This window comes from Saccopteryx leptura, chromosome 7 (assembly GCF_036850995.1).
Source record: "Saccopteryx leptura isolate mSacLep1 chromosome 7, mSacLep1_pri_phased_curated, whole genome shotgun sequence".
NCBI lineage: Eukaryota > Metazoa > Chordata > Mammalia > Chiroptera > Emballonuridae > Saccopteryx > Saccopteryx leptura.
The window spans coordinates 63,192,630-63,264,718 of NC_089509.1; the positions used below are offsets into that span (position 1 = coordinate 63,192,630).

Below are 72,089 nucleotides of genomic sequence, written 5' to 3' on the forward strand. Positions count from 1 at the left end.
CATGTCACTATGGTAATGCATGCAAGAACATTTCAACATTTCAATTACTAGCGCAAAAAAATATTTGAAAAAAGGTAAAATTACACAATATTGTTATGACATTTTTGAAGGACACTGAGTTCAGACCCATCATTTTCTTACACAGATTCACAAATCATCATTCTATGTATCTTAGCACTGTAGCTACTTCAAAATGCTAATAGAACTATAAAGTTACTATAATAATTTATAATAATGAAGATGGAGTCTCCTAAATTAGCAGTCCATTCTCCATTTTCTGTCAAAATTAGTCAATAGGTAAATTCCATTTTGTCATAAAATTTCTATTTTATTATTTCAGTCATTAAACCAAAAGGTAATAAAATGAAAATTTACAGTGCCTGATGTGGCCAGAGTTATTAAACCAATCCTGCCAAAGGTCTCCATGTGGAATTGCTGTGGCCTTCCTCCCTGCCCCCAACTTCCCTCAGGAGAAATGGACAGCTTTGGACCACACAGAGCTTCCTGTCAACACTAACAAGACTTTCCCTGAATAATTATGTAAAGTTCAAACAAATTCAAATGAAATTAAATATAAATCTGATATGCTCTAATTTCTCTAATTAAAAGTAACAAGTAAGAAAAGATTATATCTAGAGTATTTCTGTAATAGCAAAGGATGTATATAACACATGAAAAGATATTTTAAAAATTCACATTGTACGATTTTGCAGTCTTTCACATGTTCATGATTTTTTCTGCTCACACTAGAAAGCTCTTCCTAATTTGTTTTAAACCTCTGCATTGTTAAGTAACATGAAACTGGTAAATTACAATTTCTGAGGTCCCCTTAAGTTATAAGAAAAATTTATTTAACAAATATTTACTAACCAGTTACTCTTTGAAATGCACCTGTAAGTAGATGGTAGAAAATATCTATTTATTTTACAGGTGGAAATTTTAAAACCACTAATTTGTTTTCTGACTGTTGCTAATTAGCCATTCTTCCTCAAAAGCCTTCTTTACCCAATCAAAAATGAAAAGTATAATATAATAAAACCTAAATATTAAAAAATTATTGCCCTGGCTGGTTGGCTCAGTGGTAGAGTGTCAACCTGGCATGTGGATATCCTGGGTTCAATTACCAGTCAGGACACACAGAGGAAATGACCATCTGCTTCTCCACCCCCTCCCCTTCCCACTTCTCTTTCTCCTTCTCTCTTTCTCTCTCTCTCTCTCTCTTCCCCTCCCACATCCATGGCTCGATTGATTCAAGCACATCAGCCCTGGCACTGAGGATGGTTCCATGGAGCCTCCACTTCAGGTGCTAAAAATAGCTGGGTTGCTAGCATGGCTCCAGATGAAGGTTGCTGGGTAGATCCCAGGCAGGGCACATGCATGCAGGAGTCTGTCTCTCTGTCTCCCCTCCTCTCAACTTGGAAAAGAAGAAAAAAAATGATTAATGTAGCCTCACCTGTGGTGGCGCAGTGGATAAAGCATTGACCTGGAATGCTGAGGTCACCCATATAAAACTCTACGCTTGCCCAGTCATAGTACACGTGAGAAGTAACTACTATGAGTTTATGTTTCCCACTCCTCCCACCCCTTCTCTTTCTCTCTGTCTCTCTCTATCTACTATCTCTAAAATAAATAATTTTTAAAACTCACTAGTTTTTAATTTACTCATATTTTCTGATTCTATTTTCAAGTACAAAGCCTAAGAATACAAATAACAATGCTAAATTTCAAAACAGTGATGTGTCAGTTAATGCATCTTAGCTTTTTTACCAATTTTATTGATATATAATTGATTTATCACATTGTATTAGTTTTATATATACAACATGATTTGATATATGTCTACACTGTGAAATGATTACCACAATAAATTTAGTTAACATCCGTCATCTCACATTGTTACAAACTGTTTTTCTTTTTCTTGTAATGAGAATTTTTAAGATCTACTCTTGGCAACTTTCAAATATACACAACAGTAGTGTTAACTATAGTCACCATGCTGTAAGTTACATCTCCAGAACTTATGTATCTTTTAACTGGAAATTTGTACCTTTTGACCACCTTCATCCATTCTAGAAAGCTCTATATATGCTCAGCAACAGGATTGTATATATTTGGCTGTTCTGAAAATCTTCTATATACACAAATATGACTGCAACCTGAGTTTACCCAGCCCTCCCCAAACAGAATCACACTAATAGTTAGAACTCAAATTCTCTGTGGGCCCTTGCCTCCTCCTGGCAGAACCTCAACACCCAAAAAATGTTTCTCAAGTGCTCTCTGAAGTCAGGTGCTTCTGAAATTCCAGTGTTCTCATAAATAATCCCACAGCATGTGCTATTGCTCTCACTGGTAGCCACTGGGCACGTTCATGTCACCAGTCACTGCTGCCATGTCACTAGAAGAACCAGAGATGTATGGCGAGACAGGGACAATGCCCAATGTCTGCCTAACGTTGACCTTAAAACCTGCTTGAAGTTCCCAAAGTAGTGATGTTTGTATGACTATCATACAGAATTTTAGGTTTTGTTTGTGGTTTCACTTTTATTGGCCACTGCTCACCACAGTAACCAGACTTCTATTACTGAGTCAAGCATGGCTGGCTCCTCCTTTTTTTAAGATGAATCTTTCCTTGGAAACTCCCCCAGACCCCCTTGCAAATATCCATTGTGCCATCCCATGCGTCTACCAGATGTACCCACACAGAGTCAAAGCCTATCCGAGGCTCAAGCTGAGATCCCCACACATATTAATCACACCTACTGGAAGGCTAAATGAAAGTGCTAACTTTGGAAGAAAAAATACCTTTTAATTTCCTCAAGAGAAGGGCTCTGTGGGTTTATTATCTTGAGAGAAATAATATTTTTAGTTAAAGTAAGTTGTTATATTTCTTCCTTTGGTATAAAATTTCACCAAAATAATTTATGACCCCCCAATTCCCATTTGCTCACTCTCACAGAGTAAATGAGTACTTTAAACCAGGCAAACAGAACAACTTATATTTAACGGTGTCATAAATGGTTTGCAAAATATTTTAACTCATTGGTAATCCTTTGGGCCCTTACAAAGAATGAGAGAGCAGTTTAGGAATGCTTTTTCTAACATTAGTAACATACATACACAAGAGTTCTAGTAATTCGTCAGTTCACCTGAGAGTTTTCATCTGGCAGAACTGACAGTGAGTCTCAGGAGAACTGTTCTCTCTGCTGCTCTCTTCAGTTTGTACATTTGTTCACTTCCTCACAACCCATGCCACAGGCTTCTCGCTAATTATCAATGTGGTCAATAGCAGATAGCCTTTCCTTTCCATAATTCACCTAAAGATCAAGAGTTCTGAAACATAATACCAATCCTTTATTTCCTCACCTGTTTAAACCTCATCCCCTTGATTCTGGTGAATATGTTTGGGCTACCTGTTAGCAAGAAACCCTGACAGCATCCCAAAGCAGAACTCCTTCTATTCTGTCCTCAGAGTCTTTTTTTTTTTCCTGAAGTTGGAAACAGGGAGGCAGTCAGAGAGACTCCCGCATGCGCCCAACCGGGATCCACCCGGCATGCCCACCAGGGGGCGATGCTCTGCCCATCTGGAGCATTGCTCTGTTGCAACCAGAGCCATTCTAGCACCTGAGGCAGAGGCCATAGAGCCATCCTCAGTGCCCGGGCCAACTTTGCTCCAATGGAGCCTTGGCTGTGGGAGGGGAAGAGAGACACAGAGAAAGGGGGGGGGGGGGTGGAGAAGCAGATGGGCGCTTCTCCTGTGTGCCCTGGCCGGGAACTGAACCCAGGACTCCTGCACGCCAGGCAGACGCTCTACCACTGAGCCAACCGGCCAGAGCCCAGTCCTCAAAGTCTTGATTCACAATTTGAGAGGTGGTATAGTGTGGTAGTCAAGAGCAGAGGCAATAAACACAGATCACTTGGGCTCAACTTCCCACTTATTAGTAACCTAGGGCAAGTTACTCTCTAAATTCCAGTTTCTTCGCAATCAATGAACAACTAAGGTGTTGCAACAAAAAACTAATGATTGATGCTTCTCATCTCTCTCTGTTCCTGTCTATCTGTCCCTATCTGTCCCTCTCTCTGACTCTGTCTCTGTAAAAATTAATTAATTAATTAATTAATTAATTAAATTCCAGTTTCTTCAATGTTTAGAATTGGGATGATAACAATGGGACCTACCTTATAGGGTTGTTTTAGGATTCAATGAGTAATACGTATAAAACAGTAAGAGGACTCTCTGGTATACAACAAACATTAGTTGTTGTTATTAATAATTTAGAACTATTCTTTTCAGGACATGAGGAGGTACAGTAGGTGTGATTTTAAATCAGACACCAAGTTCCATTATCTTAGCCTAAATCTACAAGCACACTCTGGATATTTGGTCAATAGCTACTGAGGAACATTAAGCAAGTGATTCTCTACACCTATGTCCTCATCTATAAAATGGTGCTAATTAAAAAAATACATGTAAATTATGTGGCAATAACCTGGCATGCAGTAAACATTAATATTAACTGTTATATCATCTGTAATTATGTCTGATTTATAGGAGTACTGTAATGAGATAACATAGGTGAAGTACTCAATGATTTAATATTTATTAAGCAGAGGGTCAATACATGGTTTCTTTCTCCACCTTCCTTTTAAACCCCATGTAATTATGTATCATCTTTTTCCCAATTACCTTTGCCCTTCTCTTGCCAGCTATACCAGGAAGTAGTGGTGGGATTCAGCCAGTTCACCCAAGTTTGGCAGAACAAATACCTAATTTTTTGTTGAGTTTGGAACACTAGTTGTTAAAATAGCACTTTTCTCTAAGGTGGGTGCCTGGGCAGCCACACAATGTGGAAATCACAAATTGATATTCCTTATTCTTTTTTTAACATTTATCTGCATAGCAGCGTATTCTAAGGGCCCATAGTAATATTCATTCTGTCCGTAGGTGAAAAAAAAATTGCAAGTGAAGATGTCAATCGAGAAGTAATATGGAAATATCTTAAATAACATTTTTATTGTTTTTTTTGTCAGGTATTATTTAATATTTTTTCATTTATATTTTAAAACTCTTTCTTATAACATAATCTAGCTTAGTGTACCTCTTTTATTGTTCTTATTTAAGTATTAAATGCATGAAATAATAAACTACCTTTTGGTATATTGTTTTTTTATACTTAAAACAATCATTAGGGCAGAGAACTGGTTGTTAAATTATTTGAATCCCACCACTGCCTGGAAGCTCAAGGAATGGAGAGAGCCAATGATTATGTACACTCTACCTACCACCAAGACCCTCCACAAACTTATAATTGATAAGCAAGCCTTTATTAAAAGGATTTATATAGATAATTCTAGTACAAAAAAGGTAGAGGTTTTGGCAACACAGCAGATTAAGTGTCAGTACCAACCCTTCCTGGTAATGACTAAAAATATTGAATAAAATTTTAAAATAACTTGAATGCATCCATATGAGAACAAAAGAGTAAGGAATAACTAGGAAGGCATTACTGAGTCAGATTTACCCTCAAGACGTTTGCTGAACCAGTAAACATGAGCATAGATTTTTGTGCCCTGGAGACAAAGACATTGCCCAGGGACCACCCAAGTTGGAGTGTCTTATATTAGAACCCTCATAAAACTGGGGCTCAAAAGCATACACTCAGTGAAAGAGGGGACCAAAATAAACTACCCATTTCCAACCTCCCCCCAAAAGATTGCATGGGAAACTAACAGTTTCAAAACTTGGCAGTGAACAGAGTGGGGAGAAATTATACCCTGAGAATCAGTAACCACAAGCTAACCCTCACGCAGCTTTGCACCACCAATCTGCACTTTTGAAGCGGCCTAAAAAAACCTGAAGTCAACATGACTTACAGTGTTGCTGCACTGGTAATGACCCAGGTGCCTAACAAACGTAAACGCAAATCCTTTGTAGGAAACCGTCTCTTTCATTCCAAGTCACAGAGAAACTCAAAGGAAAAATTTCCAAGGAAAATTAAACAACTCAAGGGTCAAAATTTACTAAATACACAAGAAATCAAGAACAGGAAAAAAAGGCAGCAGAAACAAAAAGTAGTACAGTCAGACTCAAAACACTTCAGATACCTGAATTATCATATAAGAATATTAAAAAACATATTTCATCCCAGAAATTGTAAAAAGTACACTTGAAATTAAACAATTGATGGACAACACGTAATACAGAGCATAATATAATTAGTGAACAAGAAGATAGACAACAGAAATTATCAAGAATGAAGACTGGCCCTGGCTGGGTGGCTCAGTGAATGGAGAGCACCAGGGATGGTGTGCACCAAAGTCACGATCCAATCCCTGGTGAGGGTACAGAGAAGAAGCAACCAATGAGTACACAGCTAAATAGAACTAAGCAGAACAGCAAGTTGATGCTTCTCTCTCTCTCTCTCTCTCTCCCCTCACCCCCTCAAATCAATAGGAAAAAATTTTTAATGAAGATCAAAGAGACAAAAGAATTTAAAAATTAAGAGGACATTAATGTGTATACTTTAAATGGGTGAATTGTATGGCATATGAATTCTCTCTCAATAAATGTTTTATAAAACACTGAAAGTTCACATTAGTTAAGGTAAATTAGGTTTCAGAACAAACAGACCCAAAATACAAAATGACTCAAACAAAACAGAAGTTCATTTCTCTCCCACATGAAGCCCAAGTTCAGTGACCTCAGTCTGTGAGTACTTCTCCGCCTGCAGTAATTCAGGGACACCGCTCCCTTCTTCATCTCAGGGCTCTGCCACCCCCTGAAGTGGGCTTCCTCGTCATCTGTATTCTCTGACAGAAGGGAAAGAGCATGAAGTGCATACATCTACTTCCTAAGTGGCCACACTAAGTAATAAGGAAGTCCAGGAAGTGCAGGCTTTTAAAAAGAAGTTATAAGACAATATTAGAGTGAGAGAGTTTAAAATAGGTCTAACAAGAGTTCCAAAAAGAAGAAAAAAAGAAAGAGAAGGGAAAGGAAAGGAAGGGAAGGAAAGGGGAGGGGAAAAAAGACAAGAAAAGAAAGAAAGGAAGAAAGAAAAGAAAAAGAGAATGGGGCAAAGGCAGCATTTGAAGAGTAATGGCTAAAATTTTTCAGGACTCATGAAATAACAACTCATAGATTCAAGTAGCCTACAAACCCCAAACAGAAAAAATAAAAAGAAATTCACACCTAGGTACATCATTGTGAAATTTCAAGATAATTACACTGATAGCTGACTTCAACAATAACAACAGAATCAAGAAGAATATAGAATGAAATATGCTGAGAGAAAATAATATTAAAATAATTATTAACCTAGATATCTAATAAAGCAAATCATGTTTTAATAACAAGTATAAAATTAAGACATTTTCCACACAAATAAAAATTTAGAAAGTCTGCTATATACCACACTACTAATGAAGGTGTTTCTAAAATATGTAGTATGTACGTATCTCAGGGAGAGAAAAGATGATCCTTAATGAGAGCTCTGATTTGCAAAAGAAAAAAAAGCATAAAAGTTATAAATAGAAACAAATGTTGACTGGATAAAACAAATATATGTATAGTTAGAAAAATGGTAGAACTAAAGTATATGACAACAATAGCACATAAGTGTAACTGGAATTAAAGTGTTCCAAAACACTTATATTATTCAGGAGACTGTACAGCTACTAATAAGCATGCAAGTTAGCCTGACCTGTATTGGCACAGTGGATCAAGTGTCAACCTGGAATGCTGAGGTCACTGATTCAAAACCCTGGGCTTGCCTGATGAAGATACATATGGGAGTTGATGCTTCCTGCTCCTCCCCCTTTCTTTCTCTATCCCTCTTCTCTAAAATGAATAAATAAATAAAGATAATTTTTTAAAAACTGGTGGTGCAGTGGATAGTGTTGGACTGGGATGCAAAGGACCCAAGTTCAAAACCCTGAGGTCTCCGGCTTGAGTGCAGGCTCACCAGCTTGAGCGCGGGGTTGCAGGCCTGAGCGTGGGGTCACTGGCTTGAGCATGAGACCACAGACATGACCTCATGGTTGCTGGCTTGAGCCCAAAGGTTGCTGGCATGAGCCCAAGGTCACTAGCTTGAACAGGAGTCACTCGCTCTGCTGTAGCCCCCAGGTCAAGGCACATATGAGAAAGCAATCAATGAACAACTAAGGTGCCACAACAAAGAACTGATGCTTCTCACCTCTCTCCCTTCCTGTCTGTCTATCCCTATCTGTCCCTCTCTCTGTCTCTGTCACCAAAAAAAAAGTTTCTAAGGTAACCACTGAAATACAGAAACAGAAAGTATAGTTTCCAAACTAGTAGAGAAAAAAATTGAATGAAAATAATAATTAATTCAGAAGACGAGAGAACAAATTAGTAATATAGAAATGGTGCAATAAATAGAAAAGATAAAAGACAGTAAAAATAAATCCAAATGTCTGCAATTAAACTAAACAAATTGCTGCAAAAATGTCAAACCGAATTTTTTTTTAATCCTACTTTCTGCTGTTTATAACAGGCATATCTAAAGCTTAAGATTAAAAAACAATTGTGGGTACAAAAGTAAAAAGTTATAAAATGATATACCAGAAAAATACTGAACAAATCTGGTATAGCCAGTCTAATAGACAAATACATTGATAGAAAATATTAGACACAAAGACAATCATTACCTAATTATTAGAGAATCAATTAATTTAAAAGATATCAATTCTAATGCCTAAACAAGCCCTAGAATATATAAAGGAAATTGACAGAACTACAAAAGAAATGGAAAAATCTTCCACCACATTAAGAGATTTCAATACTTTCTCAGCACTGTTAAAAGACATAAAAATTCATTTCATAGAAGCTTTAAACAACACAATGAATAAATTTAAATTATTGGACATATATGGAATACTGCACTTGATGGCTGAAAATAGATATTCTTTCTAAGCATTCATGAAACATTTTAATCAAATGCTGTTTTCAAATGTTTTCAATAGATATTTTAACAAATCCCCCCTCCCAAAAGAATGGTAAAATACAGATCAAGTTCTCTGTCCACAATAGATTTATAACCAAAACAACACAGAATTTAAAATATTCCTATGCTTTTGGAAATTAAGACACCCTTCTAAATTACTCAAGGATCACCTGACCAGGTGGTAGTGCAGCAGACAGTGTGTCAACTAGGACATGGAGGACCCAGGTTCGAACCCCAAGTTTGTCAGTTTGAGCATAGCCTCTTAGACATGACCCCATAGTCACTGGGTTGAGCCTACAGGTCACTGGTTTGAGTAAGGGGTCACAGGCTCAGCTGGAGCCCCCCAGTCAAGGCACATATGAGAAGCAATAAATTAACAACTAAAGTGTCACAATTATGAGGTGCTGCTTCTCATCTCTGTCCCCTCTATCTGCCTATCTGCCTGTCTGTCTCTCTTTTTCTCTCAGTAATGAAGTAGAAAGTAAAATTTACAAACCTGTAACAATATTTAGAAACAAGAGATCCTAAAATAAAAATTAAATTAAAATAGTGTATGTATAAAATTAAAATATTACATAAGTATATGAAATAAAAGAGATATAAATTAGGATAAAACAGATATTAGATAATGAGGAAACGTGTGAGCATTATTTCAATAACAAAAACTTACTTGAAATTATTTGTATAAAATATAACTTATCTAAACCAACTCAAGAAGAAATAAAAATTACAAATGGTCTAATAACTATTAAAGAGATTTAATCGTTAGTTTTAAAATCTTTTCCCAAAGAAAATAATCCAGGACAATTTACTGGTAAATTATTTTACACTAATTATTTCAGATTATAGAGACAAAAAAAAACACTACTCTACTCATTTTCTGAGGCTAGTATATAAACTCGATACCAAAATTCAACAATAACATTCAAAAAGAAGAATTTACAAACCAATCTTACTTGTGAACATAAATGCAAAAATCCTGGACAAAATAGTAGCAAATCAAATCTCTCAAAGTATTTAAAGATTGTATTTAAAGTAATGTAATTAGCTACATTAACAAATTGAAGGAAAAACATACAACTATTCCAACAAATGCATAAAATGCATTTGATAAAACTCAACATTCCTTAATAGTAAAATAGTAAAACATCAGTTAAAATGAACTGTCTTAATCTGATACACAATATCTACCCAAAAATTACATACAGTAAACAACATAATTAATTTTGAAATTTTGAAAGCATTTCACTTAAAGATCAGGAATAAAATAAATTTACCTATTAACCCTACTTCTGTGAAAAATTAAACTTAAGGTCCAAACTGTCAAATAAAGCAAGAAAAAAAAGATAAAGAACAAACCTGTCATTATATAAAAATGATGTGATTGTCTACAAATATTAGTTATTAAAATAAAAATTCTGATAAATATGCTAAACATAAATCATTATGTAAAATTTATTGCATTTCTATACCAGTAATAAGCAGGAAAAAAATTTAATTCTGTTGTTTCTATAGAATCAATTCCTAAGGTGCTTAGGAATAAACCTAGGAATGACGTTAAAGAAGAAAAATGTAAAAATATTAAAAATATAAAACTTTATTGACAAGATATTAAAGAAGGCTTTAACTAATGAAGAACTATACAATGTGATTTTTTTTTTGTATTTTTCTGAAGCTGGAAATGGGGAGGCAGTCAGACAGACTCCCGCATGCGCCTGACCAGGATCCATCTGCATGTCCACCAGGGGGCGATGCTCTGCCCACCTGGGGCATTGCTCTGTTGCAACCAGGGCCACTCTAGTGCTTGAGGCAGAGGCCATGGAGCCATCCTCAGCGCCTGGGCCAACTTTGCTCCAATGGAGCCTTGGCTGCAGGAGGGGAAGAGAGAGACAGAGAGGAAGGAGAGGGGGAGGGGTGGAGAAGCAGATGGGCGCTTCTCCTGTGTGCCCTGGCCAGGAATCAAACCTGGGATTCCTGCACACCAGGCCAACGCTCTACCACTGAACCAACCGGCCAGAGCTTACAATGTGATTTTTTTTTTTTTTTGTATTTTTCTGAAGCTGGAAACGGGGAGAGACAGTCAGACAGACTCCCGCATGCGCCCGACCGGGATCCACCTGGCACGCCCACCAGGGGCGATGCTCTGCCCCTCCGGGGCGTCGCTCTGCCACGACCAGAGCCACTCCAGCGCCCGGGGCAGCGGCCAAGGAGCCATCCCCAGCGCCCGGGCCATCTCTGCTCCAATGGAGCCTCGGCTGCGGGAGGGGAAGAGAGAGACAGAGAGGAAGGAGGCGGGGGGAGAAGCAAATGGGTGCCTCTCCTATGTGCCCTGGCCGGGAATCGAACCCGGGTCCCCCGCACGCCAGGCCGATGCTCTACCGCTGAGCCAACCGGCCAGAGCTTACAATGTGATATTTTTAAAGAAAGGAGTGGCATATAGAAACTTAGATCAATGAAATAGTACAGAGAGTCCAGAAATAAACCACACTTAAATTGCCACTTAATATATGACAGCAGTGCCCTTGTAGATCAGGGTGTAATTATAATTATTTTCAATAAATGGTGATGGGACTTGTTTTCAAAATGAAAAAATTAAATCAGACTCCTTCTTCACACAATAAACAAAAATCAGTTCCAGGTAAATTATAGACCTAAATATGAAAGGTAAGATGCTAATACTTTAGAAGACAATATAATAAAGCATCTTTATGGTCTCAAAGTAGGGAAGGATTTATTAAACTAGACATAAAAAGTTCAAATTATAAAGGGAAAATACTGATTACACTAAAATTAATGTTTTGTGTTAATCAAAAAGCATTTTTATTTGTTTATTAAGTGAGAGACAGGGAGGCAGTGAGACAGACTCCACATGTACCCCGACCAGGATCCACTGCTCTGTTGCTTGGCAACTGAGCTATTTAAGTGCCTAAGGCAAGGCCATGGAGCCATCCACACTACCTGGGGCCAACTCGCTCGAACCATTTGAGCCTTAGCTGCGGGAGAGGGAGAGAGAGAGAGAGAGAGAGAGAGAGAGAGAGAGAAGAAGCAGATGGTCACTTTAACTGTGTGCACTAACTGGGAATCAAACTGGGGACATCCACACACCAGGCAAATACTCTACCACTGAGCCAACCAGCCAGGGATTCAAAAATTATTTTAAAATGTGAAAAAGACAAGCCCTAACTTAAAGAAAATAATTCCAACGAATTAAATAGCAGAATGCAAAATATATTTTAAAACTTTTGCAAACCAGCAAGAATGACAACAAATAGAAAAATAAAGCACAAATAGCCCATAAACACAAGAAAAGATGTTCAGCCTCATGGCAAATAAGGGAAATTAAAACCATGAAAGGCCATTTCAAAACTGCCAGACTTAAGAAGTGTGATACCAGTGTGCTTTCCCTCCAGGAAGCATGCCTGCACCTTTCGCTTCCCTTCTTTCCCCCCCACAGGCCTGCATCTCCTAAACTCTAGGGACCCCACAATACGTGCAACCAGGGGCAGCTTATCTTGGGCTAAACCTCTGAACCTGCCTCTTAAGATCCCCTTTGCTCTGACTTCTCAGTGAGCCAAAGCAGCCCAGCCTAGACTCTCTCCTATTGCGTCTTCTATCCTAAGCCATTCCTTGTTTCACTGTCCCCAGCTTTAATAAACATACTCTCAAGATAGATAGATGATAGATAGATAGATAGATAGATAGATAGATAGATAGATAGATAGATAGATAGATAATAGATAGATAGATAGAGAGATAAGCAGATGATAGAAAGAGAGCTAGAGAAAAGTGTGATACAACCAACGGTTTATAAGACTAAGGGGCAATGAACATGCTCATATTCTGCTGGAGAGAACGTAAATTGATACAACACTTTGGAATATACCTTGGCATTACCTAGTAAAACTAGGCATGCATATATTCTCTATGATCCAGTGTTCCCACTCCTAAATATATATTGCTCACAAAAATCAGAGCATATTTTATAGCTTCATATAAAGCAATAAAATATGCTCTTAATTTTTGTGAGCAGTACATATCCTCGAGGTCTGACCTCAAGGTGCAGTGATGGCGCAGTGGATAGAGCATCAACCTGGAATGTTGAGGTCACTGGATGGAAACCCTGGGCTTTCCTGGTCAAGGTTCATATGGGAGTTGATGCTTCCTGCTCCTCCCTTCCTTCTCTTTCTATCTCTCTCTCCCTCCCTAAATTGAATAGTCTCAAAAAATATAAGTATATATCCTCAAGAAATCTTGTATATGTGGACCAAGAGGCATGTATTGAATAGAAGGATGTATATAGCAGCATTACTTATTACAGTGAAAACTGGAAAAACAACCTCAATGAATTCAACAGACTAGATCAATAATGTGGTATTTTTTCATAATCAAATACCATACCATAAAAATTAATTCACTATAGCTATAAACCAAAATATATAAATCTCAAAACTAAAATATTAAATTAAAAGAAACAAGTCAGGCCCTGGCCAGTTGGCTCAATAGTAGAGCGTTGGCCAGGCATGTGGAAGTCCCGGGTTTGATTCCCATCCAGGGCACACAGAAGAAATACCCATCTGCTTCTCCACCCCTCCCCCTCTCTTTCCTCTCTGTCTCTCTCTTCCCCTCCCACAGCCAAAGCTCCACTGGAACAAAGTTGGCCCAGGCGCTGAGGATAGCTCCATGGCTTCTGCCTCAGGCACTAGAATGGCTCCGGTTGCAGTGGAGCAACGTCCCAGATGGGCAGAGCATCACCCCCGGGTGGGCATGCCTGGTGGTTCCCGGTCAGGCACATGCGGGAGTCTGTCTGTCTGCCACCCCATGCTTCTCACTTCGGAAAGAAAAAAAAAAGTAAAAGTAACAAGTCACAGAAGAAGATGTAGAGTATGTTTTTATTAACATGAAGTTTAAAAACAGTCCAAACTAAACAATACAATGATTGAGGACAAAAAAATAGGCAGTGATGACCACTTTAGAAAGCAAGAAAAGGATTAACAAAGTTAAGAAATGTGCATATTTCCAGAGCAAGAGGACAGAGCGAACTTCTAGGATATGATAATGTTCTGTTACTCAACTTGGTGCGAGACAGAGAGGAATCCATATAATTTTTCTTTAAACTGTAAACATATTTCATACATTCTTCTGTATGCCTGCTACATTTTATAACAAAAATTAAAATTAAAAACATTTGACATTTGCCCTGATTATCTGAATGTTTTAGATAAAAATATTTTGCCTGAATTACAAGAATAATTTTTTTGGTTTCCAATTCTGAACTTGTGAAAAAGAGTTACAAAACTGAGAGTTTTCTCCATGATAAAATGTATTTATTTATTTGTGTGTGTGTGTGTGTGTAACAGAGACAGAGAGAGAGATAGAGAAGGACAGACAGACAGGAAGGGAGAGAGATGAGAAGCATCAATTCTTCGTTGCGGCACCTTAGTTGTTCATTGATTGCTTTCTCATATGTGCCCTGATGGGGGTGGGGGTGGGGTGGGTCAGCAGAGACAGTGATCCCTTGCTCAAGCCAGAGACCTTTGGGCTCAAGCCAGCGACCATGGGGTCATGACTATGATCCTATACTCAAATCGGTGACCCCATGCTCAAGCTGAATGAGCCTGTGCTAGTCAGTGACCTTAGGATTTCAAACCTGGGACCTCTGCATCCCAGTCCAATGCTCTATCCACTGCGCCACCGCCTGGTCAGGCTCTATAATAAAATTTAAAGAAGTACTTTTATACCATCCCTGTTTATTTAGCAATAGGTTTCAATTAAGCAATGTAGGTTTTCTTGGTCAAAGCGTGGTAGAAAATTATATCAAATTTCTTTTATCCTCACCAGCATTTATAATCCTCAAGAAATATCACTATAGCCATGTTATTCAATAAAAATAGAACATAAACCAAACATGTAATTTTAAACATTTTTTTTTTCTTTCTTTTCTTTTTTCATTTTTCTGAAGCTTGGAAACAGGGAGAGACAGTCAGACAGACTCCCGCATGCGCCCGACCGGGATCCACCCGGCACGCCCACCAGGGGCGACGCTCTGCCCACCAGGGGGCGATGCTCTGCCCATGTTGCGACCAGAGCCACTCTAGCGCCTGAGGCAGAGGCCACAGAGCCATCCCCAGCGCCCGGGCCATCTTTGCTCCAATGGAGCCTTGGCTGCGGGAGGGGAAGAGAGAGACAGAGAGGAAAGCGCGGCGGAGGGGTGGAGAAGCAAATGGGCGCTTCTCCTGTGTGCCCTGGCCGGGAATCGAACCCAGGTCCTCCGCACGCTAGGCCGACGCTCTACCGCTGAGCCAACCGGCCAGGGCGTTTTAAACATTTTTACTAGCCTCATTTCAACATCTAATGAGTATTTTTTAAATTAATGAGATGCCTCACATTTTTCATACTTAATTTTTTAATTTTGGTGTGCCTTTAACATTTACAGCATGTCTTGATCTGGACTAGCCTCATTTTAAGTGCACAACAACCACGCATGTGGCTATGAGATTACCATACTGGACAGCACAGCTTTATAGTCTCCAAATGAATAATGATCCACTTGGCTTCAGCTCTACAAATGAAGAGAGACCCACCCACTGAACCAGATGCTTATTAGACCTCTAAACTACAAAGGAAAAAATCTCTAATTTTAGCATTAAGTAGATGGAGGTAACTTATTCATACAGAACAATAGAACTGGTCGTTTTTATCACATCTTTCCTCCTTATATCCCTGAATTTCCTCTGGATTAAGCCTAACAGGAACTTCTTGTAAAGGGGAAATAATAATGGTTTGAACTTCTTAAGACCATTTTCCTCAGGAATCTAAAAAATGTTTTAAAGCATTGGTTCCTTAATCAACAATCTTGACATATTCTACCATTGCAATTCATGCTTATTTTGAAAACTTGAGCGTTAGACTAAAATGGCTAACAACATGGCAATAAGAACTGAAACTGGGTCTGAGATTCCGTACATGTTTCTTTGGGTGGTTAGATTTTCTTTTGGCTCCACCTGTCCAATTGTTCGAGCTTGAGTCTAATCTTTCATGCTAGGTCCTTATATTATTTCATATTTTAGCTTCTCTACTTCATTTCAATGTTCTCCCACCCCTCGGTTAGCTGGAAAAAACAAATTTAATATGCTAACTTCATGCTTTATTTAGTAATATTTCTATAAGGAAATATACAGTTGGCAAAAGGTTTTGTTTTTTTATTTTGTAAGGACCAGATACAGGGGGTCCTCGGGTTATGACAGTCTCAACATGATATTTTAAGTTTACGATGCTCACTTCCGTAAAAACTTTAAAAAATTGAGACGTGCCTGACCAGGCGGTGGCGCAGTGGATAGAGCATCGGACTGGGATGCCAAGGACCTAGGTTCGAGACCTCAAGGTCGCCAGCTTGAGCACGGCCTCATCTGGTTTGAGCGAAATCTCACCAGCTTGGACCCAAGGTCGCTGGCTCAAGCAAGGGGTTACTCAGTCTGCTGAAGGCCCGCAGTCAAGGCACATATGAGAAAGCAATTAATGAACAACTAAGGCAGGGGTCAGGAACATATGGCTTGCGAGCCAGATGTGGCTCTTTTGATGGCTGCATCTGGCTCACAGACAAATCTTTAATAAAAAAAATAACGTTAAAAATATAAAACATTCTCATGTATTACAATCCATTCATTTCCTACCGCTCCTGTTCATGGTTGCGGGTGGCTGGAGCCAATCACAACTGTCCTCTGGGACAACACCAAATTTTTATTGGATAATGCGTAACGTACACAGGTCGTTGTATGGCTCTCACGGAATTACATTTTAAAATATGTGGCGTTTATGGCTCTCTCAGCCAAAAAGGTTCCCAATCCCTGAACTAAGGTCTCAATGCGCAACGAAAAACTAGATTGATGCTTCTCATCTCTCCATTCCTGTCTGTCTGTCCCTGTCTATCCCTCTCTCTGTTTAAAAAAAAAAAATTGATGTGCTATACTTCTTTTTACTCTTTTATTGTCATTTTTTCTGTTACTACAGTACAGTGTATAGTATAGTAAATTTATTCCTTTTCTTTTTCCTGTGGCTTAGTTGTGCTTTTATGTTCTAGATTATGATCTTACAGCTATGTTAGGATAGGTAAGTGACTTAGGCTAGGGTGTTTCAACTTATACCAAAATTTGGGTTTTATCACTGTTGTAGGAACAGAACTATGTTGTAACCTGAAGACCCCCTGCTGTATTATAATTTTTGTAGAACTTTTGGAGCAATAAAAGCCAAATACTGACTAATTACCAGAAAGCTGGAGAACAAGATCATCAATACCTATGGGATTTTTCTTATGACTGGTTTTCACTATTTTGCATAGGAAATGTGAATTTTCTTAGTGTTGTTTAGTGAGTGTATTCTTTTTCCACCAGTAATTGCATAAAGGTGTTACTAATGAGAACCAAGCACTGACCTTCTGGGACTCATTCGTATGCCTACACATACACTCATTTTCCTGGTCTTCCTATTTTTTAAACTTTTTTTGTCCACAGCAATGCAAAATATTATTTAACTAACCTCTCATACATTTTTTTTTTTTACTTTCAGATTTCACAAAATGACAAAAAATACACATTTTAACTGAGGGACTAGCATAAAGTTGCTAAGTTTTTATTTTGTTAATTACAGTTATATATTTTTTTCAATCTACCACTCCTTTTATCACCATCATTTCACTAAAGCAGTGATTCTCAAACTTCCGCCTGCATCAGAATCGCCTGGAGGGCTTGTGCAAACAGAGGGCTAGGCCACCCGCAGAGTTCCTGAGTCAGTGGGTCTTCAGCAGGGCTCAGGACCTTGCATTTCCAACAAGTTCCCACCTGATGCTCCTCCTGCTGCTGATCTGAGGAACCACACTTTGAAAATCACTTTATTAAAGAGATTATTTCAGCAGGAAAAAAAAAATGATGAAAGATCATCTCAGAATAAAAGAGAATCATTTAACTTGAGTAAATTTAGCTTATTTTTCTCATTTCTCCTGAGGTCAGTGAAAGTTTCACAAATAGTGGCAGTCCTTAAAGTAACCTTTGGAAACCAGTGCCCTAGTCTGGTGTCTGATAAGGCAGCCCCTAACCAGACACATGTGGCTATTGGATGTTTGAAATATGGCTGTTTAAGGCCCTGGCCGGTTGGCTCAGTGGTAGAGTGTCGGCCTGGCATGCAGGAGTCCCAGGTTCGATTCCTGGCCAGGGCACACAGGAGAAGCGCCCATCTGCTTCTCCACCCCTTCCCCTCTCCTTCCTCTCTGTCTCTCTCTTCCCCTCCGGCAGCCAAGGCTCCACTGGAGCAAAGATGGCCCGGGCACTGGGGATGGCTCCGTGGCCTCTGCCTCAGGTGCTAGACTGGCTCTGGTCGCAACAGAGCAACGCCCCGGATGGGCAGAGCATCGCCCCCTAGTGGGCGTGCCGGGTGGATCCTGGTCGGGCGCATGCGGGAGTCTGTCTGACTGCCTCCCCATTTCCAGCTTCAGAGAAATACAAAAAAAAAAAAAAAGGAAAGAAATATGGCTGTTCAAATGGGGAAGTGCTCTAAGTGTAAGGTACACACTGGATTTTAAAGATTTACTACTAAAAAAGAATGTAGAATAGTTTATTAGTAACTTTAAGTTGATCAGATGTTAACATTTTGGACATACTGAGTTAAATAAAAGTGTGAGAAACAAATTCTCAGACCCCATCTGTGACTTGCTAAATCAGAATCTCTAGGGACAGAACCCAGCAATCTGTATTTTAATAAATTCTAATCCAGGTTAAGTTACAGAAGTATTTCCAGAACAGTGCTTATCAAACTTTTAATGTGCATACAAATCACCTGAGGATCTTTTAAAATTCAGATTCTATCTTGTTCAGCAGGTCAGAGGTAAAACTCAAGATTCTGCCATTTTAACAGGCTCTCACCTGATACCACTCGTCTGAGCCATACTTTGAGCTTCAAGGATCTGGAATGTTTACTTATGGAGCACTCTAACCAGTAACCGTTACCATCACAGCAACACGCACATCTCCAAAACCTAAGCAGTTCACATGTCAAGGTTCCGGTCAGGCTGCTCTAAGAGAAAAGAATTGTTCTCCTCTAACAGAAGAAATTTTGTCAAGACCCTTTGAGACCTATAAATAAATGCTCCTATTTAATTGTTTGCATTATCAGACAACCTGCCATGCTCATCTAATAAGAAAGTGTGTGACTGTGTTCCTATTTTTCCAGTAGGTTAATGGTGATTCAATATATTTAGAGCTGGAAGCTACTTTCACTAAGCAGAAACACTTGAATGAAAAATGGGCATTCCAGCTACATCTCCCTTGGCAAAGTGATCCATTTAATCAGCCCTGTTGTTTATTTCTAGATAGTGAGTTTTAATCTGAGTTACTATCTGCCGATTTTAACTAAGAGAAGGCAAAGAAGATTAGGAAAGGAGAGAAAACTCTTCTCGAGCTGTGCTGAGTCAGCTTGTAGTTTATCCATCACTTCAAGAGGCACCAGAGACAGAGGCAGACCTGCTCAAATTCTGCCTAATTCCAAGGAGACTCCACCATACTACCAAGACACAGTTGCCCTCATATTTGCAAGAGGTGTTGTATTTCTCAATTTCCTTCTCCTCTGAATCTTATTATATATTCCTACAACTTGCTATAATAGAAGAATATAGAAAAGCAAACATATCTGCAATTGTCAGAAGGGAAAAAACCCTGCAATCCAACTGAAAACACAGAAAGTGACTATTAATTGTTTAGTTTGTATCATGCCATGTTTGTTTGTTTTTTTAATAAACCAGGTCACACTTAAGAAGTTAGAATACATCTACTATAAAGTTTTACCAGTCATCTTTGAAATAAATTTTCATTGTTTATTGTGAGTATAGGAAGAAAAAAATAGAGTTAAATGAGTGACTTTTTCATGTGATTTATTACCCTCCTTTTAGTTTTGAGAGAAACCTATAATATATGCTACATAATCCATGCTAGGTACAAGAATGTGCTATAAAATAGGTTTTTGGTATATACACACCTACATACATTTATGTATGTATATACTTTTTGTTTTTTCAACATTTATGCAGTGACCTAAAACCAACCATTAAATTCAATTTATAAAATTCTTTGTCATGAGAAGTCAGTCCACTTGATGCCTAGTCCAGATGCCATTTGAAGAGACGGTCATATAAATGCTGTGGCAATAAAATGAAAAACCTGACTATTAAGATCTGTGGAGGTTTTTTTATAAATATAAAACAACCATTTATTATCAGGATGAAGAAAGTAAAAACAAGTTCCATAAATCACTGGGTTAGTTACAATGCAGTAAAAGGCTAACCCTGAGTGAACAGCAGTATTTTGCCCAATGATTTCTGGATAAATTATTTTCTTCCTTGGACTCAAATGCCTTGTGATTTTGAGTTCCTTTCTAAACAAAGAATGATAACATCTACTTTCCAGAGTTGTTAAATGTATCGAAAATAATGTGCCTAGTTCCTGAAAAAGTCAACGCTCAGTGACTGTCCTGCAAACGCGGAGCCAAATCCAAGAGGCTGGGGAGGCCACGGGCGGAGCTGCAGCGCCTCCGCGCGTGCAGGTTCTGAGCCTTGAACTCGGGCTCCTCTGAGAACTGGGAGATTCTTATTTCATTTGATTAAACCACTGAAGGATTGTATCATTTTTATACGATGGGATTTTCAGTTCATTCAGAAACCAATGCTTACTTCTGCTATGTTCCCATTATATATTTTTCTTACTTTCATAAGTACTAGCTTTGCCCATCCTTTATTTGTTTGGCCAAAAGATGATAGAGCAAATGACCTCACTCTAGGGTCAGTAAGGTTCCGTGTTGAATTCATAATGAAACACCAACTCCTCTGTGTGGTCCCTCCCGACTTCCCCAGGAGCTCCTCTCCCCACTCTGCACCAACTATTCTGAAAGTTCAAACACTGCCTTCTTCCAGAAGCTCCCCGAATGGCCCCCGACCCCTCCCCATCTCCCACTGCACCATCACAGTATACAGTGAGTCATCACTCAACATGTGGACAGATCACTGGAAACTAGGGCTTTAAACGAAACCATGCAAAATGAAACCAATTTTCCCATAAGCTAATTGCTATTAACAAAGAGTTAAGTTCCTGCAACATAATTCTAGTCACAAAAACATCATGGAACTTCTAAATAAAGACCCAAAACACTTCTCATATTAAATACTGAAATAAATGTGAGCTATACATACATTTATGAAAGGTTAATAAAAATAAGTAAAAAAAAAAAAATATTTTCCAACCTGTTGATTCCAGTTCAGGATTGTGGGTGGCCAGAGCCTCTCCCAGCGACTCTGGGCGTCAGGAAGGAACGTCCCGGCAGAAAGCCTTTCAATCACAGGGCGCAGGCGCACACGCTGCTCAGACTGAGGCAATGGAGACACTGCCCACTTACCTCACGGGCACATCTGTAGGATGCGGGAGGAAACCAGAGGACACAGAGCAAACCTACACAGACACGGGACCGTGGAAACTCCACACACTGGCCCCAGCCAGAATCGATGTTTTTTCTTCTCATCAACATCGTAACAAAATGACACTGAATGAAACGAATTTATTTGAGGATCTGCTGTACTCCGTCTCCTAAACTGATGGTCTTCCTGGAGACGAGTAATTATCAAATTTTATCTGAATCACCTGGAGGACTTGTTAAAACGCAGGTGCTGGGGTCCCATCTCCAGAGTTTCTGATTTAATAGGTCTGGGGGCAGCACGAGAATTTGAGAATTTGCATTTCTAACAAGTTCAGAAGGCTAATGCTTCTAATCCAAGACCCACTTTGCGAACCCCTGCTCTAGCCTACCAGTTCCTTGAGAACAACCTCACTTCCCTGAATTTGGGATCCCTAGATCCTAATGCAGACTCTGACAGATGGTAAATATTCAGACAATACCTGGTAAATGGGAGAAATTGGTAAATTAATGCATCCCTTGTCATTTCATTTGGAGATGAAATGACAATTTGGTCTCAGAGTTCAAAAAGAACCCAAGGCGCTTTTCCATTAGTATTAAGTTCCTTCTTAAGGCAGAGGGTGAATGAAGGCTGCTCTTCTGAGCTCTGAGCTACGGCACACTGACTGTCTGATATGATGAAAGCTGCCCCATGAAAATGCAAATTTTATTTTTAATATGTGAAAGCATCCCCTAGGCTGAAAGACTGTGGTTTGATTAGAGATAAAAATGGCAAACCTTCTCTTCTGTTAAATGTCTCTCTTTGATAGTATTCATATGTGAATAAGTATGAGAAGACAATGCCCTGGCCGGATAGTTTGGTTGGTTGGAGCATCATCCCCATACACAAAGGTTGAGGGTTCGATCCCCTGTCAGGGCACATACAGAAACAGATCAATGTTTCTATCTCTCTCTCTCTCCCTTCCTCTCTCTCTAATATCAATGAATAATTTTTTCAATTTAAATGTTTTTATTTTTCTCATAATTTAAAAAGTGTGAACTTTCTATAACTCAGCACTAGCCTTTACTTCCAGGTGACTTCTTTGTTGAGTCTCAATTCCCTTTTAAATAATTAACTCTTGCCTGACCTGTGGTGGTGCAGTGGATAAAGCATCGACCTGGAAATGCTGAGGTCGCCGGTTCGAAACCCTGGGCTTGCCTGGTCAAGGCACATATGGGAGTTGATGCTTCCAGCTCCCCCCCCTTCTCTCTCTGTGTCTCTCCTCTCTCTTTCTCTCTCTGTCTCTCTCTCTCCTCTCTAAAATGAATAATAATAATAACAATTTTTTAAATAAATAAATAATTAACTCTTGTTTCAGAAAGCAGTTAGCTTTTCATCATTCTGTCTGTCTAGATAACATCCAAAGACAAATTTCATAGCGACAAGTATATGTACCCAGTGGTCACACACAATCTGAATTAAATTTATCCTCAATGCCGCGATCTCAGTGCCAGCAACACCCCTAAGACCAAGGACAGTGGCACGTCCAGCCTCCAGCACCGGAGGAAGTCGCAGCCATCAATAAATAAATTTTTAAAATAAGAATACAAATAAGACACCGTCATTAGTAATATCTCCAGAATCATTAAATTTATTTTTAAAATGTTCCATTAAAGTTCTCTTTCCCAAAACATCCTAAATCAGGGTGACCAAATTTCCCCAATCATCTGGGAGTCTTGTTTAAAATACAGATACTCAAGGCCTTCTATGGAGTCTAAGTTCAGTAGTTATGTGATGCCCCCATCAGTCTTTTTTAAAAGTTTCAAGTGGGACCCTGATAGTGGTCTCTTTAAATCCCCCCGGGTGATTTTAATGAGCAGCTAGGACTGAGAACCACTGCAAGAACCCAAGAAATAGTTTTCTTATGAAACTATTTTTGACCTAACAGTTTTCACCTGGAATAGGTTAGGTCATGGTGCAAAAGGCCAGGTTCTCAACCTGGAATGTGGCTTTGTTGCCCTTTGGTTTCCTGGAGGGAATAAATGTGTAAGGCATTTTTACCAAAGATCAGGTTTTGCGTCATGGCTCTATGTGGTTTGAGCTACTCCAACAATAACAATAGGGCCATTAGTTAAAAGACCTCAGGAAAAGGGGAAACTTATCACAGGATGATGACAATTACCCAATTATTCTGAACTCAAAATCCAAACCTTTAACACTTGTCTTATAGTATCAAAACCAGGAGTATACTCTGGAGAAGTAATTAACATATTGAAATCTTATTCTGGATCAATGTCAAGGTAAAATAAAGGTAGGCTTTGGAACGCTGTGGGTGGGGCTAGGAATGGTCTTGCATTTGAGTGTGAATATGGTGGCATCAACAATTAACCTTCCACTGAAAAAAATTTTTCCTGTTTATATGCATGCTCCGGCGGGGGGAAAAATTGATGTCATTGAATATTATGTTTTGAAAAGGACTTCCTTCATGTTGTTTACTTAAGGTGAATTATAGTTTTAATTCCAAAGGTAAGAATGTCTATAATTTTTAAGTCAAATTACTTGGAATCATACTTGCTCTCCTACCTCTCTCCACTCTCTTGCCTTCATGTCCCAAGAATAAAATTCAAGTCATCATCACACTCTGTATTGGCTAGCCAGGCGATGTGAGGTCTGAGGCCCTTCGGTTTATTAAATTGTTTAATCTGAGCACTAATTTTTACTATAGTATAATAAAAATAAATGTTTTCCAAAATGAACAGTAAACAAAAGTAGAAAAGAACACAGGCTTCTAGGACACACACACATGGGGACTTTACAGCTAAGAAGTCATTTTGCTAAAAAAGTAAATACTGTTGTTAAGTGCCATTTGTTATTAGCACAGCTCCAGCACACGGGAGTCGCCAGATAAATGTTTGATGACAGTTTTCTTTCAGTAACTGCCCATGTCTTTCATAAAACAATTACCTTAAAAAGAAATTGTTTCTTACAAAAGAATGATTTGAGGAATGAGAGGCTGCAAATGTGAAACTAAAGTTCATTGAACTTTTAATAAGAATTTCAAGCACAATAAAGATTTTACACTCAAATATATTACAAAGAAATAGATATAATGCTACATTAAAAGGTTACCACACTACGTTTATTTGCCTCTGTCCCCTTTTTTCCATTCCCAAAGCCATAGCCTCCCCTTTAAAAAGGACCAACCAGGTCTGAGATCCATGTAATAGTCCCCATTTCTATATCTGCAAAGTCTTTGGTATCATTTGGTCCCCTGAACCCTGCTGTTCATGATGGGAGCTTGGGCTGCACCCGCTGAGGGAGGAAGGCATTGAGCAGGCTCGTGTCTCTGCTAGGTTCCCCTTTACACCTCCCTCAAACTCATCCTTAACAACTTCTTGTGTAGGACGTAAGAGAGTGTGATATGCAGAAAAACCTATACCAAGAAAGCAGACAAAAAAAACAACCTCCCTCTCTCCTATCATCTAGATTCATGTGGCTACTTAAATTTGTTACATTCGATAATATTTAAAATTCCATTCCTCAGTTGCACTAGCCACATTTCAAGTGCTCCACAGCCATCTGTGCCCAGTGGCCACCATATTCAACAGCACAGACCTGGAAAGAGCTATTGGACAGCACTAGTCTCCAGAGGGCATGGTGAAGGAGGGCAGAGATGTTTCCGGTGCCAGTAGAGGTGCCAATCAAGAAGGAGAGAAAGAAGAAATGCAGCAGTCCCCTACTTCTCAGAAAATGTTTCATCCTACCAATTCCACCCCATTTTTCTTCCCTCTTAGGTTCCAGCCTTTCTCCTCAAATCTTTCCCATATTTCCTGAGCACAGAGGAGGAAGGGGGTGGTACTTTGTGAGAGATGTTAAAGACAATTAAAACAAAAACCAGTGAATACACCTTGTATTCAAAATGTGGTGCTATGCCTGCTGTTGTCCTGCTCTCCTGCACAGTAAGCCAGCAAGTTGCTCTTGTAATACCGCAAGGCTCAGTAAGGGCAACTTATTCAGTTACAATTGTTTCTGTCATACAATCATCAGACTGGTTGGTATTTGGAATTCATACTCATGCTGCCTCAACAGCCTTGGTGGTTTAATTTCAAAGCTTTAAGTAATACTTTTCATATTGCTAAAGACTGATCTTGCCACTCCTTTTAAATAAAAACCTGATTGGCAACAATCTCACATACAGGGGATTGGCAAAAGTAGATTTATTGTTGTAATACAAATAAATAATATAATTAATAAATAATAATACAAGAATCTACTGTGTTTTGCATACTCACAACTGTAAACCTCCTTTTGCCCAACTGGTATGTTAAAATATGGAAGAATAACTAATAATAGTGAAGTCATCTTTCCTTTCATTTGTGAAAAGCACAACCCTTTTCTTTCTAACACACATGGATGGAGCGGAAGGGACTGACTGTAGCAGACATACGTAAAATTCCCCAATACTCAGCTATTTTCCATTTTAGGGAACACAAAGGCTATAATTCTCCCATCCCCTTGAATTTAGCTATGGCCATATAATTATTTCTGACCAATACAATGAGGGCAGAAGTGAAGTCCATCACTTTCAGAAAAAAGCATTAACTACCAGTACCAGTTCTTGACTTTATGCTTCTTCCTGCTTTGATGACCTTTGAATTATTACCCAGGCAGGTCACATCTTGAGATGGTGAAATCTCCATCTCTCTAAGAGATGACTACCTAGAGCAGAATTCCCCACCCATCTACACACCATCTACATTGGACGTGAAGAGTGAGCAAGATATAAACCTTTCTTGTTTTAGCCACTGGTACTGGGGTTATTTTTATTGCAAGCACGACTAGCCTATTCTGACCAGCAGCACAAACCATTTCCAACACAGTCTCTCTCCACTGCACAGACCATTTCCAGCACAGCCTCTCTCCACTGCAGGAACCATTTCCAGCAGAGCCTCTCTCCACTGCACAGACCATTTCCAGCACAGCCTCTCTCCGCTGCACAGACCATTTCCAGCACAGCCTCTCTCCACTGCACAGACCATTTCCAGCACAGCCTCTCTCCGCTGCACAGACCATTTCCAGCACAGCCTCTCTCCGCTGCACAGACCATTTCCAGCACAGCCTCTCTCCACTGCAGGAACCATTTCCAGCACAGCCTCTCTCCATGGCACAGACCATTTCCAGCACAGCCTCTCTCCACTGCACAAACCATTTCCAGCACAGCCTCTCTCCGCTGCACAGACCATTTCCAGCACAGCCTCTCTCCGCTGCACAAACCATTTCCAGCACAGCCTCTCTCCACTGCACAAACCATTTCCAGCACAGCCTCTCTCCGCTGCACAGACCATTTCCAGCACAGCCTCTCTCCGCTGCACAAACCATTTCCAGCACAGCCTCTGTCCACTGCACAAACCATTTCCAGCACAGCCTCTCTCCACTGCAGGAACCATTTCCAGCACAGCCTCTCTCCATGGCACAGACCATTTCCAGCACAGCCTCTCTCCACTGCACAAACCATTTCCAGCACAGCCTCTCTCCGCTGCACAGACCATTTCCAGCACAGCCTCTCTCCACTGCACAGACCATTTCCAGCACAGCCTCTCTCCACTGCACAAACCATTTCCAGCACAGCCTGTCTCCACTGCACAGACCATTTCCAGCACAGCCTCTCTCCGCTGCACAGACCATTTCCAGCACAGCCTCTCTCCATGGCACAAACCATTTCCAGCACAGCCTGTCTCCACTGCACAGACCATTTCCAGCACAGCCTCTCTCCGCTGCACAGACCATTTCCAGCACAGCCTGTCTCCACTGCACAGACCATTTCCCCCACAGCCTCTCTCCACTGCAGGAACCATTTCCAGCACAGCCTCTCTCCGCTGCACAGACCATTTCCAGCACAGCCTGTCTCCACTGCACAGACCATTTCCCCCACAGCCTTTCTCCGCTGTACAAACCATTTCCAGCACAGCCTGTCTCCACTGCACAAACCATTTCCAGCACAGCCTCTCTCCGCTGCACAAACCATTTCCCCCACAGCCTGTCTCCGCTGCACAGACCATTTCCCCCACAGCCTCTCTCTGCTGCACAAACCATTTCCAGCACAGCCTGTCTCCACTGCAGGAACCGTTTCCAGCACAGCCTGTCTCCGCTGCACAAACCATTTCCCCCACAGCCTCTCTCCGCTGCACAGACCATTTCCAGCACAGCCTCTCTCCGCTGCACAGACCATTTCCAGCACAGCCTCTCTCCGCTGCACAGACCATTTCCAGCACAGCCTCTCTCCGCTGCACAGACCATTTCCAGCACAGCCTGTCTCCACTGCACAGACCATTTCCAGCACAGCCTCTCTCCACTGCACAGACCATTTCCAGCACAGCCTCTCTCCGCTGCACAAACCATTTCCAGCACAGCCTCTCTCCGCTGCACAAACCATTTCCCCCACAGCCTCTCTCCGCTGCACAAACCATTTCCAGCACAGCCTCTCTCCACTGCACAAACCATTTCCCCCACAGCCTCTCTCCGCTGCACAAACCATTTCCCCCACAGCCTGTCTCCACTGCACAAACCATTTCCAGCACAGCCTCTCTCCACTGCACAAACCATTTCCCCCACAGCCTCTCTCCACTGCACAAACCATTTCCCCCACAGCCTGTCTCCACTGCACAAACCATTTCCAGCACAGCCTCTCTCCACTGCACAGACCATTTCCAGCACAGCCTCTCTCCACTGCACAGACCATTTCCAGCACAGCCTCTCTCCACTGCACAGACCATTTCCAGCACAGCCTGTCTCCACTGCACAGACCATTTCCAGCACAGCCTCTCTCCACTGCACAGACCATTTCCAGCACAGCCTCTCTCCACTGCACAGACCATTTCCAGCACAGCCTCTCTCCGCTGCACAAACCATTTCCAGCACAGCCTCTCTCCGCTGCACAGACCATTTCCAGCACAGTCTTTCTCCATTGGCATAACAAACTGTTACTGTTATTTAGAGATACAAAACCAGATTTTACTATATGTTGGTCAGTTAAACACCTTTTGAAGTGTCATGAACGATTAATTACTTTTAGGGCTTTTTCTCAAAGTGAGTTTCTCATAAAACTCCATCATGATGTACCATGGATATAATCACACATGAACACATCATCCCCCATGTCCCAAGTACTGGCCTTTCAGTACTTCCACGTGAATTCTTCTCTGACACTTCCCTCTGGGCCCATGAGATTAGGCCTCTACAGCAGCACAAGACACAGCACTGCTGCTACTCAGAGACAAGAAAGTAAAAATCCCTGAGAAGAAGGAATCATGTATGGCTCATCTAAATGTCCCCAGTGTGTAGCTCATTACCTGAGAGTGAATAACTAGTGACTATTTGAGTGCAGAATAAATTGACAGATATAGTTACAGTTTTGTTCATAAACTTCTTTGGCCCCCTTTTATCCCCCTCTTTCAACAATTATCTCAAATAAATACACAACCCTCTAAAAGAAAAATAAGGTACCTATTATACAATCCAGCTTCAAGGCAAGTCCCTGAATGCCCCATCCTGCCATTGAAAATGTATTTTAATACATTGTGATTAAATTCCCAACCTTTGGAATGAGACAACCTCAATTTGAATTCTGACTCTACTACTTGCTGGGATTATGATCCTGGGCAGGTTGGTAAACTTATCTAGGCCTCGATTTTCTCATCTGCAAAACAGAAATATAAACCGTACCTCTCTCACAGGTTTATGAGCATTCAATGACCACAAAGGGCGAAGCACGGGGCCTGATACAGACTCAGCCCTCCGTGTTAGATCTAAAGTTTCACTGCAACCAAGGTGGTCATCAGTCAAGCAGCAAAATCTTCTTAACAAAACCCCCAGGCGACTCGCATGCACATGAATGTTTAGAAGCACTGCTCTAGAGTGTTCTCTAGTTACAACATTCCCTAATTTAAAATAATTTTTTAAAATGTGAACAATCTGGGCCTGACCTGTGGTGGCGCAGTGGATAAAGCATCGACCTGGAAATGCTGAGGTCGCCGGTTCGAAACCCTGGGCTTGCCTGGTCAAGGCACATATGGGAGTTGATGCTTCCAGCTCCTCCCCCTGTCTCTCTCTCCTCTCTGTCTCTCTCTGTCTCTCCTCTCTAAAATTAATAAATAAAAATTAAAAAAAAATTTTTTTTTTAAAAAGTGAACAATCTGGCCTGACCAGGCGGTAGCGCAGTGGATAGAGTGTCAGACTGGGATGCGGAGGACCCAGGTTTGAGACCCTGAGGTCACCAGCTTGACCATGGGCTCATCTGGTTTGAGCAAAAGCTCACCAGCTTGGACCCAAGGTCACTGACTCGAGCAAGGGGTTACTTGGTCTGCTGAAGGCCCACAGTCAAGGCACATATGAGAAAGCAATCAATGAATAACTAAGGTGTCGCAAAGAAAAACTGATGATTGATGCTTCTCATCTCTCTCCGTTCTTGTCTGTCTGTCCCTGTCTATCCCTCTCTCTGACTCTCTCTGTTCCTGTAAAAAAAAAAAAAAAGTGAACAATCTGTCTTTCTGGAAGTTGCTAGAAGTAAGTCTGTTTAAAGCAATGGTTCTTCACCCTCACTGTGCACCAGAATCCCAGGGTGAACTCTTAAAGAAATCACATAAACCTAGCCCATCCCCACCCCGACCCTCCTAGGGACTCATTCTGTTGATCATGCATGGGTGGAACCTAGGCATCCTATTTTTTTTTTTAGAAAGCTTCCCACGTGACTCTAATAAGATCAAAACCCACCACCAACTTAAAGAGAACATTAAATTCTGACAAGGTTTTCATGTGACTTAGGCTTACCAGGAAAAGAAACTAGGTCAGATGAAAGAAGCTAATTTGTAACTTGAGGAAAAGATTCCAGTCAGCCTTGCCAGGGTTTATAAGACCTCCACTGTCCTTCCCCAGGCTCTGATGGCTGCCCTAGTCCTTCACTGCCCTTTTCTCAAATCTGGAGCGAGCTGCTTTGACTCCAGCCTGAGTCCCTCCCTCTCTGCCCCACCCTGCCTGCCTCAGCCTCAACAGCAGCTCTCCGTGGTGCAGACGCTAGCCGGTGGCCCAGACTAGACTTCTCAGTGCCCCTCCACTCCTCACCCATGTCCTATGTTTCTGACCCAGGGCTGGCATTTGATCCAGGTCTTGATCAGAACTAGAAGAGACTTTCTCAAGGCCACGGATTTAAAGAAGAAAAACCAAAAACCCTTTCCCCAAAAACAGAAGACTTGGGGGGCTAGGGAGGCATGCTCACCTGCTTGAAGAATGTGGAAACCAGCCTCTCAGAGCTGAAACTGCAGGCAGTTATGCCTCAATCTTCCCCATTTCCACTCCAACTATTTTGGCAGTAAAATATCTAGCAGCAGAGAAGAAAATTAGATAATTAAATGTCTTAATTGTGCTCTTTTTAATTTTGAAATTTTTTAACAAAAGCTCTGACATTGACCTGAGTTAGAAAACACCAATTTTAAACTTGATCCTGGCCCTGGCCGGTTATCTCAGTGGTAGAGCATCAGCCCAGTGTGTGGATGTCCTGCGTTTGATTCCTGGTCAGGGCACACAAGGAGAAGTGACCATCTGCTTCTCCACCCCTTCCCCTCCTCTCTCTCTCTCTCTTTCTCTCTCTCGCCCTCCCTCTGTCTTCCTCTCCTACAGCCATGGCTTGATTAGTTCAAGGACATTAGCCCAGACACAGAGGATGGCTCCGCCTCAGGTGCTAAAAATAGCTCACTTGTAAGTATGGCCCCAGATGGGCAGAGTATCAGCCCCAGATGGGCAGAGCATCGGCCCAGACAGGGGTTGCTGGGTGGATCCTGGTTGGGGCACGTGCATAAATCTATCTCTTTATCTCCCCTCCTCTCACTTGGAAAAGAAGAAAAAACAGAAAGAAAGGAAGAAAGAAACTTGCTCCTATCAGTTAAATCATGGTTTAATAGCACTAATTCTTAGTACAGTGGGAGGTCATTTAAGGGTTTCAGCAAAGATCAAACATAATCTCACTTGCATTTTTAAAGCCCTTTCTTGTATGTAATAAATAAAATGCCAGGAGCCAGAAGGCAGGGAAAACTGTTAGGAAGTTACCTCAGGGGTCCAGGCAAGAGATGGTAGTAAACTGGACTTGCATGGTAACAGCGGAGGGTAACAGAACTGGGCAGGTTCAAAGCGATTTGGGGGGAGAAATAACAGGACTTGTTGATTAATTAGATTAGGTGGGGGAAGAGGGAGGAATCAAAGATGACTCCTAGGTTTCTGGCTTAAACCTCTAAAATGGACCACTTCTGGAATGGGAAGGACTAGAAAAGACAAAGTTTTTGGCAGACCCATTGAGGTGTTCAGACAAGAACCCCCCAGCAAGAAGTAGAAGAGGCAAGTGGGGCCGGCATGTGGAATATCAGAGGAGGCAGGTGCCTGGCCGACAATCAGGAGAAGCTAGCTTCAGAGCAGATCTCCAGACTTGCATTAAAACTTTATGATATTTGTCAGAGAATAAAATCAGACTCTAGTATGGGAGAAGAAAATAAGGACCCAGGTATAGCAATGGATGGAGAGCTTGGGAACCAGCCATAAAGCAAGGACTCTGATCCTGTAGGCCAGGTTCCAGGGCAAGATGAGAGCAGCAGTAAAGGTCCTATTTTCTGAGATATATTCCCACAACCTAGCATAGTGTTTGCCCGGGTAGGCACTACAAGATTTGTTAAATGGCTGTATTTAATGAATGAATATTTATATAATGTTTACTATGTACCAAGCACAATTCTAAGTGCACTACAATATTAATTTGTTTAATCCTCACAATAACCCTATGACATAAGAACCACAATTCTTCCCATCTTTCAGATAAGAAAGCTAAGAAATGCCAAATTAAGTAACTTGCCCAGAGTCATACACTAAGTAATGGCAGAGCCAGGAGTCAGTCCCAGAGTTTGTGTTCTCTACCACCATGCCACCCTATGAGTAAATAAATAAAGCTGGAGATACTTCCTTTATTAAGATAGAGATTTTCCAAAGCTTTCATGTTTAGGCTGTTGCAAAAAAGTGGTACGTTTAAAGCTGTTGCTGAGATCAAAGCCAGGTGAGTCTGAATACACCTTACATACCCTGTGCTGCCACCACTAATGAATTCTCATATTAGACTTGGATATCTTAGAACATATAAAAGCAACACTACCAGGATGACATACACTCCTTTTTTTAACTTGAGTGTGTGTGGATTACCATCTATCCCTTTTACTCCTTTCCACTCTAAAATTAGGATATATCCCCTAATTTTTGTAAGCAGTATATATACTCCAATGGATTTGCTACATGAACTAAATTTGTCTGAATCCTTTTAAATTATGTTGTGTTATTTTTTTGTGGCTGTTTTAAATTTATGTAGATGACATTATGTTAAAGATATCACTCTTTTCTACATTTTCATTGAACACTATTTTTTAAATCAGATGTTACTATCAATCCATATTGCTTCTGTTATAAAGTATGCTCTACCACATTTCTTTTACTTCATTGATTTTAGAGAGGGAAGAAGAGAGAGTGAGAGATAAAGAGAGAGAGAACCATCAATTTGTTTTTCCATGTATTTATGCATTCATTGGTTAATTTTTGTATGTGCCCTGACCAGGGATCAAACCCACAATGTTTGTATTGGAATGGCACTCTTAACCAACTCAGCTACTTGGCCACTGCCTCCATCACATTTCATTCATTCACTCCTTTTGTGATGGACACGTAAGATGCCTCAAATGGCCTGCTACCACTAACAAGACTGTGGTGAACTTTATTTTGCGTATCCACTAATGAACTTATGAAAGAACTTCTCTGGAATATATACCTAGGAGGGGGCATAAGACATCTACCAACTTTACCTAAATATTGACAGATAGCTTTTCAGAATGGCTGTACAATCCAGACTCCCACTATCAGTACATGGGGTTCCAATTACCCACATCCTTGCCTATACTTGTTATTACCCACCTTTTAATTTTGCCAGTTGGATGCGTGTGAAATGATAACTTATTTAAATTTGCTTTCTTTGATTACTGATAAGGTTCATCATTTGCTCACAGTACTTTTATTAGATTTTTCCTTACAAAAGTAAGAAATGTAAGTATATCCTTACAAAAATAACCCATTTGTATCTTTTGACCATTTCGCTGTTGAATTTCTTATCTTTGTCATGTTGATATACAGGTCATTATGTATTCTTTATATTACTTATTTGTTGCTTTTAAACATTGCAAGTATCTTTTCCCAGTCTATCATATGTCAATCACATTTATCTATGAACTTTCTACATTTTCTAGGGCAAATAATAGGAACTTTCGGTAAAATGACATTCTCTTTCCTTTAATGAAAAGTGGGGAAATGTGAAGGCATTTAGCTTTCATAATTGCAAAACCATCCCTTTACCAAACCATGAGACTCAAGGACTAAAGAGACAGCCTGAGAAATACATTTGAAGTTCTAGTTCCCAGATTAAGATTAAGGTGATAAAAGAACGCTTTTGGTATGTTCTATTATTAAACTGAAGCCATTTTTTATTTTTCCCCACCTTGTTCCACAAAGGATCTGAGGAAGCTTACAAGAAAACAAGCAATAAAACTGAAAAATATAAATAACAAAAAAAGAAAATCAGGAACAAGGAAAATACACAGCAGAATAGAAGGTCAAGACCAGGAGGAAACTAAGAATGCAGATATGTAGGCCACAGGGTCCTACAAAGTTATTAATGTTGAGCCAAAAATGTGGCTCTGAGCTTCTTGGCAACCAAAGGGAAAAGGGAAAAGGGAATGCAATCAGGCACAGTCAACCATACTCTGTTTGTTGATAAGAAAACATACAAGTTCCTTAAATTCAAAAAAGAGTTCCTCAGGTGGGCTTCGTATTGGGGACAGCTTCCTCCTTGACATCTCTGCAGTAAAAACAGTAGTGTCTTGTTTCTTGCAACATCTCTCAGTGAAAGCTAGCGGCCACCAAACATAATCAATTAAAACATGGAAAGTATCCCAGTCTCTTACCTACCAATTAAACATGAGAAGAAGGAGATGTGGAAGAGAGAAGAAGACAAAAAAAAAAAAAAAAAGTCCATCCACGCATGAACTCTTTGAGAGCTCAATTTAGTATAAGAATCAAACCAAAAGCAACTGGAAGAATTAACGACGTATTAGTTAAGATAATACCAGCTGCTGAAACAGAAACCCCCGAAAATCTCAGTGGTTGAATACTAAATTTTGGAAATTTGGAAATAACTGTTTATTTCTTTTATTCTATTATAAAGCCAAAATGAGAGAGAACTAGCCTCCTTCCATCTCAAAGCCTGCCATATTCCAACATATGGGAAAAGAACACAGGACCATGCGTGGCGGGCAGCCGGTGGGGTGCTATAGGCCAGGCCTGGCAAAGAGAATACCTCACTTCTTCTGGTTAGACCTTAGAACACTCTCAGACACAAATTATCAGTTATATCTTTCAAACATTTCTTTATAACTTCTGTTTTCCAAACTCAGAGTTCAGCAAATTATAGGCCAAATCTACTTCTCTGCCGATTTCCATGTAATCCACGAGGTAAGAATGATGTTTCCATTTTTTAGTGGTTGAACAAAAAAAGTCAAGTAGAATAATGTTTTGCAACATATGAAAGGTATATGAAATTCAGATTTCAATATCCATAAATAAAGTTTTATTGAAACAAACCACTCATTTATTTATATGTAGGGCTGCTTTTGCACTGCTACACAACAGCAGAGTTGAATTGTTGCAACAGAGACCATCAAGACTGAAAAAGACAAAAATATTTTTTATCTGACCATTTGTAGAAAAGGTTGGCCAACTCCTGCTTTAAACTGGTGAGTTAAACAACAGGTACTTCTGAGCAGTGACCCGAAATACAAATATTCCTGATTGGTGGTTGATCTGAATCTATAGGCATTAGTGATCAAATGAGCTGATGGTAAAATCAGTACCTTTCTTGAACACTGAGGAGTCTAAACAAAATTCTGGCCATAGGAACTTTGCAGAGTTGGACCAAGGAGTACCTGCAGGCAAAGCCAGAATTTTTCATAAGGAGTATTTCTGGATCCATACTAGTTCAAAAACAAAAGATTAATTAGCCATTTTTAGATAAGCAAGTAAAGCAACAGGTGGTTACCATACACTTGATTTGAAGACTTGTTTTACAAATTTCTCAAATAAGAAAGCATTTCTTCAATAGAATTGTTAGATATTACATTAGCATGGTTTGTTTTTAAATAACTTAAATTTTAAATTCTTAAATAATTTATCATTTTGTTTTAGAAAGGATACTATTTTCTGAGAACTATAAATACTTTACTTCCAATGGTGAAAGGGTAAAGAATAAGGGTAAATAAATGGCTAAGAATCCTATTTCATAAACCCAAATATCAAGGCATTTATAGGTAGTTTCCTGCTGATCATGTTAGCATAACTTTCTTTGTTTCTTAATAACTCCCAAACTAGATCAAGAACAAAAGTAACTCCTTTTTACCAGAATGTCTGGTCAACCTCAAATATTAAATAATAGCATTCCTTTCTACTGAAGTTCACAGGGACTATGTACTGCTTATATATACACAGAGCAGTTTAAGACTTTAAGAAAGAATAAAATGTACCAACATATCAAAATAAGCTTTAAAAAAGAACAGCATACCATTGTGTAAATGTACCACGGCTTTTTTATGTACTCATCTACTGATAGGCATTTGGATTGTTTCCAGATCTTGGCTATTGTAAATGACATCACAATGAACATAAGGTTGCATATATTCTTTCGAATTCATGTTTCAGGTTTCTTCACCATACAATACTACTCAGCCATTTATGAAGGAAATCTTACCTTTTGCAACAACATGGATAGACCTGGAGATTATTATGCTAAGTGAAATAAATCAGTTGGAGAAAGACAAATACCATATGACCCACTTATATGTGCGATCTAATTAACAAAATAAAATGATAAACAAAATAAAAACAAAGGCATGGACACATGGAACAGACTGACAGCTGTCAGGGGGGAGGGGTCTAGATGAAAGAAGGTGAAAGGATTAAACAAACAAACAAAGAAATAAAAAAATAGCCTGACCTGTGGTGGCGCAGTGGATAAAGCGTCGACCTGGAAATGCTGAGGTCACCGGTTCAAAACCCTGGGCTTGCCTGGTCAAGGCACATATGGGAGTTGATGCTTCCTGCTCCTCCCCCCTTTCTCTCTCTCTCTCTCCTCTAAAATGAATAAATATATATATATACATATATATAATACAAAGACAGAAACAACAGTGTGGTGATAGCCAGAGGGAAGGGGGGTGAAGGTAGGTAGAGGTGGGCAAAGGAGGAATAAATGGGGATGGAAAGACTTTGCTTGGGGTGATGGGTGCATGATGCAGTGTGCAAATGATGTTTTGTAGGGTTGTACACTTGATACCAGTATGGTATTGCGAACCAACATCACTCCAATAAATTCAATTTTAAAATAAGAATTCCAAAAGAAAAAGAAAACCTCAGTATTGATGTCGATTTCTTCCCTTCCCTTTGAGCATCACAGTGACATAAGCATAAGCCTCATCACAAAGGTTTTTTTTTTTTTTTAAATATAATTTTATTTTTTTAATGGGGTGACATCAATAAATCAGGATACATATATTCAAAGATAACAAGTCCAGGTTATCTTGTCGTTCAATTATGTTGCATACCCACCACCCAAAGTCAGATTGTCCTCTGTCACCTTCTATCTTGTTTTCTCACAAAGGTTTTTTTAGCCACTGTGGTCATCTGGACCACGCAAAGCTTGCAGTACTGGGAACCCTGGGCTAGCTGAGACCAGGAAGCCCAGAATTTGGGGATTACCTCAGAGATCATTGTTTCAGAATCTGAGATCAAACCCCTTGTTTTATATAAGAGGAAGCTAAGCACAGAATGGGTAAGAGGCTCACCCAGGACACAGCCAGCAATCACAGCAATGGCATTAGGATCCATCTGGCCCATTTCCCATCCCTCAGTTCTCCGACACCGCAACTCCTCCTCCTGTGCACTGGCTCTCTGGAGCCCTCAGTTTGCTGACCCAAGCAAGGTTCACATAGGTTCATATGAGACCTATACAGCAGAGAGGCCTTGTTGGCTCTTTAATCCTTTCACCTTCTTTCACCTAGCCCCCTCCCCTCTGACAGCCAGAAGGTCCCACAAGGCCTTTTGTAAGAGTTGAGTTTACCTTGACTCTCGGGCCTAAGGCTCAGATGTCTTTTACCTTCCTCTGTAGATTGTATTGATTAACCATGATTCTTTTCTTCCCTTCTTGCCTCCTACCTCTTTCTTCTGTCATCTTCCTTGCAGATCATTCTTTGGTGCTGTAACAGATGATGCCAACAACTACACAACTATACAACCATTAGAGGACGTGAGTCCTGGACACCAGACACACCATCCTGACCTCACTACCCCACAGAGCTGTGTGAAAATCCAGGATGTGCCTATAGATTTATTTCTGCTAATCCAATGATTTTACTAAGTTTTTACTAAAACCATGATAAAACCATTTGTCAATTTCTTAATTTTTTAAAAATTCGAAGACATCACAACCTGGGCCACTTCTTCTTGGCAGGATATTTATGGGGAAATTCTCTCATCAACCAAACTTAATGTTATTCAGTGTTACCTGACTAAACAAAAAAGCAATCTATTTCCCTCATGCTTTGGATAGGACCACACCTCAATTACTAGCCTTAATTGATTTAAAATAAAAATAATGATCTCTCTTTATTCTCTAGCTCCCAGTTGTAAAATAGCACAATCTCTAATTAACACTGATTTATTTTAAGCAAAAATGGTAGCAACTTTCCCTTTTCTCATCCACTCCCAAGATGTAAAATGTTAGGTCAGTGCTTCCTCTACACAAATCAGAGGGCTGAGCTTTTTAAAAATATGGCATGGTACATGCCATTGAAATGGATCAACACTGCAATCCTGATTTTTAAAGTTCTTACCCACTAACAAACGTAATTTTCTTTCAAGAGGTGTAACTATGATACTTCCCAGTGAACATCTGCTGTTTCTGATTTCTTTACTTAAACCTAACTAATGTCAAAACACAAAGGCTGGGAACACAGACTGTAAAGAAGCTAGATTAAAATGTCTTAGCCCCTGCCTGACTGGCGGTGGCACAATGGATAGAGCATCCACCTGGGACACTAAGGTCCCAAGTTTAAAACCCTCAAGGTTGCCAGCTTGAGCGCAGGGTCACCAGCTTGAGCATGGGATTATTGACATGATCCCATGATAGCTGGCTTGAGCCCAAACTTCACTGGCTTGAGCAAGGGGTCACTGACTTGACTGGTTAAGGCACGTATGAGAAGCAACCAATGAACAACTAAAGTAACAACTACAAGCTGATGCTTCTCATCCATCTCTCTCTCACTCTTTCTTTTTCTATCTCTCTCTCTCTGTCTCGCTAAAAAATAAAAGTTTTAGTCTGATCTGTAGTGGTGCAGTAGATAAAGTGGACCTGGAATGCTGAAGTCACTGGTTTGAAACCCTGAGTTTGCCTGTTCAAGGCACATATGGGAGTTGATGCTTCCTACTCCTCTCCCCTTTCTCTCTCTCTCTCTCTCCTCTCTCTGAAATGAATAAAATCTTTAAAAAAAGAAAGTTTTAGCCCTGGTTGGGTAGCTCAGTTGGTGTCATCCAGGTACACTGAGGCTGTGGGTTTGGTCCCCAGTCAGGGCAGAAGCAAGGATCAACCAATGAATGCATAAATAAATGGAACAGCCTTACCTGTGGTGGCGTAGTGGATAAAGCGTCGACCTGGAAATGCTGGGTCGCCAGTTCGAAACGCTGGGCTTGCCTGGTCAAGGCACATATGGGAGTTGATGCTTCCAGTTCCTCCCCCCCTTCTCTCTCTGTCTCTCCTCTCTCTCTCTCTCTCTCTCTCTCTTTCTCTCTGTCTCTCCCTCCTCTCTAAAATGAATAAAAAAAACAATAAATAAATGGAACAATACATAGATATTTCTCTCTATCTCATCCTCTCTCTCTCTCTCTCTCTCTCTAAAATCAATCAATTAATAAAAAAAAAAATTTAAGTTTTAAAAGGCAGATAGTTGAATGTTTGGGGATATATAAGTCATCCAGAAGCCAGTTCATTTTCACAAAGATACTTAAAAGTTAGAATTTCATATGAGTTACAGAGAGAAGGGACCATGAAAATTATACAGTCCTACCCTTCTGTTGAAAAAAGATACATAAAGCCTGACCAGATGGTGGCACAATGGATAGAGCATCAGATCGGGATGCAGAGGACCCAGGTTCAAAACCTCAAGGTCACCGGCTTGAGCGCAGGGTCACCAGCCTGAGCGTGGGGTTGCTGGCTTGAGCGTGGGATCATAGATCCCATGGTCGCTGGCTTGAGCCCAAAGGTCGCTGGCTTGAAGGCTGGCTTGAGCAAAGGGTCACTCACTTTGCTGTAGCTCCCCCCCATATCAGGGCATATATGAGAATGCAATCAGTGAACAACTAAGGTGCCACAACAAAGAACTGATGCTTCTCATCTCTCTCTTCCTGTCTGTCTGTCCCTATCTGTCCCTCTCTCTGTCTCTGTCTCTGTCACACACACAAAAAAAGATACATACAACATAATGTGGTTAAGAGCTCACACTCTAGAATTAGATAGGGTTTAAATTCTGGTTTTACCACTTTTTATTCTGAGAAATTGACCAAGCAGATTATCCTCTATAGCTTCTTGTTCTCAACTATAAAATAGAATAATAATGACATATACTTCATTAGTTTTGTGAGGATTAAATAAAATAATATAAATATATATTTCAGAAAGAATACAGTTTAGTTTTATGAAATTACGGAAAGATTTAACTAGGTATCAACTTCTTTTAGGAAATGTGAACATTTAGATTCTTATTTCTTTTACTGATATGACTAAGTCTAAGAAAGAAGTCCACTTCTTATGCCCCAAAAGACAAAATGAAACTAAACAAGTCTTCTAGGATCAATTTGAAACAGAAAGTAATTCCATTGTCATCAACTGGGGTAGCACAATGAGGGTGGTAATTTTTTTTAAATCTTAGGCCTGTCATACACTGAAGAAACTCAAATATCATTTATTTGATTTTAATTTTGGGATGGACAGAAAAGGGGATACAAGCTTACCTAACTTTTAATCATTTAAAACCTTTCTTTGACGAGTACCCAAAGATGTATGAACAAGGTATTCATTACAATGTTGTTTGTAATGTACATGGTATAAAGTAGATAGCAACTCAAATGCTCAATATACAGTATTGAGAAAAAAGTTATAAACAGTAATTTATTATGATCCTATTTTGATAAAAATCTAAGTGAAAATCATATTTCACATACAAAGTTGGAAGTATATATCAAAATAATATGGTTTAGACTGACCAGGCAGTGGCGCAGTAGATAGAGCGTTGGACTGGGATGCGGAGGACCCAGGTTTGAGACCCCGAGGTCGCCAGCTTGAGCATGGGCTCATCTGGTTTGAACAAAAGCTTACCAGCTTGGACCCAAGGTCGCTGGCTCGAGCAAGGGGTTACTCCGTTTGCTGAAGGCCCATAGTCAAGGCACATATGAGAAAGCAATCAATGAACAACTAAGGTGTCACAATGCGCAATGAAAAACTAATTATTGATGCTTCTCATCTTTCCATTCCTGTCTGTCTGTCCCTGTCTGTTCCTCTCGCTGACTCTCTCTCTGTCTCTGTAAAAAAATAATGTAGTTTATTTCTGGATAGAATAATTGATTGGATTCTTTTCCTTTTTGTATTTCCTAAATGTTTACCCTAATTTATTTCATTTTTTTTTAAAAAAAAAAAGGAATAAAGTTTGTAGTTCATCAAAAAGAACTTTATCCAAAAAAGTTAATATTAAGAGATTGTTTTCGATTTTGTGATACATTGCCTTCTGCGGCATACTTCATACCAGATAAGAAATTATTATATTTTTCTTAAGTCCCTGGGTAAACTGAGTTACCAACTAAAATCAGAGGCAGAACTAAGCCCAAAACAAAAAGGTTCAGCATTTTCATTTCCATTGCTAAAGTTTTATTTATTTATTCAATAAGTATTTGTTATGCAGCTAAAACGTAAGGGACATAAGAATAAATCACAAATAGATCATACTCTCAGAGACCTTAGTTACTAAAATATAAAGGCATCTACTTAAAGTTAAAAGAGATAAGACTCATGTGTGTGAAAGGGAGGTTTCTTTTTACTCAGGAAATGTTGTGAATCAATAAAAAGGACACAGCTGAGACCTGATATTGAAAAGTTGAATTTATGTGGTTAGATGATGTGCATTACCTTTGAAAAATGAACTCGATATAATACTACATGACACAAAAAAAGTTGCAAAATAAAATGTATTTAATGTACATGCTTTCCATACACAGGCATACACTTCAGAAATCTGTATACTTAAATGTTAACAACACTAATCTCTAAATAGGGGAATTACAAGTGGTTTGGGGGTTTTTGTGTTTTTCATCATTTTGTTATCTATCTGGTCATGTTTTACTACAATGAACCTGAATGGTGTATTACAAATCAGTAAGTGCGGAAAACTTGCTATGGTAACCAAACAAAAGCTTGCACTGTGCCATGATCAGTGCTGGACTGTGGAAACACTAATGCTGCCACGGGGCAGACAGTGACCAGGATGCAAGAACCTGCCCCCTTTCCCCTAGAGCTGGCTCTGATTTTTCCCATCTGACAACACTGAACGAGAGTACAAAATTATTATCTCTGCTTTAGTATAACGTTCAGAGAACTGAGTAGATGCTTAAAGACTTAAAAAGGGACCAAAATAACCAGAACTCTTGAGGGTGTTTGCAATTATACAACCATGAATAACCAAGGTGACTTCACAAAGAATTTTGCTGTCTTGGTAATATACAGTCATCTTTTTACAAAGCAAAGTGGCAGGCCTGGTAGGTCACAGAAAATAAATTGATGAAACCTAGCTTGACTTTAGGAAGCCTTTTGATCCTGTCCTATAAGACATGTTGGTAAAATATGACCAGGAGCAGACAACTGTTCATTAGCTAACTACAGCCTGGCTGAGGAGCAGTAACGAAAACATTCAAATTTAGGAGGTCAGAAATGGGGATTGCAACATCACACTAAACAGCAGACAGAGATGCCAAAAAAGAAAATGGGTATTCAGAAAGTGAAATAACAATTTAAGATGAAATTGTATAAATCAACAGAAACAAAATTCAGTATTAAACAGCATAAAAATTATGCTCCAAGTATACCTGGACTGTGAGAGACAAAGGATTGGAAATTATTTGGATAAAATTTGACTTCCAATGGGCAATTACATTAGCAGTTTAAAATACGGTTCTGACAAAAGAACCAGAATTAGGACTATGATATACAAATGGACGTCATACACAGCCATACTATGCAGCACTATCACGTTGAATTGTCATTGTTTGTTGGCAAGTCTTTCTCTCCATCAAGGTTTTCTTGTTTTGTTTTGGTTTTTTCCCCTTGCTGTAGTCCCAGCACCTTGCAGTCAGGCAAGAGGGGCTTTCAATAAATCCTTAAGAATCAATGAGATCATCCTCTCATCTTCCTCAGGATACTCCATGAAAGCGTTCAACTCCCCCCTTGAGTGCTTTGTATTTAAAGATGGATATGAATATTTTATTTACCATTCAGAGGAGAACTTAGAAGAGCTGGAGGGTTAATAAACGAGAATTGGATTATTCAGTTTATAGAACTAGATTATTCAGTTTATGGAAAAGAAACCTGGGGATGTATTAGCAACAATACTCAACTTCTGAAGTTATCTTATACAAAGTATGTGTCTTTTTCTACTAAAAATGTCCCAAAATGGCTGAGTCTGCAGCCTAGATTAGGGAAATAGACCATTAAATATTGTAATGGATAATAGCATCAACAAAACTAAAATACATTCCACTGAATGCTTTCACAAAAGAGCTAGCTACTCAGCTCCAGTGACAAAGGTTACATGAGTCCCAGTGAATGAAGGAGCTGGCTTTCAAGGAGCCCCTTCCAAGCCAGGACTCCACAATCTCATGATAAATATGAGTAATCAGCCATCATCAGAAGTATAGCACAATTAAGGTAAAAATGCAAAACTCAATTTTATTTTTATGGTATTTATGTTCAAGGCATCATCAAGATCTATATCACCAGAACAAAAATTATACTGTGGATATATAGGATGTAGATTTCTGGAAAATCTTTTACTCATTTCTTCATTTGCATAGATTTTTAAAATTAGCTGCTTGTTTATTCATTCAGAATGTTCTAAATAAAATGTGGTATTAAATACAACATAATTATGTCAGTTTGAAATGCATGAGCTTTGTATTTAATGTTCAGTCTACACAGTAATATATGGTTGTAGTAAGAAAGAGTAAGAATACACCCCAACTCTTGGTTGATTCTTCTGATCTAGTTATTGAATATTTATTGTTCTATTTTTTGGTCATTGTTTTTTATTTGCAATACATAACCATTCTAATAACCCATTTCTCACCATAAAAAACTTTTGGGTTTTAGGTTTGTTTCTTTTCCAAAGAGCAATAAAAGGGTCCCCCAAACTTACTGATTTAGCAACAAATTTAAATAAGACCAGAGACCTTGTCATCTTTTACGCTGAGTAGAACAAGGTCAGAGTGGGCATTTTCCAAAAGGGAAGGCTTAATTGGACAAATTCTTTTATGATAATAATGTATATTTAAGATAGCCACTAAAAAATGTCAATACTAATTTAGTAGATCAATACCATTAAATGCTTTGAACTTTTCACCACTTGCTAATCTTATTTATTAAATCAGCTGTTTTTGTTAAAAATCTGAAACTATAACTTAATATCAAATTACAACAATTCTAGCCAGACCTAAGAAATACTTTCTTATATGTGAAATATAACCTTAAAGGATCTTAAATTGTCTTAAACTATAAGATTTTTAGCCATAAAATTTCCTGCAGCCAAAATGTGGAGAGATCTTAGCAGTCTACTGGCAATGGACATAATGCTAAAAAACTGGCAGAGTTGTTTCTTTTATTTCAGAAATACATGTGGTTTTTGTTTTCATTTCTGAAGCAAAGATTTAATATTTGTGATGATTGATTACAGACTAAACTACATGGTTCAAATTTTAATATCTAGCACCGTATAAGTTAGGTAACAGTTCAATTCAGACCAATAAAGGTATCAAGATTTTGCTCAACATTTTAAGCAATGTTAACGAATTAATGTAAAAATAATAATACAGTTATTAATTAGCTAATGAAGAATTTGGAGAGAAGAGACTCCACACTCTGCCAAATATCCACCGTGTCTCATTTGTTTGGAACTAGACTTCTAAGGCTATTTTTATTCCCTGTGATTTACCACCGATATCCTCTGGGTGATAGTTGAGGAAACAGATGCTGGGAATCTCTCTGCGCTCAGTTCCTGAGAGGAGGATTCTGACTCACGGCCCTGCCAGCTCCTGGCTTTGTACTGCACATGCTGAGGGGGGTGGAGTAAAACGTAAACGACTGCCCAGTTTCCAGTCTCTCATTGCCAGTTTCCTCAAAGTTTCCACTTACGCATTTGACTCCCTTACCAACTTCGTTTGAAGTTCTCATTCCAGAATCCTGGATGACATGTTCCCAGGATACATTTAATTTTTTTTTTTTTTTACAAAGTAACTCATTCAGTGGGGATTTTCCAACTGAAACTAAAAAATAAATTAAAAACTGGGGAGGGGGCATTCTTTTTTCAGGGTTTTTCTTTCCACTTTTGATTGGTAGTACTGATATCTAAAGAAGGAAGATGCAGGAAAAAAATTGTAAAATGTTCCCTTCTAAGCTCTAAGCACACTTTCTTGTGGAAAACCATGAACCTTTCCAGAGTTTCCTGGACCCTGTTATTTATTGTGAAAGGATTCAAACTAAAAGAAATCTTTATCTATTTGGAGATTATAATTAACCTGTTAATAAAATTAATGTTTATGAACTGTCCACAAAGTGTAGAGCAATATTCTTTCTAAGTACACCTAGCCTAACAAGAATATGGAGTGAAGGAAGCGCTATGCTGTTTAAATATCTTTTATAACGGATAAGAGAAGCACCTTATAGATTGAGAATCCAGTTTCACAAGGCAACAGTTGCAATTAAAACTATTATTTCATGGAGAAATTAAATTCACTAGCTAATCTATGCTTTTACAAAGCTTTTTTAAAAATCTACTTTATTTTAAACAATAGGACCTAATTGGGTAATTTTTACAATTTAGTTTTACATAAACCAATAGGATGACCTTATCAAGCATCACTGAATCTAAGTGCTTATTTATTAATCCTGTTAATTAATGTGGTTTAATGAAAGCCCAGAAAAATTGATTTGGGTTATTTTTAGATTAGGAAAACTTAACAATTGTTATTGCATTTCAGATAAGATGAGTTTAAATCGATGAATTAGGTTTCACAACATAATTGCAACACTTTCTGTTGGTACATCTACCTGAGAATGAGGAAACAAGTCAACTTACTAATTTAATGAAAATCTGTCAGGTCTTGATGTGAGGGGAAGAAAGGCTTTGGTTTATTAGCATGTAGATCAAGCGATCAAGTAAAGACTAAACTATTGATTTTCCATCATAGACACCTAACTGCACTCAAATTTACCACTATATGATTCTATGTGGAAGACCTCACTGGTAGATTAGGTACGATGCCTTCCCACTACCACCAAATAAATATTTCCACCAGCCACAGAAATACACATTTATCTAGTGCAAATTTAGTAACATTCTAACAGAAAATGAGGCACTTCGGAAAAAACGACTTTAATGAAAAAATTTGATGAGATGCCCACCATGAGCAAAGAACCTTAAAATGCAGGAGATCCTCTGGTGGAAAATCCTTACGCACAGCTACACAACAGGCACAAAGCTAACATAAAAATTGACATTTTTAAAAATCCATTCTCCAATAATATTGTGCGTAGATATTATAAGAATTATGAGAAAGCCACATAGTAGAATAAAACTGTGATTATTTGCGGGGGGGGGGGGGTGGAGGAGAATAGGAGAATACCACACACACATATACATTCACAGAGGAAAGTGTAAATGATGTTAAACTACTTTTGAATCGTCAACAAATAAATGTTTAACAATAACATTCTTGGGCTCTCTTTACAAAAACATCAAAATAACAAATTAATTTAGTCACCAATGAGCAAAGAATGTCAGTCACCAGTGCTGGTGACCTCAACAACTATATGGCCACCCAGGCAAAGAGGTAAATTCATTAGCACTTATATATAAATAAAAACAAAGGCAGGGTCCGCAACATGCTTATGATGACACAGATTGGAGCAAGGGAAAGGATTTTTAAATGCACACCTCAACTCTGGTATATAAATCACAAAACTAAAATCCTTCCAATATACACACTTACAATTGCTTCATTTAAAAGTTCCAGGCAGCACCGTCATAGGTAAGATATATTTTCATTGTAATGTATCCCTGATACCACCAAATGGCCTAATTAACTGTAATATTGAAAGTCAATCCTGTAGTATCTCAAGGGTTAAGTTCTGTGTTGTGAGTAATTTCGAAAAAGTCTCCCAGAAAGAATCAGGCTTAAGCTAGTTCAGCCAGAGGAACTGTTTTATAATGAGGCTTGGCCTGGACCAGTCCCAGTAGAATTAATTTTGTGCTGTAGGACACCTAGATAAATTAGTTTTGCTTTAAATATTGAGTCCTAAAAGAGTTAAAAGAGGGAGAATATCAATCAATAATTTTTAGATTAACTACTTTGTATATGACAAAACAAAATTAACTTTGGCATTATAACCCCTTCTTCTGGCATTTCAGATGAACCCCAAGTTTAAGATAAATAATTGAAGATATAAAACCCAAGCAAACGTGCATTCGTTTTATGGTACAGAATATCAACTCACTTCCTAGTTAATAAAAAGAAAAGATTACTCATATATTTTATAAAATGACAAATATGGTTATTATTCTTTGTTATTAAAACAATCACACACAAAAAAAACAATCACATCTGAGAATTTTAAAATGCTGAAAATATATAGAAAGATTTCTGTAGGGTTTTTTAATGGAAATACGGAAGTAGTTAAGCTTTGAAAATAAGCGGGAAAATATCTCAAAGTTAGTCTTAAATTCTATTTTAATTAATTTTCCCAATGTTTATCCATTATTTTTCTTTTATAAAATTTATTTCTATTGAAGTTTTTGCAGAATTAAAGTCATGTCTACAAATGACAACAAACTTAAACTAAAACTCCCCTGTGTTTAATGGCTTTTTCTGGTTAAATGCCCGCCAAAAAAGGTAAGTACAAGAATTCGTTTCCACAGGAGGTGAAATCAAGCTTTTAACCTGGCCAACCGCCCATATAAACAATCTTCACTGTTATTTGGCCACCATTTGGTAATTAAAATGGGAAATCACAACCATACTGAATTTACATCCATGTGCCAAAAAGTTATTTAGCAGATAACTACAGACAGAGGAAATATCTCTTTAACAGATTCTTTTAAGACTACATCTACAGGAAGCATCAGGCTTTTAAACAGTTGTAAAAAACAAGAAGCAGTTGAACAGTGGCACCCAGAGGTGGAAAGTATATTACTTCTAGAGATTTATATGGTTAATCATAATCTGTTTTTCGGCCATTCTTTCTGTCACTTCTAGGATTTTTATTAGTAACGTATCAGAAATCATTTTTTTCTTAGTTGCATATAAAATACATATTTTAAAGCATACAATAAATGTTTTATTTTAGAAAAAAATACTACCTTACATGTGGATTACATTGCTTATCAATTTTCCTCCTTCAAAACAGCAAACAAACCAGCTGAACACCAAGCAAAAATACTTTCCAGAATTGACTATCATGCCCACTTGTCTAATCAAAATTATTAACTAAAACATTTTTAAGAAATGGCTCTGTGATACTATACAGTTTCCATACACCGCAAATTGTGGTTTTCCTCCTCACAATGTTTATGTCAAACTACTGTATATCCTTGAACCAAAATTATAACCCTGGAGTGATTTTCAGAATTTCTTATCAAACCCTTGCGTTATTATGATAACTGAGGATGGGAATGGTACTGAGAGTATCGTGCAAGGATGAGAAAAGGAAATAGGAATACTGTTTTATTCCACAAGAAGTTTAAGTAAATCTATTTTGACCAAATTGAAATGAGCCTGATTTTTAATTAAAGAAGCGCCATACCCTTGAACCTGCCAACTAACAGCTGCATTTAGCATTTGGCTGGCTCTGAGTTCCTGAACTAAACTGCAGAAAACACCTCCAGGGAGCCTCAAATAAACCTTAGTTTGTGGGGCCACCACAGGTCAGGTTTTGTAAGGGCCTCGGAACAACAGTCTCATTTTTGCTCCTGAGCTGAAATGCACAAATGTACTTAGTAGAGAGGGCTGTCCAGCGGTTATGCCTAACCTATCACTGCTTTTCATCCGTTACTGAGTTTCCATTACCTTTTGTCAGACGTTTTCTCCAAGATCCAGCTGCTTCTTTTTAATCACCTAAGAAGCAACACTGATGTGACAAGCTCCAGAATAAGGCTCATCCTTTCTCATCTGCATCTTCAGCCTAATGATGAGAAATGGGCTTCCATAAACTTGAGAAGGGCAGGGAAATGCTGCCAAAGTCATTATCCACTACTTAGACTTGAGAAGAAAAGATCTGTCCCTTTGTAGAAGAACATTAACAAAGTATAAAATAATTTTACAAAGACTTCAGTATTTCATATGCAAAATAAAGGAAATGGCCCAGTGCTATTCAGAAGAATAACAAAATACCTCACTTCCTACTCTATGAAATCTACATCAGAATATACTCTCGGTTTTGCATATCAAGCCGTGTTTAACTGTCTGACAGTAACGAGAGATGTTTCTGCCTACGTGAAAACTATTAAAATAATCTCTCCATCTCGATAGCTTCTTGTCTTTTTTTCCCCTTTCCCATGAGTAGCAGCGTGTCAGTACATGGGCATTACGGTGTAGCTTCTAAATGGCTTCTAAATCGCTAGCACGCGTGCCGGTGAACCGGCTGTGACCTGCTGCTGCGTGCCTGTGTGCCTGCTTGTGGCTACATCTCATAGAGCACAACTGCAGGCTTTCTCGTCCTCAAAATCACACCATCATATCGCCCAGTATTTGGTGATTCCATTACAGTAACAGTGTGAAAGAGCACCAGACTTAACAGCATTTCGGAGCAGACGTTAAGGAAGCTGCTTCGCCTGGACCATATTGATCTCTGCGGCCATTCTTAGAAAACCAACAGCTGTTCCCAGATCTGCGCCCAGCGGAGGCAACAAGCAGCAGCAGGTCCGGGCGCCATCTAGTGGATTCTCCTGATCTGGGAGAGTCGGCCAGAGACTGAGCGTTATATGGAGAATCTGGGAACAATCTCTCAAGCCAACCTGTAAAATAAAATTTTCTTCAAATTACAATAGAAGCAGTGGAGAAGGAGACTGATTTAAAGACAAAAAAAAAACAAACTGGAATATGTGTATATTTACTCAAACGGCTCTTACAGGAATTTCACAACTGGTTTTTCAATATGAATTTTAAGTATTGGAAATGTCCAAGTGTCTCATTATTTATATATTTACTTTGAGTAGGAAAATATGAAAAGCTTATTTTGCCAAAATGTTGCAGCTTGTGTATGATCTTCTAATTGCTTATCTATCTCCACAAATACTACTTCTGTATGGTCCAAGCCTCCCCCACAGCAGTGGAGACTACTAAATATTGAATAAATAGCAATGACATAAATAGATGATTGTCTCTCTATTAATAAATGCTCTGGTTATTCTGCCCTTTTGACAAGCTAAATATATCAACAATAACTAACATTTATTGAGCTTTACTAAAGCAAGCCCTATGTTAAGTGCTTATACATTTTCTTATTGGATACTCACAGCAGTCCTATGAAATAAATACTTTTACTATCTTTATTTTATGGCTCAGAAGAGCTGAATCTGAAAGGTTAAGAAATTCACCCGGTTGACACAGGTGGTTAAAGGCAGAGCTCGAACCTGGTCTCAGTCTGTCTCCTGGACCTACCCTCTGAACCACTATACAACAATGTGTCTATCCTCTCTGTTGTTATTAAATATATGACACACTATGATCTTATTACTGGTTGTGTTACATTTCAATCATTCACTTTACAAAAATTAAATAGTTACCATTTTATCCCATGCAAAATCAGTTCTTTAGATAGTTGCTAAAATTATTCAAGTCATTCAGATTTTTACCATGTTTGTTCTTCAAAGAATGAGTTTACTATAATCAAAAGATTTGTACAGAGGAAGGAAAAGAAACTACTTTGCTGATCAAAGAACTGATGTAGGAAAATAGGCAAGTTGACGGCACTGGGCTGAGATGGCAACAATGAAGTGGAAGAGCAGGGGAAATGGGAGATCTGTAATAACTGCTTCTTTGTTTTTTCAGTTCACCTGATCTCTTCAAACATTTTAATTTAGAAATGCTCCTCACAGTCCTCAAGGGTTGGCCTCATGACTAAGCAAATCAGGAACCTCACAGGAACCACCTGTGGGGGGTTATTTCAAGGGAATTAGAAAGGGCTCCCAACTCCCTAAAATATTTAAAGATGCTTAAAATTGCATTCTTAGAGCTTCTTGCCTTTAACTGAATCAAAAAAAGAGACAACTTTGGTCCCAATTGTTCAAAACTGGAATGAACCCATATATCCCTAAACAACAAAGTAGATAAATAACATTGTAAATTCATACAATGATATTTTAAGCAGCATTGAAAATGAAGATACTAATGCCACACACAAGACAAAAGAAGCAAGACGCAGAATACACATAATTCTACGGAGGCTAAATAAACTCTCTTGTTTAAGGATGGTAATTCAGATGGGAAAGCTACAGTGAAATGCAAGGAAATGATGCCACAGAAGTTGGGCTGGTGGCTGCCTCTCAGAGGAGAACAGGACAGGAGAGGATACACAGGCAATTTCTGGAGGTTCGGCAAAGCTTCAGCCAACTGTCCGCTCAGCTTGTGTTCAGTTTTCTGTGTTTATTTCATAATAACAATGTATAATAAGCACACCCAACGGTCATTCAAAAATGCATCAGGAAAAAGAATACACTAAGATTTATCCTTTTCTTAGGTTTTGATGAGAATAAATTTATTAGCTCTTGATTGCAAGCCAACTTGGGAGAAGAGGAAAGGAGAGCAAGCATGAAGATTAAATTTCAGAAGAGGGAAACGGTTGGATCATAAGCTCTAGAATCAAAACCTGGATTTGAACTATAGAGGCCTGCTACTGCTGTGGACTGTCGAATAAACCTCTCAAACCCTCCACTCTCTGCCTACAAAATAAAAATGAGAGTAGGCCTTGCATCATAGGGTCATTGTGAGACTTACAAAATGTACTGGGTTTTCATTCATTGCCCAATAAACATCCTTTGTTCTTACCCCGAGATTGGAAATAGAGGAGGAAATCACCACAGGCCGTAGTAGAAAGGGTGAAAGGCTACACTGTGTATTTATTTTCCACTCACCCCATTACGTCACAACCTTCCTGGCTTCTTTGTGAACCATTCACTTGAGACTGCTCTAGCAAAAACCACCAGAAACATTTTGTTACTACACCCAAGGAACATCTTTTCTCTACATCATTTGACACTGTTGACTGTTCTTCTTCCCTTGGTTCCTTCAATACTCTGAGCTGTTCCTTTCTTGTCAAACCACTGCCTCTACTTAGTTAGGGCCTTGTCATGTCCTTCCTGTTCTTCAATAGGCTCCTAACTGGTCCTCTCCACACCTTAGCCAGAGGGTTTGTCTTAACAAGTAAATTTCATCAAGCCTCTTCTCCAGAGCCCTCATATAAATGGCTATGATCCTCAGCCCTGGAGGCACTGATCTGTCTGTCTTCAGGCTCATCTCTTGCCAAACTAACCTACCCAAACTCATTTGGACCATCTTGCCCTTATACTACCTGCTCTCTCTGCCTGGAAGACTCCACCCTCTCACCCACCCTTCACCATATGGCCTGCCTCACTTATCAATCTTCCCAGATTACATACCCTTCTTTGTAATTAATACAATCCATGATTATTCTTAAAACACTGCGTTATTTGTGTGATGGTCTATATGTCATCATAAGATAGTAAACTCCTTAAAGACAAGAACTATTTCTTACTTACCTTTATATCCCACTACCCAACACAATGAGCAACAAGTACAGTACCTATTTAAGTAAACTAATGAATCAGGCAAATAATTGATGCTTACTCAACAGTTATACAAGACTATCATTGCCATCCCTTCTGATGTAACTCTCACTCACTACCTCTTCTAAAGGGAAAAAGAGTTATGTATCAGATCCCTGTCCTTTAAACCCTATCTTTTAACATTTATTGGTGTTGTCATAATTATTATATTTTATCCACATTATATACATATATATGTATGCATGTATGTATTTTTTATTATTATTATTCAGTGAGAGGAAGGGAGGCAGAGACAGACCCCCGCATGTGCCCTGACTGGGATCCACCCGGCGAGCTCACTAGAAGGCGATGCTCTGCCCATGTAAGGCTGCTGCTCCATTGCAATCAGAGCTATTTTTTTAGCACCTGAGGTGGAGGCCATGGAGCCATCTTCAATGCCAGAGGCCAACTCACTCCAGCCAATCTAGCCATCACTGCAGGAGGGGAAGAGAGAGGAAGAAAGAGAGAGACAGAGAAATAGAAGTGGGGGCCTGACCTGTGGTGGCGCAGTGGATAAAGTGTCAACCTGGAAATGCTGAGGTTGCTGGTTCGAAACCCTGGGCTTGCCTGGTCAAGGCACATATGGGAGTTGATGCTTCCAGCTCCTCCCCCCTGACTCTCTCTCCTCTCTCTCTCTCTGTCTGTCTCTCTCTCTCTCTCTCCTCTCTAAAATGAATAAATAAAAATAAATTAAAAATTTTTAAAAAAAGAAATAGAAGTGGGAGGGGTGGAGAAACAGATGGTCACTTCTCTTGTGTGCCTTGACTGGGAATTGAACCTGGGACATCCACAGACTGGACTGATGCTCTACCACTGAGCCAACTGGCCAGGATCCTTTCACATTATACAAATATTTAATCAAAAATTAAACCCATTTTATCTTGTTCAATACTCTGTGTATGTAATTGCATCTCCATGGGTTTAAACCCTAGCTCTATCACCAACTTGCATGGTACTTTGAATAAGTCACTCAACCCCAAGTTTGTTTTCTTACCTGTAAGATGAAGGTAAAATACCTAACCCATGGCTTTCTTGTGAGACTTAATGAACTAACTAATGTACATTAAGCACATAGCACATTGGCTAACTCAAATAAATATGCAATAAACATTATCTATTATTATTAATGTACAATTAAGAGAGTTATTTTGCAAACTCTAATTTGGTAAGCATTCATTTAGTGCTCTGTGCTTTTCAAAACCAAGGGTCATCTTGATCTTAAGATTAAGACATCAATAATTCTATCTTTCTGTATCTCTGTAGCTAGAGAGATGCTTTATAGAGAAATACATAGATATATCAAAGTGAAAAAACCCTAAAATATATGCTTCTATTATATATATTTTTAATAGTATAACTACCTTGCTTAGTATATAACTGAAAATATATGAACTAGAAAAATTAAATGAAATTATAGATTTAATTCAGTAAAGACTAGCATTTTCATGGTTAAATCTACATATTTTATTAAATATGCATTAATCATATATGTTCTTCATTGATGAAATATGCTTTAAGCATATAACATGAAAATCTAATGCCAAAAAACTTAACTTTTGCTCTATTTTCTGTGCTTAAAATTGCAATTCAAATAATGTTAAACTTAAAATTATATTTTGAAGACTGAAGTAAGAACAGAAAAATAGAAATGAAGAAAAACAGAATGACTAGATAGAACTATATGAAGACACTTTTAAGGCCTTTGTAAATATGAGGACAAGCAGGTTGGAAGATGATCTTTAATTAATATTATTGGTATATTATCTATTTGCATCTTCAAAAAAATCTACAAGTGAAGGATCTGTTTGTTTGATCTACAAAGCTTACTTTCCTTCTCTCAATTGCCCCCAAGCCCGAAAAAGAAACACCAAAGTTGAGCCACTTTATTCAAAAAGGAGAATCTCATGATAATAAGGTTATTACGACAAGCATTTTCCACACTTTATTCTTCATGCCCAGAATGACATTGGTAAGATAAGACATTTTAAAAGTCAATAGCACTTATTGTGAAGTTTAAACTATCATGTTAAAAAAAAAAAAGAAGTCATTTCCTTAAACAGGAAATGTATTAATAATGGCACAAAAGACAGTACAAGTCATACTATAGAATACAATGTTTCCCTTCAAAGAGAAAATAATATCCTTATCCTCAAAGAGTGGTAATTCTTTACCTTAGTTGTTATGATCATGTGATTTTACTAAAGATTTAAGTTGAAATTATCTGAAATTTAAAGTTGCAACAATACTTTCTACTTCTCACCAATCAAATAAGTTCTCTCTTCTGTATGCATATATTTTTACAACTCACATTTGCAAAACTATTATATTTTTGCAGTTCATCTATTCTGTTAAGCATCATACCTCAAAAAGCTCTGCAAAGAATGACATTAAAATACATTTTTACAGATTCGCAAAGTTTTTAGATTTACATACAGGACAGGAATTTAAGATGGAAACATTGTTGGCATTGTTTAATTATATTTTATTTGCAATTACTTGGAATTAAATAGTATGGTGTTTGAAGGTGGGTCCCAAACAATATAAATGTACACAGATTCAAATTCCTAAGGTGTTACAAACAGTATATTTTAATTTCCTACAAGCTAAAAATATATAACCTTATATTCTGTTTCAATTCACTGCCTAATTCATTTCACCAACAGTTCTGATTTTCTCATTCTTACCTAAATAAAATCTCCTCATCTGATTATAATGCAAAACTTTAGTTTTGGTTTAATCCAAAGGCTGAGGTGTGTGGGGGTGGTGTGTGTGTATGTTTTAAGTTCTTTCGTATATTGACCAATTACTGGTCAATCAAAGGCACTGTCAAATCTATCCTTAAATACAATAAACTACATTGTGTCTGTCTACTTCATAAAATCCATCAAAACACATCAGAATTAATGAGTATGGGTAAAACATTCCAAATTCCTTTCCCAAAGAAGTAGACAAACAGCTTTCCTGGAGCCAATGGATGCTAATATAGACTCTCTCCGGGCGGTTGAGTCAGTTCATCAAGTCAGCATATTTTTGAGGAAATGGTTATATGAAGACTGTGAACCCAATGGAAACCCCTTATTTTTAAGATGACCGATATTTTTTACAGTGAAAAAGAGGACAGAAATAAATTGAAAATGATTTCATAAATAAAAGAAACATTTTTTGCCTGACCTGTGGTGGCGCAGTGGATAAAGCATAGACCTGGAAATGCTGAGGTCGCTGGTTCAAAACCCTGGGTTTGCCTGGTCAAGGCACATATGGGAGTTGATGCTTCCAGCTCCTCCCCCCTTCTCTCTGTCTCTCTCTCTCCTCTCTAAAAATGAATAAATAAAAATTTAAAAAAAAAAAAGAAAGAAACATTTTATTCGTTGCAACAATAATACACTATAATATGATAAATGCATAATAAAATATTTGTAATATTTTAGCCTGACCTGTGGTGGCGCAGTAGATAAAGCGTCGACCTGGAAATGCTGAGGTCGCCGGTTCGAAACCCTGGGCTTGCCTGGTCAAGGCACATATGGGAGTTGATGCCTCCAGCTCCTCCCCCCTGTCTCTCTCTCCTCTCTCTCCTCTCTAAAATGAATAAATAAAATAAAAACAAAATAAAATGTTAAAAAAATATTTGTAATATTTTATATTGCAATTATGCTTACATGCCTATTAATTTTTAATAATATTGTAAGAAAAAAAGTACTCATTTAGATACAAATATGTCACATTACACGCAATGGATCGACTCTGCATAGATCGAATACGGACATTTACAGATCAGTTTTCCAATAACAAAAAGGAGGACATGTAGGAAAACACTTTTCAAGGGAGGACGGAACTTACAAAAGGCCTGTCCTCCCTAACGGAGAATGATTGGTTACCTTATTATTTTCCAGACTCGGGATATAAGCTGATCTTTGGAAACAAATGATTCTTTAATTGCTAAAACTAACTTTCTAAAAGCCACTGCCTAGTCTCCAACATTGTTGCTTTCCTTTTGAAACAGCATCCTTAGGATCCAAGAGGTAGATTACTCCCTTGAAAATAATGTTTACTGAAAACTGTTTTTGCAGAGTGATTTAAAAACGCTTATTCTTTACTCAGTTTTAGGAGCAAAGAAGATCAGTTCTTGCTTAGTAACAGAAACAGGAAAGATGACATTTTAGTTTTCCATAAAGTTAGAGGTTGCATAAGTATATCAACAAGAAAAGGCACATCTTTTTTTTTATATATCAATTACTTCAAAATATTTTACCAAAAGACAAGTGAGAGAAAACACGGTGAAATCAAATCTACCTTTCTAACAGACTTGGATTCATTTGAGTTGAATGGGGAGGGAGGAGGATCACTCTATTAAGCTGCTTTAGTAAAAACTGAGAAATACACTCCTGAGTGCAGCGTGAGGATAAGGATGGCTCACTCTTCCACTGTTTCTTGAACTGTGTTGTGGGCAAAGATGCCTATTACTTTGTCTAGTGTGATTTGAGGGGGATTTAAGAAATCCAGCCTGACCAGGCAATGGCGCAGTGGATAGAGCATCGGACTGGGATGCAGAGGACCCAGGTTCAAGACCCTGAGGTCACCAGCTTGAGCGCAGGCTCATCTGGTTTGCGCAAAAGCCCACCAGCTTGAACCCAAGGTCTCTGGCTCGAGCAAGGGGTTACTCGGTCTGCTGAAGGCCCATGGTCAAGGCACATATGAGAAAGCAATCAATGAACAACTAAGGTGTTGCAACAAAAAACTGATGATTGATGCTTCTCATCTCTCTCCATTCCTGTCTGTCTGTCCCTGTCTATCCCTCTTTCTGACTCACTCTCTGTTTCTGTAGAAAATGAAAGGAAGGAAGGAAGGAAGGAAGGAAGGAAGGAAGGAAGAGAGGGAGGGAGGGAGGGAGGGAGGGAGGGAGGGAGGGAGGGAGGGAGGGAGGAAGGAAGGAAGGAAGGAAGGAAGGAAGGAAGGAAGGAAGGAAGGAAGGAAGGAAGGAAGGAAGGAAGGAATACAGAAGCTCCTCATCTATTAAAAAATCAAACAAGCCTGACCTGTGGTGGCGCAGTGGATAAAGCATCGACTTGGAAATGCTGAGGTCGCCGGTTCGAAGCCCTGGGCTTGCCTGGTCAGGGCATATATGGGAGTTGATGCTTCCAGCTCCTCCCCCTCTTCTGTCTCTCCTCTCTCTCTGTCTCTCCCTCTCCTCTCTAAAATGAATAAATAAAATAAAAAAAAATTAAAAGAAAGAAAAAATCAAACAAAAAATAATTTTTTCTGTCCCAAAATATCATCCTTACTAATGCATGAAATTTTGCCATCTTATTAAAGTAAAAGAGCAAGTCTATATATTCCCAGGGGACAGAGGTCATAATGGTTTTACAGTTCTATCCTGAAGACATGATCAGCGCCTGGCACAGAGGCTAAGCAATAAATGTGTTGAATGAACACACTAACTGACATTTTTATGCAAAGGTGGATTTTAAAATTCTGTTTGTTGCTTTTTTTCCCCTTATCAAATCTCTTTCCAATCCATAAATGCTAGAACTTAAAGTATTGGAAAGCTATGCCTGACCAGGCAGTGGCGCAGTGGATAGAGCGTCAGCCTGGGACACTGAGGACCCGGCTTCAAAATCTGGAGGTCACCAGCTTGAGTGTGGGGTCACTGGCTTGAGTGTGGGATCATAGACATGACTCCGAGGTCACTGGCTTGAGCAAGGGGTCACTGGCTCAGCTGGAGCCCCCCAGTCAAGGCTCATATGAGAAAGCAATCAATGAACAACTAAGGTGCAACACTATGAGTTGATGCTTCTCATTTCTCTCCCTTCCTGTCTGTCCTTCTCTCTCTCTCTCTTTCTCTCTCTCTCTCTCCCTCTCTCTTAAAAAAAAAGAAAAGAAAAAGAAAAGCTAAGGAAGGAGGAACTTTGGGGTAAATAAAGCATATTTATTAATTCAGAATAATGGAGGTGAGAGCAAATTTCTAACTTGTAACAAGTTTTTGGCCAGCAGGGCTACAATGTAATAAATGGAGAGGAGAGAATAAGTGTTTTCTTCTAATACATAAATGCTTACTTAATAATGAAGTACAGTATATCATTTTTCTTTTTATTTTTCAATAAAATATTGAAAGTTTACTTTCCATATTATTTTACTTTGGTTTCAGGAGTACTATACAGTGGTTAGACAACCCTATATTTACAGTATTCCCCCTGATATTTGCAGTACCCACCTGGCACCATACTTAGGTATTACTATGTTATTGACTGTTCCCTGTACTGTGACTGTTTTGTAACTACCTATCTGTACTTCTTAGCACTTTCACTGGAGTACATCCTTTATTATCAAGAATTTGTGATCCAAAAATCAGTGGGTGGTAATGTGTCCTTGTTTTATAAATTCCTATAAATCCTAATTCGAACCTTACTTAATTGAGTAGTTGGGATGGGAGTAGTAGTCTGACTGATAAAAAAAAAACAAAACCGTTCCAGCATGTAGATTTCACCAGCCCATCACTATGATCAGAATCCACAGTAATAATTATTATTGGAATAGGGCGTTAATACACAAAAGAAGGACAATAACTGATGCTGGAGACTTTTTAATCTTTATGTAAAATCTTACATAAATGTTTTCCCCCAGAGGCCTGTGATCCTATGTTAAGTTGAACAGTTTGTAACCTAATGTTTGAATAAGACATTGGAATAAGTCAAATGGAGAGCTGTGTACTGCAGTACTATGCCAACTATTAGATTACCTTTTAAAGAGGGAGAAAATATATGGCAGGTTTCAGTTCAACATTTGAAAGACAAGACAGTAGGGTCATGTTAAATTCAGGAAGGAAAATTGTTTAAGTTGCATCTTTGTTAACAATTTGGAAGCATCCATTGTATTACTTCTGTAATGTAATTGAGCTAGTTTTATTAAGGCAAATTTATAGCAATGTTAGAAATTAATACCACTCTTATTTCCTCCACTGCCTGACTTTATTGAATGCCATGGGGCATATTAATCAGTAAAGCCAAGTAGTGCATGAAATAAAAGTATAAATTAACCTGTAACATAAACGTAAAAGGGGCTTAATAAAATAGAAATAAATAACACTTTAATGATAATCAACCTGCCCTGTCTGAGCCAAGCAAAAATTGTGATAATGCCAAACACAGGTTCTAAAGAGCCTTATGTGTTTATATGAAGGTAGATGGAAGTCAGCATTGACATGGAAGTCACAGGTGACAATTATGTCCACATAAGCCAGAAATGATGCTTGAATGGCAGTCCTCTCAGTTCAAGAGATAAACACATGTATTGCTTTAGAAAATTTTGAGCACTGAGCAGCTAACTAGTCTAAGTTTCCACTTTTTGTCAAGTGGTTTAGAAGAAAATGATTGTCTTATTGGTCTTTCCTCCAATCCCAATATATTCTGGTATTTTCAAAAGTACAGTATATGGGCCCTGGCCAGTTGGCTCAGTGGTAGAGTGTTGGCTCGGTGTGTGGAAGTCCTGGGTTCAGTTCTGGCCAGGGCATACAGGAGATGCACCCATCTGCTTCTCCACCCTTCCCCCTCTCCTTTTTCTCTGTCTCTCTTTTCCCCTCCTGCAGCCAAGGCTCCATTGGAGCAAAGTTGGCCCAGGCGCTGAGGATGGCTCCATGGCCTCAGCATCAGGTGCTAGAATGGCTCTGATTACAGCAGAGCAGCGCTCCAGATGGGCAGAGCATCATCCCCTGGTGGACATGCCCGGTGGATCCTGGTTGGGCACATGCGGGAGTCTGTCTGTCTCCCCACCCCTACCTCCCTACCCCAGCTTCTCACTTCGGAAAAATTCAAAAAATAAAAAAGTACTGTATATGGCTTTTAAATTTATTGATATACACTGTATTTTCTTCAAAAAAATTTTAAATATTGTATTTTATTAAAAATTTTTAAAATCTTTTCTCTAATTTTTTCACATGATTATACATTTTCTCTTTCTGGATCATGTACAATGCAATATTAATATCACTATTAATAGAGTATATTTATAAATCATAATTCTTTTAGAAAAAAATATTGCTGAACATTTACATATAACTGAAGGACATTTTATTTTCCTCCAAAAAGTGTTGCCTATATCTATATAATTGAATCAACTATGAAACCTCAGTGTAAGACCCCTACAAAGTGAAAATCAAAGCTTATTTAAAACAAATAGCTATAGAATGATAGTCTCAACTCCTCACAGAAAAACTGAAACAACCATAACTTCAGTTTAATCTATCAATCGACATTTACATCCAAAATCAAAAGAGATCATGGAGACAGAAGGAGATACATGTAATGTCTTTTTATTTTATTTTTAAATTATTTTTTAGTGAGAGGGAGAGAGAGAGGAAGGGAGAGAGGTGAGAAGCATCAACTGGTAGTTGCATCACTTTAGTTATTCATTGATTGCTTCTCAAAATGCCTTGATGGGGACAAGGCCTCAAGCAAACCCAGTGACCCCTTGCTCAAGCCAGTAACCTTGGAGTTTCGAACCTGGGACCTCAGCATCCCAGGTCAATGCTCTATCCACAGCACTACCACCAGTCAGGCATAACACCTGTTATTTTTGTAAACATCTGTTAACCTCGCCAGGTTGATGGAAAAATAAAGCAAAATAATATGTTAGTACTTGGAATAATAAAATATGCTTACTGAGTGCAAGATACTATTATTAATATTCACAGAAAGAAAATATCCACACACAGCTGTACTAGAACTTTCCTCCTGGATGTTAGCATTAACTGTATTAATCAAGGAAGATGATATAAAAACATTTTAAATCATATTCTAAAATTATGTGAACAGTGACTTTAAGTTAAAACTTGCTTATTTTGCTTTCTTAATGTTGATGCTAAACCAATTTGATTAAATCTTCAAGAATCCTGTTCCCTGTCACCAAGTCAATCTCTGTGGAATATAATTCCTATTACATCTCCTTCTAAAACCCTTCCTAGCTCCCTCTGCTCCAAGAATAAAGTCCTAACTGCTCAGCTCCACATCAAACCTTCATACCCTCTCATACCCAGATAGGTGCCCAAAGTACTTATGTCCTGGTCTAATGGGGCCCCTCTCTAACCCCGCCCCTTTATGGCCTTTCTGCTGAAGAATCTTTGCCTCTCAAAACAACTACATGCTCTAGCCCCACCCCCATCCCCATAAAGCTCTTTCCAACCTACAAGGCTCTGCTCAAAAGCTACTCCTCCTGAAAGTTTTCTGATCACTGATTGCATTTTTTTTATTTCAACATGGAGTGGGGCGTTATTAACTATAGATCCACAGATTTGTTGATCTATCATTGAATTTTAAGTCTTATGCTGTTTTGGCAGAAATAAACTAAATTCTTTCTTAATTTTTAAAAAAGTATATATATGTGTGTGTTGTGCAATGTTTTTTGCACTGTAAAATTAATATTTAGCTTTAAGCTATTTCTTTTTAAATTAAAAAATTACTCAATAGAGATTATTTACATTTACAAAACCTTTTTTGACATAATTATGAAGCCTCACATTGGGAAGTGACTTTTCTGATATTATGGGCAAAATCATCAATGCAAGTATATAAATATCACTCTAGAATTCTTTCCCCTCCAATAGAGCAGAATAATTTGGATGGGCTACAAAATATAAAATGTAAACCCAGAGACATTACAATGGCTTATTCAGAGAGCAAAAAGTCATTCAGATATTCCAAATTATTTTATGGGAGTAAAAACCTACCGACCCAAGGAACTCGTCAAGCATAAGAAAACAATATGAAAGGCCACTGGACTTTTGCATTTTATTAACTTCAAAATTGAAAATTAAGTATAGGTCATATTAGAACACCAAGTGATTGTGGTGGAAGCTCCTCTCACTATCACAACCTCAAACATATGTCAGATGGTATATTTTAATTTCTACACTTTATTTCAGGAAAAAAAATTGTGCCAGAGAACAGCCACAGAGATTACATACAGATTTTTAGCTGATTTCATATTTTATAAAATAACAAAATTCAGAACAGGTTTTCCCTTGGATTTAAAGACAGAGAAGAAAACTCTTATGGCCAATTTCTTGCCTATTAATTACTCTTAGAGGTATACTAATAATTTCATACAATTGAAGAATAAAAATTGACCCTGTTTGACTCAAAACTGTAATAGTCTAGCACATGGTGATTATCTGTATTCTAACTATCTATGTTATAAATGTACATAGATTGTAAACATCTTTGTTATAAATGTAAAACAATTATAATAATTATGACAATAATCCAGCCAGAGAAACTGCAGAGCATAAAACAGTATGGGCTCCCCCTGCTGTTTCTACTGCTGAACTTAACTAACATTTCCGGTTGCCAGGGCTTGGCGTTCTGATTTTTACGGCTGTTTCATAAACAAAGAGGAAGCAAAACAAAATTAAAATGCCATTATGTCAATAAATCAATGGGTCAAGGGGAAGAGGAGAAATGAGATTGTCAGTGCATTTAGTTTAATAAGTAAGCCTGTAAGAGAAGAGGACCACAGTCTGGAATTCTGAAAGCTACGCTGATAGGCTGTGGAGAGCATCGAGGCTGGCCTGCCACTGCCTTTAGAGTGAGAAGTTTTCCAAGTCAGACTTGCTGTGGAACTTCGTCAAATCTGAAAATTACATAATACCCATTGGCAAATTGGACACGGTGCCGCCGTCTCAAATCTGCAAGTGTGGCGTGTAGACCAGCACGAGCCCAACAGGGCACACTAAGAAGATTAGTTTGGAGAAACCATAATGACAGTGAACAGGAGGCTAGCTTAACATCTTGTCCAAGTGAGATCCCAGGCCTCCTCCGCGATGGCTGCTCGGAGTTCTGTAAGCTAATGAGGGGAACCATCTGTAGTACTTTGCTGGCAGATGTGTCCCCCTCACACTGTGCCAACGTCTCCTAATGGGGAAGTCTGTAGAGGCCAGTATCACTCTGTGAGGGAAGATTGTGCAATTTAGCAACCGTGTAATCTAGAGGCCAAATATTTAATTATTTGTATGTATGCAACTTAGAATGCCTTCTCAAATGAAAGTTTGTTTATATGATGTCACATTCAGAGACACCCATGAGTACCCTACATTTATTTCTTTTGGAAAACTTCTTTAGACTATTATAAGTAAAGGAGAATCCAAACCGAGCGAACTGCTTATTTGCTGATATTACTATTTCAAAGTCATCCGAAAACTCTCCAAAATATATATATATACACATACTCAGGTATGTTTTTCTTCCTTCCTTCAGATGTGTTAATTTTGCAATACAGATTTAATTCCTAATTTTATAATATCAAAAAATAATAAGAAACTAAACTCAAATGATAAACCTTAAAATCTGTATGAGTAAATTTCAAATTATGATGGAATGACAGTTCAAAGCGTTTACTTGGCAGCATATGGAAAATTGCATAGGATTATAGCAGGCATCAAAATATTTTAAGGCAAACATTAAGCAGTTTTAAAGATAGACCTAATCACAAACTCAGCATTTAAAAGAAGTACTTACATACTACAAAGATGTTTTAAAAGAGCATACATTATTTTCCCTTGCTGCAATTCTCAAATTTTTATAGCAATTCAACTCTATCGTTCAATTGTTTCAATTAATCTACTGTTACTGAAAGAGCCTTATTCAAATTAATTTTCTTTTTCCAAATATAATAATAATAATCCTCTTTTTCAGTCCTGATTTGAAACTCTTATTCAATTATATAGGCTTGGTTTTCCTATCAAAAGAGAAATAAAAGAGACACAGAGCTCAAATAAACTGAAGATTTTAAGATATTTAAAACGGGCCTTATTATATACCAGAAGTTACATGATGCTTAAGACCAAAGAGAAGATGTCTACACTTTAAATTGGTTGGTAACAAGGTTAGGTGAATTATTTTTATGAAACAGCTTTTAGCAAAAGTGTAAAATACACTTAAAATAGTAGTTTATGTAAATCTCATCCACTATCACCATGACAAGCTATTTTACCATCTAATATTTCACATAGAGAAGAGTTTAAATGTACTTAAAATGTAACTCTGTGACAGCAGAGTAACATAAATTAGACTGCTAGGTAAGACTGTGACAATTCTTCCTGCCTGAAACCTCCTCTTCAATTAGATCTGCCTTGCAAAAATATTATTATAAGAAATTTTTGCCTGACCTGTGGTGACACAGTGGATAAAACAATGACCTGGAATGCTGAGGTCGCCGGTTCGAAACCCTGGGCTTGCCTGGTAAAGGCACATATAGGAGCAGGATGCTTCCTGCTCCTCCTGCCTTCTCTCTCTCTCCTCTCTAAAACGAATAAATAAAATCTTTTATAAAAAAAGAAAATAACTTAAGAAATTTCTTCCCTGGCTGGATAGTGTGGCTATTTGGAGCACCATCCAGGAGCACAAGGATTGCCAGTTCGATCCCACATCAGGGCACATACAGAAGCGGCTCAAAGTCCCTGGTCGCCCTCTTTCTCTCTCTCTCTCAAAATAAATAAATAATCTTTTAAAAAAGAAAAAAATTTCAGTTCTGATTATCTTTTTTTCTCCTTAACTAACATAGATATAGATGCATGAATGACATTTAAAAAGAAAAGTTCTTCTTTACAAGTTTCAGCTTGTATTCATAATAAATTTTACCTTGAATGTTAGTACTAATAAGTTACTTTAGCAATAAGCATAAAGTTACAAACAACTTCCACCATTTAATGAAAGAAGTGTCTCAGCTTCTCCTTTTATTTATTAGCATTTGAAGTCCCTCCATAACCCTAGCAAGATCAGTTATGGCTTAATTAAATGAGAAAAATGGTCCACCAAAGATTCTTTAGTCTTAAAATAAATACTGGCCTAACCTGTGGTGGCGCAGTGGATAAAGCGTCGACCTGGAAATGCTGAGGTCGCCGGTTCGAAACCCTGAGCTTGCCTGGTCAAGGCACATATGGGAGTTGATGCTTCCAGCTCCTACCCCCTTCTCTCTCTCTGTCTCTCTCTCCTCTCTGTCTCTGTCTCTCCCTCTCTTTCTCTCTTCTCTAAAAAATGAATAAAAATAAATAAATAATTAATTAATTAAAATAAATACTGTATGTTTTCAGTTTTCCTGTAAATCATCATGACCTATTTCAACTTAAGGACAGATTGGGCTTTAAGCCTAAATTTACTTGGTACATCCCAAATAAAGTGAGGGGGCTTTTTTGCCTAAAATTTTAATATATTTCTCCATTGTGTACCAGCTGCAAATATTATCTTACAAGGTTTCTTCTGCTTTATTAACCATTTCAGAGAATTAATTCATCTTAGTGTTGTACCAGTGAGACGGCAGCACAGCCTGCTTACAGTAGAAATATTTGCTAGTTAAAAATGAACACAATTTAGACTTACAACATGTGTGTCCTCAGTGCTGTGTTTGTGGAGAAGTTCCATAGTTATTACATGTCCTAAGTATATATCCAAATATATCTACAAATGAAAAACAAAAAGCTAAACATCTCCTGACAAAAGATTGAGCTGCTCCATCAACATGGCAGGAATACTTCAAATAAATGATCTTTTCTCAAATCCTTGGGAGAAACGATTGCTTTTGTCTGGCATTTCCTCTCCGCTCCCCTGCCCATCGTTTTTCTCTACTTTCCTCGATAATCCTGTCTTCCCCTCTCTAGTCACACTGCAATGATCCCCCATTATATTGTGTGTGGGGAGGAGTGTTAATGGGGAAGGACAGCGACTAAAGGGAGGCAACAAGATGACGGACACCATCTGACTTGAGAGCGACAACGCGTATCCCCTCTCCTACCACTAGCTGGCGCCAGAGCTCTAAAGATGCAAGGATATATTGCATCTTAGCTTGCAAATTAACAAAGCTGTTTTCTAACTGTCCGTGGTTGTCCGGGAAAACATGAAATAATTTTAACTAGGAACATGAAATAATTTTAACTAGGAACATGCAGTCGAGCAGCATCATAGTTTGCCGTCCCGATTAAAATCCCTCCATTGTACGCCTCCAAGCTTTCGTCTTAGAGAGAGAAATGCAACATTAAAGAATTCGTGAAGGCTTTTTTCTCATCCAAATAATAAACAAAGGGGAGGGGGTCTTGTTTTCCTTCACAAACTATTCACTATACATATCCAACTTTAAAATTCTCTGGTTATATAATGTTCTGTTAACCTAAATAAAGTGCCTTTTTTATTATTATTATTATGCCTTTAGCCTAAGACACATATGTCCGACACGTCAGGGTCGCAGAGGGAAAGCGAATTCGCCGCTTCAGCTCCTGATTCACTCTCACGCCCTCGGTCCTTGTAACCAGCTTCCGCCTTCCGCTCTTGCCTTAGATGCGCCAAGACAGCAGCTTTCTCTCGTCCTGCCCTGGCCTGTTCTTGTTCAAGCAGAACACTGACCTTCCAGACACTTCCATGGCTGCAGATCTGCGGGGTGGAGCTGGCCCGCCATTCTAAGTGCACGTAATTGCTCATTTTAGGGGAAGATGGCCTCGGGGCAAAAGAACAGGTTTGGTTCAGGACACAAATTATCATTATGCAAGTGAGATACATTGAGATTTAGGTCGGGATAGAACAAAATGATATACAAAAAATTCAAAGTATATGCTGCCACGGAAAATAGTCTTTGTCATATGGGAAAATTTCACAGATGCAGTACATTTTTACAATTAGAAAAACAGCAGACACTGATCTCTTGTTTTTGGCAAGAGAAGGTGAGTTCAGACAAAACTACAGTGAAATACCACAATTTGATAAATAAATGCTTTATAGTTTGTGAACTTTTTCAATGGCTGGTAGTACTCATTCGAATCCTGTGTCATTTACCGCCGCCCCCCCCCCCCCCCCCCCCCCCTCTGCCCACCGTTTCCTCTGGGACAGTGTAGGTGGGCTGCTTTGGAAAAGAGTAGAAGGGAACAGACTGCTCTGAGCTCTCCTCTGGCTTTCAAAAGTGGAAAAATGTCAGGCTTTCCTTCCTTCACCTTTATCCTAATTCCTCAAAGAAAAGAATGCTAAGCTTTATCACCGTAATGGTCTTTACTCTACAGTACAAATGAGATAAACATGTTCTCTGTACTTACAAGCCAGTCTCTCCATGAGTCAAATATAAACACGTGGTGCCTCCCAGGGCTGCAGTTCCAAATCCTTTACTGAGTCGAGTTTTCCCTTGGTGCAAGGAAGGAATCGTCCTTTCATCTCCAAAGCCCCAGAAGTGAACCAGGGGAAAGTGTGGTCTATAATACCAAGTGATGATTGTTTTGATGGCTCTTCCGTTTTCCAGTTGAAATCTTTCTGAACCCTTACCTGATGACATCTGAGTGACTTTGGTCAAAATCTGTGCATAGTAATCACAACAAAAGAGCTCAGGGTGAGTGTAAGGGAGGGTCAGATTTTGTCCTTTGCTATCAATTGTAACTTTGCAGGGTTTTTCCTTGAGACATGACAGGGTAACTACATTACCACAATTTGGAATGTTCGGATCCTCCTGCTAACTTCAGTTATCTTTTGTTACTTACTGGCCTTGACCTATAGATGGACTGCATCAGTTGCTACTGAAGCCCTCCAAAAACCTAGGGGAGGCCTGAGGCCTGTGCACAGTTTAATTCATATTCCATTCAACACGCCGTTTTATTTCCAGTTGAAATTGCTCATTTAATTGCACTGTAAGTTTTATGGGGTATGCCCCAGGCTGCGTTCTTTATGCTAGGCATTTCAGTATTTATGAATAGAGCTATACCCAAAACTTCAAACATAAAGTAAAACCAGCAAAATACGCTCTCCTCTGGTTCCATAAATACTTTTCACCAGTTCCATTATTTTTTCCAATGAAATTAAATGAGTGTGTTAAACCTATAACGTAGACTATTGCTTGGTATCTCCAGAGTGCTTTTGTCCTTCATATTCATATCTGATACAGCTCTGCCTAAGGATGAGACTGAGAAAGAGCAAGCACCGTCCTTCCGTGTATGGTCTAGCTTTCTGGTAACAAAAAAAAAGACTAACCTGATTTATCCACGAGACTAACCTGATTTTCTTGATTTTGTGTTGTTTTTTAATGAATGGTGTCTGCTTCTAGGTAACCCCTATGCACTCTGGGTTACAGATCTTACACATGTATTGCAGAATGGGGCTGGTTTAAAGAAATAAATGTCTATGTCAACCATCTGCCAAAGACGGCTTCTGTGTGTGGGGGCAGGGACAGACAGGCTGTTGGTCAAATAAGTTTGTAAATATGACGCATATGTTTGCTCACTTACAGTTTGCATTGGGTGTGGGGGACAGGCTGTAAGCAGGCAGGGTTGTAAGGCTTAGTTTTAAGACTAAGCCTCCCCCACCCTTTTAATACTGAGATCTTTTCAACATCCTTCAATAGTAAGATCTTCTTAGAACTAAGCTTTTCCCCACACCCTTGACCGTCCCAAGATGTGGGGTGGTACACTCTTATGAGAAATCCTATTTATGCCTCAGATAATTGGCTTTGTATCAGAGACTTCCTTATTTGTAAATTGGCTTAAAAGCTTCAATTTCTACGCTATAAAATAAGGCAGACCAGGAACTCTCTCTCTCTCTCTCTCTCTCTCTCTCTCTCTCTCTCTGTTCCTGCCATTAGCATTTCAGAGGAGAGGCAGCCAAGATGGTGGAGTGCTGAAGGAGAAGCCAGTTTGAGCAGAGTTTGTGCAGCGAGAAGGAGATGGGGAACAGAGGTGAATAAGGCTGGTGAGGTAGAAACCTTTGATTCTAGAAATACTCAGATGAGTCAGTGGCTTTGGGAGCCCTGAATGGAAAGGGAAGTGTTTTCCCACTGTGTGTATTTTCTCGCCCACTGGGTACAAGCTAGGATTAAAGGTAATGGCCCACCAGTTCTTGGCTCCATTGTTTCATTACCATCTATCCAAATCAAATGCGAACCTGCACAGGCCAATTGGCTATAATGGTGGCCGCGGCTACTGGGTATACACAGACCTATGATTTTACCTATAGTAGATCAGAATATATTCCCAAGCTATTCAAATGCTAATGAGGTTCTATTGTGTTTTACTAAACCTATGACTGCTTCTATCTGCTACTGTTATCACACTGTGAAACATATAAAAGCATGTTTCCTAGGAACTCCAGACATGTAGACAATTGTCTCCAATGTACTAGATCTTAATGCTTCAGGGATGACTGCAAATGATATGGGGGGAGAGTCAGAGGAAAAAGGAGACTGGGAATCTCAGGAAAGGTGTGGCCTCTTTCTTCTCAGAAAAAAAAAATCATGGCGGAAAGCAACCCCTACAGAGTATGAGGGAGATACTCAGCAGCAACCTGCTTTATGGGACTTGGTTTAAACCTACTGATCACAGCATCAGTGTGATCATTCCTGTACTGGTTGGGATTTGGTAAAGGTGCAAGTAGCTGAAAACCCAAAATAAGATTGGCTTAAACAATATAGAAAGTACAGTACTTCAGGCGGTTCACATATTTTGGCTTTCTTCCCTTTAGAGCACAGGTTAGAACTGTACTTCCTTACCCTCTTTGAGGTTAGGCATGTGAATTGCATTAGCCAAGAAAATGACGTGTCATTTTTAGTGAAAACTTTTAAGAGTATACAATTCATTATATTTCCTCTGCCTGTCTCAATAGTGGAAGCATCGGTTCAGATGGAACACTTCAGCCTGGGTCTCTGAGTACTAGCTATGGACAGAGTTCCCCTGCTGACCAGCACTGGACAAATAGTGTGATTTTGAGAAATAACTTTTGTTGTGTTGTTAAGTCATAGGTCAGATTTCTCTTTTACATAATTCTGGGTGGGAGGGCCAGAGCTGACACAGTGATCCATAGGTTTAGGGACCCACACTCCCCTGTCTTGCTGTTCAGGTGTACATGGCCATGGACTCGTGTTCTAGGACCCCCAGCAGCAGGAATCAGGAAGCTCTGAGAAGCATCATCTTTCTATGTAGAACCTCCCTGGCCAGAATGCAGTCACATGGCTACACCTAGAGCTGCAAGGTAAGGAGAATGAATGAAGATGTGGTGTAGCGAATCACCCATTTAACCTTGAACTTGGATTGGGGAACTCTAGTTAAAAACCCTGAATGAATGTCTTTGGGATGCAAACACCAAGAAGCTGTGTGAATGAGTGACCTTTGTGCAGACACAAAGAAATGCATGTGAACGGGCTTTAGAAAATTAGCCTAGAGGTCCTAGACTGCTGCTTCTTTTGTGTTTGCTAGTTAGCAAAAGAAAAGAATGTTCTGACCAAATTAGTCCTCTCTCCATGTCAGCAAAACTGCCATTAATCACTTTCCCTTTATCACCTGATCTCCCTCCCCTGTAATCCTGTTACCACTGTTCTGCTTCTGATGATAAAAGCTAAAGGAGAAGGAGGTTCAGGAGGTCCCCCTCTTCCTCTTGACATAAATTTTTGTCTTGAGTAAGTTTCTTCCATATGACACACTGGTAGTTCCCAGTGGGCGGGAGTACTACAAGTGGAAAACTATGGACAATTTCACTACATAAGGGAAGACAGGTGTAAAGCCAGAAGCCAGGGCTACCATCACAGCAGCCTCCTGGCCCATGCAGGTTCACATTGGATTCGGACAGTCGGTAAAGAAACAACAGAGCCAAAAACTGGTGGACCATCATCTTTAATCCTAGCTTTCACCGGGTAGGCAAGTAAAAACACACACTGGCCTCCAAAACCCACTCACATTCGGTGCTCACAAAGCCACTGACTTATCTGAGTTTCCTAGAATCAAAGGTTTCTAGCTCACCAGACTTATTCACCTCTGTTCCCTATCTCCTTCCTTCTCCCTGCACAAACTCTGCACAAACTGGCCTCTCACTCAACACTCCACCATCTTGGCTGCTTCTCCTGGCCTCCTCCATGTGGCCTTTCTCTGCTCTGCTCTCTAATGCTAATCTCAGGAACCAAGAGAGCAAGCTCCCATTCTGCCCCCATTTTATAGTGTAGAAATAAAAAAACCTTTAATCCAATATACAAAATAGGGAAGTCTCTAATACAAAGTCACTTATCTGAGGCATAATTGGATTGTACCACTCCACAGCAAAAAGGGTGGGAAAGACTTAGTCCTAAAACCAAGCCCCAGGCTACAAGGATTCTGCCTGCCCACAGCCGGCCCCCAACACACATTAATATCACCTGGGCGACGGCTTCCACGTGGGCAGCGCCATCTTTAACAAAGTGAGCATAATATATATATTTTATCTGCCCAACAACAGGGTACTGCCACTCTGCTCTTAACCCTCAAAAACTCCTGATGTTAAGTAGATGCTGGTGCTAGTGTTATATCTGGACAGTGATGAAATAAACGTTTTGCCACACAATTAAGTAGCCAAATTAAGAAGTCTTTAATTTAAATAGTGGTGACCGCACGGGAAATATAGTTACCAAATCATGTGG

The 72,089-nt window shown here is 39.0% G+C and overlaps 1 pseudogene; it reads right to left on the minus strand.

The window, feature by feature from the left end:
• Nucleotides 1-22,464: 22,464 nt before the first annotated feature.
• On the minus strand, nucleotides 22,465-52,000 carry LOC136379003 (NADH dehydrogenase [ubiquinone] 1 beta subcomplex subunit 1 pseudogene; annotated as a pseudogene).
• Nucleotides 52,001-72,089: the final 20,089 nt, after the last annotated feature.